General features: G+C 36.4%; 1 protein-coding gene across 2 annotated transcripts; it reads right to left on the bottom strand.

The window, feature by feature from the left end:
* Window positions 1-38,888: 38,888 nt before the first annotated feature.
* On the bottom strand, window positions 38,889-68,641 carry LOC106875072 (medium-chain specific acyl-CoA dehydrogenase, mitochondrial). 2 transcript variants are annotated; one of them, XM_014923037.3, is made up of 13 exons: window positions 68,539-68,641; window positions 55,816-55,885; window positions 53,039-53,136; window positions 50,510-50,579; window positions 49,299-49,399; window positions 47,939-48,019; window positions 46,054-46,293; window positions 44,981-45,052; window positions 43,975-44,043; window positions 43,743-43,838; window positions 41,680-41,856; window positions 40,763-40,834; window positions 38,889-40,181 (listed from the first exon to the last, which is right to left on the bottom strand). In XM_014923037.3, exons 1-13 carry the CDS (start codon window positions 68,563-68,565, stop codon window positions 40,104-40,106), a joined length of 1,251 nt encoding a protein of 416 aa, XP_014778523.1. In that variant the 5' UTR covers window positions 68,566-68,641; the 3' UTR covers window positions 38,889-40,103. The 2 variants fall into 2 exon arrangements, with proteins under 2 accessions (XP_014778523.1, XP_089203649.1); XM_089347523.1 differs by lacking the exon at window positions 68,539-68,641 and adding an exon at window positions 66,812-67,239.
* Between the last annotated feature and the right edge of the window lie 3,448 nt (window positions 68,642-72,089).

Below are 72,089 nucleotides of genomic sequence, written 5' to 3'. Positions count from 1 at the left end.
AATCAAAAATGGAAGACAACCAAAAACCTTTAAAAAATTGCATACTGGTGCCAAATTACCCTCTCAAAACATAACACCAACAACCAAAATGTAGTCGCCCTAACTGCAGTATTTGCATCAGTCTTATAGAAGACATTTTGTAAATTTAAACCAGAACATATTTTCAAAATAAAAACCCACTTCACTTGTTCGTCAAAAGCGTTAATTTATGTTAAGTATAATAGGTGTAATGAAGAGTACAGAGGACAAACGAAACTTACATTAAGGCACAGATTGACTATTGGTCGTCAATAGATGCAAGATGTTAATACAGACAGATTCTTCTAAGCGAACATTGAGACGTATGCTACAAACAAATCCCAAGAATCCCAACACTTTGCACTTCAATTTTGTTCTGAGAAAACCAAATATCCAACACGGGCAAACAAAGAAAATATTTTCAAACTACGATTGAATAGTGATAACTACATACGGAAAAGTACATTCACTAACGACTAAATCGTCATAATATAATTATTGTTCCCACTCTCATACACAAACTTATAGACAGCCATACAGTAAAGCATTTCTTACGGCAATCACCACAACAGGACAAGCTCGAAGCAACGACAGTTACTCGACATGCTACGTATAACCACCAAATACCAAGTGTGAGCTTGATACCATGTAGTAGTGTTTTCTTATCCGAGTAATGATGTCGTAACAAAAAACAAACAACACGGCTGATGATGGATTTTTAAATCCGGAAGCGCTAAAAATCAATAAACAATTGCAAATTAACCAGCAGCAAAGTTCAATTTCCATTTATTTGTTTATAAGAATTTATCTACCTATACATACATGTATACATACATATTTATGTCATAATTATATATATTAGATTGGCAAGAAAGTAATTTCGTTTTCCGCAAATAGAGTTACGATTTTTTGAATGACTTTTGTCAATGTCATGATTTTTTTTCCTTTTGACATTTGATAGCCGTTACTTTTAACTTACTTTAGAAGCAAATTGCGCGTAATTTTGTTTACAGCTGTTAGTTCAGTGTCAATTTTAACATGGAGTGCAAAAACGAACATTTTCGCCATATTTTACTTTTTTATTTCCGTAAAGGCAAGAAAGCTACTGAGACTCACAAAAAGATATGTGAAGTTTATGGTGTTGATTGCTTAACAGAACGCTCATGTCAGGAATAATTTTTAAAATTCCGTTCTGGAGAATTTTCACTCAAAGATGACCAACGTTCTGGTCGACTTACTGAAGTTTATGATGACCGAATCAAAGTCATAATTGAATCTGATTGTAATATAACTGTACGAGAAATTGCACACAACAATTGAAAAATCACTTAAAATGACTTGGACTCGTTAAGAAGCACAATAGTTCCACATAATTTGAAAGTGATTCACTTAATACAACGAATCAATATTTGCGATATGCTTCTCAAACGCAATGAAATTGACCTTTTCTTTTTGAAACGAATCATCACTGGTGATGAAAAATGGATTGTCTATAATAACATCAATTGAAAACGATTATGGTCCAAGCGTAATGAACCAGCACAAACTACAACAAAAGCTCAATTGCATCAAAAAAGGTCATGCTATCAATTTAGAGGGATTACAAAGGTGTTGTGTATTTTGAGCTACTTCCAAGGAGCTATACGATTAATTCAGATGTTTACTGTCAACAACTAATGAAATTGGAGGAAGCAATCAAAGAAAAACAGCCAGAATTGGCAAATCGTAAAGGAATTGTGTTCCACCATGACACATGTCTTTGCTAACTTGTGAAAAATTATTGGAGCTTGGTTGGGAAAGGATATTACATCTACCATATAGCCCTGACATTGCACCATCAGATTACCATTTATTTCGAAGTTTGCAAAATTCTTTGAATGGTAAAACTTTCAATAATGATGATGAAGGGAAATCGGATTTGTTTCAGTTTTTGGTTGATAAGGACCTTACGGCAGGGATACACAGATTTCACAGGCACAGGGAGTAATATCGATGTTGCACGCACAACGGCCGGCCAAAAAAGAAAGATCAGGCTTGGCCGAACGCCGGTACCGTGGGAAGAGAAGAGAGAGAGGTAGAGGCAGAGGGATAAAAGAATTAAAGAGGGGCGATAAAAAAATGACACAGTGAAATGAAAAGTGGAGGGAAAGTGAGCAGGAAGAGAAGGCAAGGAAATGTGAGTGAGGGGGAACGAAAGAACGAAGAGTGGAATGAACGAATAAGGGTGAAAGGGCTGATAGACAGAAATAGATACGTATGCACATACATATATACATACATACATACAAACATACATATATATATATATATATATATATATATATATATATATATATATATATATATATATATATATATATACACATATATATATGTACATATATATATGTGCGCTTTTCCGTAGAATTATTGATATCCTTGTTGGGAGGTTGGATTTTAAGAATCTGGACTAGTCCATTGTTCATCTATTATACGCTTATACGAGCATCATCTCACCCACTGGATGTGTATGTGTGTGTATGTGTGTGTGTGTGTGTGTGTGTGTGTGTGTGTGTGTGTGTGTGTGTGTGTGTGTGTGTGTGTGTGTGTGTGTGTGTGTACATACGCTGTGGTGCTGAAAAGTTTCTGGCTTTTAGAGTATCGCGAATGGCTTGGTTGGAGGTCCAACCTTCCGAAAAACTGATGGGCCGCTGCAATAAGTGTGTGAATCTGAGAGGGGAATATGTTAAATAAAATCTTAATCAACTGATCCTTCTGTATTTTCTTTTACTCTAAACCAGGAACTTTTCAGTATCACCTGGTATACACATCTTTACATTCATGCATACACACAGGCATACATGCACATATACATTTTGAATCGACTGAAATGCTATTCAAAAATCAAAGGCTAAGAGTTAAATTCTTAATCTCGCGCGCACGTGCGCACACACGCTCACACACATACAACGTACATGCACTTTAGAGCTTGAATAGAATACCTCGAGGAAATTATTTCACTTTTCAGGTGCAAGAGTACATCATCAGCCATGGCCGGAAAGGTCCATTTATGTAAAAGCTTTTGTATGAGAGTTTGATTCAAAATTGTATGACTTAAATTTCATGGAAGTGAGTAACATACTCCTTTTTCGGACGTCTATTTCGTAGAAGCGGCAACCGAACGATCAGGCATGTTTTTCACACTTCTTCAACACTTTCAGTAATTCGATTCTGGGTCAAATTGTCAATACAATGAAGACACGCATACTTACCAAGCAACGATCTCTAGAATATTGCATAGTTTTGTTCTGGGTTGCTGTTTTTATTGGAGAGTTCCACTAGTATTGATTATTCTTAAAGGTGTGGATACATTGTTTCAGGTGTGCTTTTGGTATGGCCGTCAGGACAAGCCTTATTGTGTATTACATTGTAGATGGTTTTAACGACAATACTATGTCACACAGGAGGAAAGTATCTTGCAGTCATTTTTGGACAGCCACATAAAAAACAGTATGCATTTAACAAAATCAAACACCCTTTCTAGTTATTTTAACTAAAAAAAAATCTAAACGATACTTCTTGCCACCCGAAACACACCGATGCAAATGTATTCTTTAATCTAAGTGAATATGCTCAATTGATTACAGTGATATCTTCCATGGTAGTATGACACAATCAACATTTTCTACTACAATCTCTTTTGTTGATTAGATATGTAATAGCTATCGCCTGTTTTTGGAATATATAAGGCGTAACCTTCCAATGAGATGTGATGTATTTATCACAGGTCCAAAAGAGGCTGCTATTCTTGTACCTGTTGTTGGTAGTCTCCCCCATACATAACTTTCTGCTGGTGTGCAAGTATTTCTCTACCAAGTCTCTGTTTATGTAGGTCATACACAAATGTATATATGTATACATATATGCACAAACTTATGTGTATATATCTATATATGTGTATGTGTATATGCAAATGTGTGTGTGGATACTGTATATATATTTGTCGACTAAACACTTCAAGACACCACCCCAACCACATGCACACAAGCATACATATATACATGCATCCATCCATCTATACATGCATGCACGCATACATACATACATGGTGGTTGTCTACTCCTTAAACAGAGTTTGACCACCTCCTGCACCTACACCTTAGCCCTTTCATGGCGTCTGATGTGGCTTTTTAAACCAGACAGTGTTTTGAAAAAACACCCACACAGATTGCACCTCTGATTTGCACTACCAATACCTGCAAGTAAGTTCTGCTCATTGTGGATCCTAACATGTCTTTTAAGACCCCCATTGGATTTGCAAACCACATACATACATACATACATACATACATACATACATACATACATACATACATACATACATTACCTTCCTGGGTCAAGCCACGTTTTTGGTTAGGATAGGATTTGCTCGGAGAATAAAACTGCACTATTTTATTATTATAGGTATTACGCTTTAAAATGTTTTGGGTATTTTATTATTTATAGATTTTTTTCAATAAAAAATTTACACCAGAGAAATTAACTTGCAGTGACATCAACAATGAAGTGAAATGTGGTTCACTATTATCAAGCTGTTGCAAGACTTTTCAAGTGAAGTCAGTGCTAATGTGATGAAGATGATAAATTTTAATTAATCCAGAAGAAATCCGAGCATGTGAAGATGCGTCACTTGTGGTTAAGGTCTTAGGTTCTCGATCATAAAGTTGTGTGTTCGATACCATATCCAGATGCTGCATTATGTTCTTGGGCAAGGCACTTCATTTCCAGTTGCTCTTGTCTACTCAACTGAAATAAATAATAGCAGTAAGTAAAGTTAACCTTGCACCAGACCGGCGTTCCGTTCAGGGGTGGGAAGTGTATGCCTCTGAAACTAGGAGAAGCCCCAGCTAAGAAGCCTGTAGCTTGAGACAGGCAAGATAAGCATGCACTGTTGAACATTGTTTGACTAAAACAATTAAAGGTGGTGGCTGAAAAGAAAGATATAATTTTAAAAAATGAAAGAGATTGACGCACCGAATTTCATGTGAATTAACATTGGAAAGAAGAAACATAATGGGTGGAGAGGAGACTAGCTCGATCTTTGGTTGAACCATTGACAACTCAGGACATATTTTGCTGCTATTAGACCTCTTCAGCGAAATATTATAGCCGTTTACATATTTGCCAGCTCAGTTGGGAGAAAGAAATATCTGTATATACAGGGGATGTATATATACTGACATAACTAGACAACATTAAGCCCGAGGGGAACAGAAAGATATTTTACAGCATGGAATATACATATAAAAGTAATCAAGGAGAGATAGCATTTATTGAGTAATGCTTTATCCGACGAAGGAAAGGCAAGAGTGACAACTCAGAAAAATTTCTTTCATGTCTAGTTCACCAGAGCCTCAATGAATTTTAAATGGAAATGTAGAAAATTATGAGAGGAACAGTAGTTGGTCTTTTTCAGAAGCGTTTGATGGATTGTGAAATGTTATGATGTAAAATGTTTTACAGTATATGCATGTGTGCACCAGTGTGAGTATGTGTGGAGGTGAGGAGGTGTATTGTGTGATTATATATTCGTAAAGAGAGTGGTAAAAGACGACAGGAGTAGCCAGGTGTCTGAAAATCTACCTCACAATCCTACTGATCGATAACCAGGTTCATACTTGTGTGTGCTGTGATGTTTACTTGTGGATGGACGTGCAGATGTCTATTTAGATTGGATTTTTCATCAAGCTGTAACTTTTGTTGAAGCAGAACCTCATTTAAAGCACTGTCTCTTATTAAATTAAAAAGAATTGATTCGAATTGAAACCTGCCTGCCCACATGGTTCTCTGTAGAGTGATATGTTTGTCTATTTAAAATAAATATACAAATAAGACTTCAGAAGTAGATTTGCAGCGTTAAATTTCGGGATTCGTAACAAAAAGAAAGAAAAATATCTGTTTGTTTTTTTAACAAAAGAAAAAAATTTCTGCATGTCTGAAAGTAGATGACTGGCTAATGTGGGGTTATTAGTTTGGTGTGTGAGATGGTGGGGTATTATATGTGGCGGACTAAATAATAAGTAAATAAGGTTGTTGACCGGGCCCGATCTCTTGAGAAATAGCTGGTGTTTATGTCTGAGGGATCACTTGCTGTTTGTATCTGTAATACTTATGTAATTATATCAAACATCGATCGGCTGGTTCCAAGTACTGCTAAGATATAGCCGATATTATGGTGTGTAGAGATAAACCCGGGAGATGAGATAGTATTACTATCACATGTTGTTCATTTTGCTTTTTCTGCTAGTCAGAATATATATATATATATATATATATATATATATTTGGTATATCAGTCTTATGATGCTGAAATCATATAGCTATTTAAGTCCTTCAAGCACTGGAGTCGTTAAAAGCTATCTAAAAGTATGTTGAGTGAATCTGTAATTGAGCGATTTTGGTTGTGATGTATTTTATTATGTGTAAAATTTAGTCATGCAATTTTTAATTGTAAAAGTATAGTTACTTTACTTGTACCTTGGTTATATTACCACCATATTACTATTACCTAGCTCTGTCCAACGAATCAGATTATTGCTAATGTATCATAAATGTTAATCGGGGCTTTTAAACAGATAAGAAACATTACTCTTGTAACGGTTTATAAGTTGCAGATAACGAGAGGAAGAAAATTATTATTTATTGATTGAAATAGCCCCTTATTTTCATCGTTATAGTGTAACGTACAACTTCTTTGAGTTGTTATATACAAATTATTTGTCATTCTGTTATCCGATCTGTAGGTAATTAAATTCATGTTTTGTTGACTGCTAGAAGACTGGGATCTAGTTCAAAACGGGGGCACCAGTTTTCATTTATGTTTTATGTAGTGTTTTTGGTACCGAAAGACTTTCAAGCTTCGTATACTTATCTATTTTGTGTTATAGAACAGAAAAAAATTTTTGTATTCGAATTAATTTCATGTAAAAAATTGTCTTATTTCGATAATTTCAACCAAACACTGACAAGTATTCAGCTGTTTACAGTTACTCCTTTGGCAGTTTAAGCGGTGTAAAGCATATTTAATCTCCATTATTTCTGACATTTTACAGAGAGGCAACACACGTGTGTTCGTTTTCCCTTACCCTAACCCTAACTCTAACCCTAATTGACTTGCTCCTTCCCTCAAAAACCAGGCCTTGTGCCTATAATAGAAAGGTTTATTAGCTACTGCCAATATGCTTCAGCCATTTTTTGACAAGGAAATAATAATTTTATCACCGCCAGAATCGTTTGAGAATCGTTTGTTTACGTAGTCAGCACTTACTGTAATCGGTTGAATGGACGTCAGTCATTGGTTGAAATTACAGAAATACGACAACTTTAACATGAAATAAATTGCAATATAATAATTTTTCTTAAGAAGACTAAGAGAAAAAGATGTTTTATATGACACATTCTACCAGCGTCCCAAGTTTCAAAGTGTTTCGTTAAGAAAATACTGGTGCCCCCGTTTTGAACTAGATCCGAAGACTGATGAGATAAGGAGAGAGAGAGAGAGAGAGAGAGAGAGAGAGAGAACGAGTAAGAGAGTTTACCTCTCTGGGCTGACAAGTAGACAGGGTGAAAGCTGTATTGTCGCGCAATAACAAACCATAAGACGCTCTTCGGCTAGGTGCCAAGTGACCAAAGAGATAGAACCGATTTTTGATTCTGTATTTATATTTTTCCTTACTAGATTAGGTTAGGCTAGACTAAGGATTTTGTGTCTCTTATTTGAGTAAACCTTGTTTAACCTAGAAATGTTATCTTAAACGACAGAACTGTATTAAGTGTGGCAGTTGATTCTCGTTCATTTCTAAGAGAAAAAGCCTAGAATAATGGGAAAGAAACTGGTAGAAAATGTTTTGGCTTAGAATTGTAGGCACATTACCCCGCTTGACAGCGGGTAAACAAGCATGCTATACAGAGATAGAGGGCATTACATAACATTAAGGTTCAGACACATGACCTTATCTCTTCCTCTTTCTGCACTGGGACTTCGAACTGTAAAGGTGTGATCTAGCCTCTCTCAACATTCACCAGCTAGCAGAAGACCATGGCCTTTACACACCAACCATTCCATTTATCATTCTATTGTGTATATACGTGTGGCCACAATAAACGTGTTTAAGTTGCAACCTCGCTTGTATATGTTTTTCATCTGGATTTACTACCAGCGAAATTACAGCTTTCTGAGAGTCATGTTAGGTGGCACATAACGACCTGCACCGTCTAAAGATTCTAAGAGGTTATTCGTTACACACTGTGTTAGTTTCTGCTCTAACCTTTATATTACCTGATATTGTGCATTAGGAGAGCATATTGAACTTGTGCATGTTGATTGCTTAAGTAATAATATTAAATATAAATCTGCATAATATTGTTATAAAGTTGTGAATGTGTTGCTTGGTTTGGTTTAGTTTAAAATAAAATCAGGATCTATAGCGGAAGGGTCCACCCATTCAAATTCACATTATAACTGCATCTAAGCTATCGTTTTCCACGTCCGCTAGCAGGTAGATATCAAGCTTTGGTAAAATAATAAATCATGGAACCCATTACTTTATTTTCGATCACCCTCTACCTACTAGCTGATATGAAGGACACTGGTCCATCAAATAAGTAGTTGGATCCTTAAAAACATAATTCGATGAAATAGCAATTTTTATTATTTATAATGTGTTACAGGCCCCACATTAACCTAATCCGGCCCTCTCAAGGTTACCTCACCGCTATGTAGTTACCTCTTTCAGCAAATCACAAAAATACTTTGTATCTTCGTTAAAGCTCAAAGTATCTTCACAAAAACTCAGCCACATTTGGGCTTTTGTGATTATTGCTTAGCCCACGGGTCAGTCTTCATCAAGCTGAACGAAAGCGTTCTAAATAGGATCATCGTATTTTTTATTTACTTTTAACTTTACCGTCGAATGTTTTCTTCAACTTTTTAACACGGCAGTTTATAGGGTGAGGAAAATTCGTGCTCTATCTCTCGCTGGTCGATCGACAGCATAGTGGCTCCTTTGTTGGCTGATCATATCTGAGGTGATATTTTGTTGTTTTACTGAATATCAGCTCCGATCGCCTCCGTATTTTTAGAGATGTGATTTTAAAGATGTGATCTGAAAGAGATTTGGCTGCTGTATCTAGCAACTGAACTAACATATGTACATGCATATTATTCGAAGAAAGAAAACATACAAAAAACTATTATATAAATCCAGGCTTCAAAATTAAGGGCTAGCATTATATTCGAATATAGAAAAAGTAAAAGCAACTGCGCGCTTTGGAAAACAAAGTTACTGAGGGCTGTAAATCCGAGATATCGTAACGACTGATACTTATACACTTTATTGCCTGCATCTGAAACATCGTGTACGTAGCAAATACAGTCGAAGGCAATTCTGCCAACACGCTAGTTGTGGCTATACTCTTCACTGTTTAAAAGTAATTATTTAATTTAAACCGCTGAAATTACACATTTGTCACATGCTATTCCCCGCCCAAATCGTCAAAATGCACCCTTATAATAGGAATATAGACGAGAAACAGAGACATTTGCAGAGCAAAATTTTAACTTAAATTTGTAGTTGCTGATAAGATCTATAACTGCACCTCTAGAAATTTATTGTTTGTTGTTGAGAGCAAGATTATGATATGGGGAAAGAACAAAGCAGAAAATCTCCGTGAGTAAGAATTCTCAAAGTGGAAGCAAGCTCACTATCGAGAAATAGAAAAAAATTGGGAAAATGGGTGGATGACAAGAAGAAAAAATGCATGTATTGTAGCTGGACTGCATGAAAATATAAAGTAAAGAAAATGTCAAACAGTGAGAACTCTTTCAACTTTTCAAAAAGGTAGTACTAGGAACTTTCTAGTCGGCATTTTTTTTTAATTCACAGAAGCTCCTCTCTGACTGGTGTAGTTTCATAGCTTTATTATAAATATGAGAAGACAGTGTGACATTGAACTGAGTCCAATGTGGAACATGGACGAAGAATTCGCCTAGTTTAGAATAGAGGCAGCTGATGAATGAAAAGTTTTCCTATGTGTTCATTCTGTTGTCTGTAAAAAAGTCCGTATTTTGGGCTTTATGTTCCCGTTCCTTTTTGACGTCCTGTACCCGGATATGCATCTATATATACATGTAGATGTAGGTATGTACATATATGTATGTATACATGCATATGCTCATATATCCTTTGTATTATTATATTATCGAACGTCACGCGTCCATTTGCAAGTAAGTTTTAACTTTATATTTCTGACGCGACTCTATCTTTCTGTCTATCTATCTATCTATCTATCTATCTATCTATCTATCTATCTATTTATCTTTCTTTCTTTCTTTCTTCTTACCTATCGCCCCCTCTCGTTCTGCTTCCTTCTGTTGTCCTTGCTTCTCCCCTTCACTGCTACACATATCTCTGTCTCTCGTCGCTCACCTTTGTTCCACTTCCTCCCTTTTCCTCCTCTCTCTACCACTCCCCGTTGATCACATGTGACCTGTGGTCACCTCTTCCTTTCTCCCTTCAGCCAGCATAAAGGCAAGACGAAACTACTGTCTCTCTCCTTTCAGCTTCGTCACATCACAGGGTTCAATATCTCATCGCGTTCGGCCCAAAGGCCTTTTAATGTTGTTTTCACTGTTTAATTTTTCCTGTCTTGGTTTTTGTTTGCCACCTTGGAACCCTCCGTTTAGCAGGTTAATCCACTATTCGGGAAGAGCTATTCTAATAGCATATTCTGCCTCATCTTCGAAACGCCTACTTTAGAATAGAGGCAGCTGATGACGGAAAAGTTCTATAAGTGGCTCGTCTGTTTTCCTATGTGTTCATTCTGGTGTCTGTAAAAAAGTCCGTTTTTTTGTGCTTTATGTTCCCGTTCCTTTTTGACGTCCTGTACCCGGATATGCATCTATATATACATGTAGATGTAGGTATGTACATATATGTATGTATACATGCTTATGCTCATATATCCTTTGTATTATTATATATACATATATATGTATATATGTATGTATATGTATATATATATATATATATATATACACATATATATACATATATAAATAATATATATATATAGGCGCAGGAGTGGCAGTGTGGCTGTGTGGTAAGTAGCTTGCTTACCAACTACATGGTTCCGGGTTCAGTCCCACTGCGTGGCACCTTGGGAAAGTGTCTTCTACTGTAGCCTCGGGCTGACCAAAGCCTTGTGAGTGGATTTGGCAGACGGAAACTGGAAAGAATCCCGTCGTATATATATATGTGTGTGTGTGTGTGTGTGTGTGTGTGTGTGTGTGTGTGTGTGTGTGTGTGTGTGTGTGTGTGTGTGTGTGTGTGTGTGTGTGTGTATGTGTGTGTGTGTGTTTGTCCTCCTACCATCGCTTGACAACCGATGTTAGTGAATTCACGTCCCCGTAACTTAGCGGTTCGACAAAAGAGAGCGATAGAATAAGTACTAGGCTTACAAAGAATAAGTCCTGGGGTTGATTTGTTCGACTAAAAGCGGTGCTCCAGCATGGCCACAGTAAAATGACTGAAACAAGTGAAAGAATGAAAGAATTGAAAGAATATGCACACACACACACACACATACACACACACACACACACACATACACACACACACACACACACACGTGCATACATGGGTACAGAACGTTACCAACAGCTATTTTCCCCTCGTTCTGGTCTAACGATCCTCCATGTTTGTTTTCGTTTGGTTTCCTTGTATGTCTCCACTGTCCTGTTTTTGTTTCCAACTTTGACCCTCCATAAATCCAAAATTCTATTTTGGTATTTATGGGAGCAACTGTCTTCGAAGACTCATATTGTCGTTGAATGCTCGAAATGAGGAGTAGATAGACAGCCGACAACTGATGAAGGGTCGTTCTTTGTGTTACTTGTCCTGTCTTCCATTTTTTCTCTCGTTGTTTGCGTATTTAACTCATTTGTTTCCGTATTTCATCTTGTTTAATGTTGGTGACGTTCTATACCCAAATATGCATATATATATATTATATATATATATATACTAGCAGAAATACCCGGCTTTGCCCGGGTTAAAGAGAATAATGAAATCTAAAAACGCCGTCTAGACTACGCAACCCTCAACTGTTAGTAGCTACGATACCATATTTCTACATTAATAACTCTCCAATCCATGCCAGCATGGAACATAGACATTAAGTGGAATGCCAGTCTCTCATCTAGGAGGGCCTTGAAATCAATGTTACCAACTGGGGACTATGTGTGTCGCAGTGATAATAAAAAGACCGAAAGGAAGTCTGCAACGAAATAATTTTACTCAACACTTTGCAAGTGAATCAGTGGAGGCAAAGATGCGTCTCATTTACTTGACAATTTATGCACCACATTGCAGAAATCACAATGTAAGTATATCTGAAAGGGTAGTCTTACACTGTTGTACCTTTGAATTACAAATAATGCTCATCTGTTATGTTCGGGTTAAAATTTCATCAACATCAAAAATATATGAATTTTGATGGGAGTTATGGCCGTTATACATAGAATATAATTTCCAAATTTCATAAAGATCCGTTCAGTACTTTTGACGTAGTTTTGGATAAGAAAACAAATGACTAATGTGTGTGTTTGTGTGCATGTGTTTGTGTGTGATGGGTGTATATATGTATAGATATCTGTATGCATATATATGTATATATGTATATATGTGTACATATTACATGTACATCTATATATATATACATCTACACATATGTATACATATACATGTATGCATATAGATCTATATCTATATATATATATATATGCATATACGTGTACATATACATGTATATGTATACATATACATATCTTTCTCTCTCTTTCTGTCTTTCTCTCTTTCTCTCTCTCTCTGAAAGTATCTGTCATTACAGTATCGAAATGTGATTGTTTCAGTTAGTGGAATAACGTGTACATATACATCTATATGTATACATATACATCTCTCTCTCTCTCTCTCTCTCTCTCTCTCTCTCTCTCTCTCTCTCTCTCTCTCTCTCTCTCTCTCTCTCTCTCTCTCTCTCTCTCTCTCTTTCTCTCTCTCTCTGAAAGTATCTGTCATTACAGTATCGAAATGCGATTGTTTCAGTTAGTGGAATAGTTTCATTTTTAAAGTGAAAGTATTTGACGTGAGTGTTTTTGTTTCATTTTTGACACGTAATACTTAAATAGTGGAGAAGATATTATGTTGCCGTGGGCTCGAACTCTGCAAGAAGTTAAAAAAATTTTTTGACTAAAACACAACTGGAACCCTAAGTAAGGCATGTGTAAAATTTGAATGAAATTGGTTGCGTAGTTCTCGAGTTTTAGGGATTCACACAGACAGACAGACAGACAAACAGACAGACACACATTCTCATTTTTATATATATAGATATATACACCCTTGTGCTCACCTTATAGTAGGTATGTATCTAAATTTTGTACGACTCTTACTCTATCTTTTATTACCCCTCTCATTTTCCTTCCTTTTTCTCACACCCCCCTCTCACATTTCTTGGCCCTCTCTTTCTTTAACTCCCATTATTTCCCACTCGTTTATCTCCCCTGTAACTTTTTCTTTGATTTTTTTCTAATCCTTCAATCCCGCTGTCCCCTACCCATCCCTCCTCCTTCCACGTTGGATTGTGTTGGGGGTGGGGTTACGAGGGAGGGGTTACGATGAAGGGAGAGGGGAAGGGAGAAGGTGGGTAGGAGTGAAGAGAAGAGAGAAGGAGAGTAGGAGTCGAAGCAAGAGAGGAGAGGTAGGTGGGAAGAAGTAGGTGTGAGAGGAAGAGAGGAGAGGGGAGGAGGGTTAGATGGAAAGGGGAGGAGAGTTGAGGTCATATGACGCAAAGGAGCGAATAGAGAATATTAATCCCTATTCACGGCGAAGACGAGAGTCCGGGTGGCCCCTGTGCAAGGACAATTCGAACACAGACAGATGTTGCAAAGAGTGACTAGTAGAGCGGAAATGGCGCGACACATAAATCTATACATACGCATCTGTACATATATACATCTATATATATACAAATGTATACATACCTATATATGTACACATATATACACATATATATACTTATGTATATATATATATATACATCTATACATGTATACATATGCATGTATACATGTATATATATATATATATACATCTATACATGTATACATATGCATGTATACATATACATCTATACATATATATATATCTATATATATATATATATATATATATATATATATATATATATATATATAAACATATATATACATACATATATATGTGTATATGTATATACACACATATACACATGCATATATATATATATATATATATGCATACACACACACATAATATATGTATGTATGTATGTGTATATATATATATATATATATATATATATATATATATATATATATATCTGCTCTCTCCCCCCCGAACCCGCCCTGCCGTTTCCCGCCTCCCTTTTCCCCTTACCTACCATCCCACCACCCTACCCCTCCAACGCTCCATTCTCCGAGCTTTTCGGCACCTCCAGTCCGACCCCTCCACCTCCCACATGCCTTACTCTTGGTCCACAGCTTCTTCCCCAACCCAACCTCCCAACCTGGCTCGTTCCCCTGCTCCCGCCCACGCTGCCGCACTTGCCCTTACCTCTCCAACACCACCCTCCTCACCAGCACCCATCACCGACCCTATCGCATCACCGACTCCTTCACCTGCACGTCTACCAACATCATATATTGCCTCTCCTGCTCTCTCTGCCAATCCCTGTACATCGGACAAACGGGGCGCCGCCTGGCCGACCGATTCGCGGAACACCTCCGAGATATCAACGTCGGCAATGACACCCCGGTGTCACGCCACTTCCGTTCTGCCGGCCACTCCTTGCGGCAACACCTGTCTGTGTTTGGATTGTCCATGCACAGGGGCCATCCGGACTCCCGTTTGCGCCGTGAACAGGGATTAATCTTCTATCTTCGCTCCTTTGCGCCACATGGGCTCAACTCCCCTCCACTCTTCATCTAACCCCCTCCTCCTGTCTCTCTCCCCACCCTCCCTCCTACCACCCATCTCTCCCCTCCCCCACCTCCTGCTCCGATTCCTACTTCTTTGTACGTCTCTTCACCTCTCTTCATACTTCTCTCCACTCCCACTTCTCTTCACCCCTACTCTTTCTCTCCTCTCTCTTACTCTCTCTCACTCTCTTCTCTCGTACTCCCCCCTCTCTCACTCTTACTCTCTACACTCTTACTCTCCTACTCTCTACACTCTTACTCTCTTACTCTCTCACCCTTACTCTCTTACTCTCTTACTCTCTCACCCTTACTCTCTCACTCTCTTCCCCTCTCTCTCACTCTCTTTCTCTTCCTCCCTTTCTCCCCCCATACCCCTCTTCCCTCTCTCTCACTCTCTTTCTCTTCCTCTCTTTCTCCCCCCCATACCCACCTTCCCCTCTTTCTCTCCCCCCATACCCACCTTCCCCCTCTCTTAATCCACCTTCCCTCTCTTATACACACCCTCTCTCCTCTCTTCCTCTCCCCTCCCATACCCATCTTCCCCCTCTCTTACATCCACCTTCCCCTTCTCCCTCCTCGTCAACACCCTCTCATAAGCTCATCCCACCACACCCCAACACACTCCTACTCTACCTTCCCACTCCACCCCATCCAATTCCTTACAACCACCACCCACCCCTACCCACAGACCCCTACATCTACCCCACCCTAAGCCTAACCCATTCTCCACCCATGCCTTCCCCACCTCCCAACACCCTCACATCACACCACACCAATACCCTCGCATCACACCACGCACACACTACAACTGACCAACTACTAACTCCCTTTCTCCCTTCCCCATTTTCACACTACATACGTCAAGATCACCAGCATTCTACCTCCCACACACAGCCCCTCGTTCCCGATCACCGTCTGTTATCTCCCCCTTTCTTAGCTCTCCTGAAATAAGAATTTCTAACTTCCGGTCAGTCATTGTTATGATCGGCCATTATTATGATTGACCGTTGACTGAACACTATTCAATTTTTTTTCTCCGTGTTTTTCTCCTTGTCTCCGTATTCTTTCTGTTGAAGAGCGTAGCTCGAAACGTCAAAGACTTTCCGTATTCCCGAGCGTCATACTAATATATACTTTTGTTATTTACACCACCTGTCCTCGTCTGTTGTTATTATTTGTATATTCTCCCATATATATATATATATATATATATATATATATATATATATATATATATATATGCATATATGTAAGAGAGATAATAGTTTCAGTATTAATATTGAAAGTATCAAAACTGAAAGTATCTCGCATTACAATAGAGATATTATTGTTTCACTTTTGACACGTAATACTGAAATAGTGTAAGAAATAAGATATTGCTCCGGGCTTGCATTAGGCAAAAAGCTGAAATTTTTTTCTATATGCAATAACGCACTTTTCTAACTGGAAAGCCGCGGCAAGGATCTCGTCGACTAAGTCCCGATGTTTGGTTTTCTGTACGTGGTGAGACATATCGTGTCTGTCCGCCCATGGCACTCTGAGTTCGACCTCGATGATTGTTTTTTGTATTCCTGGAAAGCAAAAGCAAAATCATGTCGTCTGGTCGGAGTGTTATTACCACTATCTCCTCTGGAAAGACAAGTCTAACTTTGAGGTCCACTTGCTTCTCTCAATCTGAGGTCGAACGCAAAATAGAAAACGGGTCTCCAGTCATTGCTTTCGTCTTGGTAGCTTTGTCGCCCTCCTTTGGGAATTTGATACCCTTTGGTAGTGGTAACTGGTGTTTATTACTCTTTACTCTTTGCTGATCAGTCCACTTGACGATTTCTGCAAGGACCTTGTCATGTCTCCACTTGTATCGGCGTTCTCCCAGTGTCCTTGGGCATTATGTCAAGATGTGCTTCAGGGTGCAAGCCTAAGTCTCTTTTGGAGATAAGGTCTGGCGACTGCCGTGCTATTGAGCCAGTAGCATGTGTCGACGACTCTTCTCTTATCTACAGACAACAAGCCTGCCCTTTTCCTTAATGGTATATCAGTTATGGAGAAAATTCTTGAACCTTGAGATTATCACCCCCTTTTTAAATGCAGCTGATCATAATTTCCATTTGGTAATTATGTTACATCCTCTAGAGGTAGAGATAATTTTGTTAAATCAAGAATTTTTTTTGTATGATATTTGATATACCTGTACTTGTCTTTATATATATATATGCCCATACATACTTACATTCATCATGTGTGTGTGTGTGTGTGTGTGTGTGTGTGTGTGTGTGTGTGTGTGTGTGAATGTATGTATGTATGTATGTATGTATGTTAACTTTGTTCATGGTTATTTATTTATTTTACGATCGAAGTGAAGCGTGGGACAAAAAGGTTTAAGAAACACTATTAAATTAAGAGTAAATTGCTGTGTACTCCACAGACACTCTTGTATCCTTAACGTAATTTCCATTCTGATTCAGCATGACACAATATAACACGGATTTATAGGTACAATCAATCCGATGGAATTAACACAGTTTCACTCACAAGGCTTAGATCGAACCGGGTGCAATGGATAAAAGACATTTGTCAAATACAGCACGTTGTAAGATCGAACTCAGAACCTCATGACTGCGAAGTGAACTGTCATTTTTAACCATTCACTTATACATCATTGTTAGTACATAAAAGCAAAGGAACTGGCAGAATCGTTAGAGCGTCGAACTAAATGCTTTGTTATATTTGATTCCGGCTCTTTACATTCTGAGCTCAAATCGCATCTCGATCAACTTTGCCTATCAGCCTTCCGAGACTAGTAATGTATTAGTCATATCTTGGAGGTATAACAGATACATTCAACTGTATCAACTGATATACTCCCCATCCCAAATTTGTGGTCGTGGGCTTATGTTAGAAATCATTAGAGTCAGAAGATAAACTCAGCAAATGTGTTTAAATATGTAAGGAAATCTATGTATGAGAAATACAGTCAGTCAAGAAGAGGACTAAAGGGACTAATTATATCTTGAGCTAAATCAACTTTCACGAATCTTAAGTAAATTGTTATCACTCCCATTGTCAACTGACTTGTTTGTTGAAGGGGGGGAAGAGATACTTTTCTGGTGTGTGTGTGTGTGTGTGTGTGTGTGTGTGTGTGTGTGTGTGTGTGTGTGTGTGTGTGTGTGTGCGTGCGTGCGTGTGTGTATGTGTGTGTTTGATAGAAAAGAGTCTTTATTGAAACCGATGGGAAACTGCATATGTTCGAGTTTTCTTATTAGCTTTTTAAAAACAAATACCATTTCGACCAGCATGTGTTTAAAAAATCTACATATTGTAGTGCTAAGTCAAATAATCATATCGTTTATAGTCGATCGAACGTTAATTACATTTTTGTCGTTACTTTGCTCCTCTTAATCAGTATTGTTATCATTGTTGTTGTTGTTGTCAATGTTGTTTTGCGTCTCTTCTTCACTTGCAATTGAGTATTAACTTACTCTCTATTTTAGGTATTTTGTTTCCTTACAGAGAATAGACAACGATATCTGTAAACACAAATATTGAATATTTCCACATACATTTTATCACAAATCTAACAAACGCTAGAATTAGTCTTTTTTTTAAAAAAAAAAAAACAATATTTGTTGTTTTAGGTGTTTGTTTCGTTTTTGTTTCAATTTGCTGCTAATGGTGGTGTGGAGACAAGAGTTTTATAGTTAGCTCTAGTCAGGTGTAAACTGAGATGAGCGCTTTTATGTTAAAGTCAGCTTCCTAGCAAACTGATGTCATGCTGTCATGATAAATCTACCCGATGCACCCTCCTATCTACTTCACACCCTCTCAACTCTATATTACCCACACACCTCTTTGCATATTGTTTCCTTCTTCAGAATTGCAATTCTCTGAAATCTATCTTCTGCACACGCTATTGATATTTAGCTCCAGGTCAGCCTTGATCCAGCAGACAATGATCAAACATGTTCCAGTCGCATCATTCCTAATGGATTTATGAGAAATGTGTCTGCTATTACTCATATGTTGAGTGTCCGCAGTAGTCTTTCTTGTTGACTCGTCAAACCCATATTTTCCCAATTAATATCAGTGGTGTAATTTGAGAGTGTTTCACCCGAGGAAGCCCTTGAGTTCGTCGTCTCTTCTCCTGGTCACCAGTGCATATACAGGCTTATACAGCAAACCCAAAAGTGACCCCCTCTCCCCCATAAAAGTGTCATTCAGGGACGGACCGCCCATCTATTAGCTACGCTACTGATTGACGTCAGCATTTGGATATCTATACAAAAATCAACTGCATCATCCTCACCAGTTTGGAAGGACTTACAAAAGGTTATGAGCATAACCAGGTCATAGCAAGGTGGGGCAGGTTAGCCAGTTGACACAGGCCTTCTACTTTGAGGAGAGAACCTTTTCCCACTCCACTCTCTCAAGGGGGGGCTTTGGTAAAAAGTGATTAGCATTTTTTATAAATCATTTCCCTTATTCTAGCCAGGGTCATCTTGAACAGAATATGAAAGCGTCTGCTTGCATCTCAGCGGCCGGAGCAATCAGAGTTCACGCTGAAGAGGTCAACTACTAACAGGATGCTGGCTTTTCGTGTACTCATTGAACGCGGGTGGAGCTTTCGGCAGGGGTGCCTGCAGCTTATGCCGACCTCCGCAAGGCGTTTGACTCGGCGGAAAAGGATGTGCTTTCGAGGATTCTGGAGCTGTGACGTATACTTCCCCAACTGACTTGGCCTTGTACACGGAATTGTCAGTGCAGTTCGGATTGGGGGCTCAACATCTGACTTTTTCACAGTTAGATCTGGGGTCGGTCAGGGTTGTGTCTAGGCTCTCACTTTGTTCAATGCCTGCATGGATTGGATACTTCGCTGAATATCGATCGAGCTGTGATACACTTATTGGTCAAAATAGGATTACAGGACTAGGTTTTGTTGATGACGCGGTTATTCTTGTTGAGTCTCTGGATGTCTTAAGGAGCGCTCTCCTTTCACTGAGTGAAGAAGCGGAACCACTTGGCCTTAGAGGCTCTTATGTTAAGACAAGATCCAATCCTTCGTCGGCTTCTTGGAGGACTCCACCTCGTCTGTCTCTGTCGCAGGTGAGAATGTCAAAGTTGTTTACCGCTTCACTTATCTCGGCAGTGAGATTTATAGTGGCATTAGCTGCGAGTCTGAAGTCCTAAAATGACTTGGATGAGCTGGTGCAGCTGTGGACTCATTGGGCGAGCGTTTCTGATGCCGCCTATATCTGTGCAGGAGGACAAAGGTTCGGGTCTTTAGGTCTCTGTCAATTCTTATCCTGTTCCATAGTCGTGTGATTAGGACACTGTCCGGGGCCTTTATGAGCCACCCGAACTTATGGGTCACTTATGGGTCACTTATGGGTCACCATTGGTCAGATTTCGTATTCAATCAACGATTCTACTCAGATATTGGGATGCGCCCTGTTACTTGTATAATTCAGGAACGCCAGCTCAGACTGTTTGGCCATGCTGTTAGATTTGCTAAGTTAGACCCTGTTTACCATATTCTCTTCACTGGGGATGCGGCTGGGTTGTCGGGTAATATTGATCGACCACATGCCACATGGTCACAGCAGATGAGGGGGTATCTCGAAGAGATAGGCACTGACTGGGACTCTGCTCGACGGGTCACCCGAGAGGACCGAGAATATACCGACAAATGATGAATGCAGGAATGTGCTGCAACGGCGCTTGCTTCCACGCTTGACCTGACCTGTTCTCCTTCTTATATTGTATTCTCTAACTTTTGAGTATAACGTGTACCTAGAAATTATATGTGACAGATATATGTTAATGATAGCAGATTATTTAAACTTCGTGGGACAGTGTGATATGAACCAAATTAATCAACGGAAGGAATATAAGTTATTCTTACAGCTTTTTATTTTCCTGTGAATTCGTCGTTAGGAACCGTATATAAGAGTCCTTAGCAATCTGTTATTTACAGTATTAAGGGGAAATTAACAACGACAAGGTTCGTACACTTTTAGTAGCATTTGTGTCAGTTGTAGAGGTTATGAAGATATAGGCATGCAAGAAAAAGAAAGACGTCTAAAATCGAAAACGAACTCCCCTAAAATATTCAGAGAAAACATGTTCTTCCGACAAGGAGCCGGCTGAAAGAGAAGATGCATCTTCACAAAGTTCCTTTAACATGATATAAATAACGTTAATATGGATTAAGTCTCTATAATTGTATAGAGAAATAGCTCTGTTCTAAGATGTAAATAAAAGATAAAACACGTATAAAATCTGTTTGCTTCATTTATTATTGAAAACAATAAGACAGATGCCGGACGAAAAAGGAAGAATTCTATTTAGAGTTCCGTATTTATATTTGTTCGAAAATTTTATGTAGGTCGGAGAAGTGAATGAGTTTATTTCTGTTGCACTGAATTTAAACATAAGATTTTCAGGAAAGCAATAAGATTTATCCAAGTATGACAGTTGACTCTCATAAATTTCTAAGTGCTAAGAATCCAAGAAACGCTTTGTTTCATAATATATATTTTAAACACATTGATCATTAAGATAGTGTTCTAATGTTCTCTCCTTCATGGGTTTGGTTTTAATTAATTATATTATCTCAGTTTATTATGTTAAGTTTATTAGTGATCACTTTGTTATATATTATTTCAGTGTAGTCAACTTATAACCGGTCGTCTGAGTTTGTCACAGCTTACAGTGAATGACGCGAACATTTGGAGTAATTCCGTAAGTCGAAACAATTTACAATACGTTGACTACAAGACTACAATCTTTTAAATTGGACTTTGAGCAATTCTATGTTAGGTGAGATAGTTAGGCTGCTTACTTTATTAATCACAGTTGACGGTTTAACGATTGAATCTTGGAACCTACGCACACTTCATATATATATTCTTTTATTCTTTTACTTGTTTTAGTCATTGACTGCTGGAGTACTGCCTTTAGTCGAAGACTAATTCTTTGTAAGCCTAGTACTTATTCTATCGGTCTCTTTTGCCGAACCGCTAAGTTACGGGGATATAAACACACCAACATCGGTTGATGGGGTGGGGACAAACACACACACACACACACACACACACACATACATACATACATACATATACATATACATACATATATATATATATATATATATATATATATATATATATATATATATATATATATATATATATATATATATATATATATTTGGTTAATAAAATCAAAAAGAGGATAAAATCTTTTACAAGAATTTTATCAGAATTCTTGTAAAAGATTTTATCCTCTTTTGGATTTTATTAACCAAAAATATATATCCGGAATATATTCAATGCTGAATTTTATTCCGTTTTATACACGTGTACCGAGAACAACTCAGAGAGATTCCCGCTTTTTTTTACCGATGTATATAGATAAGCATCATTCCCTTTGCTTGGCCGGATACATGCGTGTTCGTTTTGGTAAGGTGAGGATTCTGTTTATTTATATATGTTAATACTATACTATGCTGACGAACGGAAACTAGATTTCATTCTGGTAATCGTGAAATCGGTCGATATATAGTTGAGTTTATTATTTTTTTTAAATGTTGGTTTCTTTCAAAAGTTGTTTTCCTCACATTCGGTACTAAAATGTGTTTATTTGGGAAGTCTAGTGTGTGGCATTATTCTGTAGTAATGCCCTTTATATATATATATAAACGAATATATATATATATATATATATATATATATATATATATATATATATATATATATATATATATATATATATATATATATATATATATATATATATATATTTCCGAGAGTTTGACATGCATTTTCAACCAGCTAGTGTTGCTACTTCAGGCTGATGACGAGCAATGACTCAGAAACATGTCCCTGAATGCATACTGAGCTGGGTGGAGGTGCTTGTCTCCCCCTCGCAAATATAAGGACACAGAAAATGTGTCGAGTCCGACAGGAAGCGGTCCAGCTTCCTAGGGCTAAATAGCAGCAGTATTATTCCCTTATTGGGACTGTCACATTGAGTTGACAGTATACAACTGCTTTATATATATATATATATATATATATATATATATATATATATATATATACGGCGGGCTTTTTTAGTTTCCGTCTACCAAATCCACTCACAAGGTTTTGGTCGGTCCGAGGCCTTCGTAGAAGATACTTGCCCAATGTGCCACGCAGTGAGACTAAACCCCCGGGACCATGTAGTTGGGAAGCAAGTTTCTTACCATAAAGTCACGCCTGCGCCTATATATATAAGAGTGGCTTTGTGGTAAGTAGCTTGCTTACCAACCACATGGTTCCGAGTTCAGTCCCACTGCGTGGCACCTTGGGCAAGTGTCTTATACTATAGCCTCGGGCCGACCAAAGCCTTGTGAGTGGATTTGGTAGACGGAAACTGAAAGGAGCCCGTCGTATATATGCATATATATATATATATATATGTATGTACGTGTATATGTTTGTGTGTCTATGTTTGTCCTCTCCCAACATCGCTTGACAACCGATGCTGGTGTGTTTACGTCCCCGTAACTTAGTGGTTCGGCAAAAAAGGCCGATAGAATAAGTACTAGGCTTACAAAGAATAAGTCCTGGGGTCGATTTGCTCGACTAAAGGCATGGCCACAGTCAAATGACTGAAACAAGTAAAAGAGTAAAGAGTAATATGCCACAAAGTTATTTCCTTAGCTACTAAAGTTATTTCCTTAACTACTAAAGTTATTTCCTTAACTGCTAAAGCACAAGTGGTGCTACTGAAGTAGTTTGTGGCTCATTAGAAAGTGTTGGAAGTTGCCTTCGATACATGAAGGTAGGTCCTGGATGCCATGCATTGCTAGTGTTGTGTACGAGGTAATCCCCAGAAATCCATGGTCGGGGCTAAGTGTTACAGTGTATCAACTTATCCCAGGCATGTAACAACTTACCCCTTCTATTTCAGTTTAACACGCCATGCCTAGAAATTACAAAAGGAAGACTACAAGGGGGGATACCCCTCCTGATGTCATGGAAAGAGCCGCCAGAAAAGTTGTGGATGAAAAGAAATCATTACGGATGTTGCTGTAAAACAGCGCATAGTGCATAAACGAACGGAAATCCAAACCAAAGAAGGCAACTGGAAATCCAAACCAAAGAAAGCATGTGGAGGGGAAAGTCAACTAAAACAGGTAAAGGCAAAGACTGGCGTAGACTTATTTTGGTTTGGCCTGTGTATTGCTCTCGGCACTCTGAACAACTTAACACGCATATTAGGTTTTCCGAAGCACATGTGAAATTGCTTTTCACTGTAAAACGTTGACCCTGTTTGAAGGAGAACTCCGATCCCTCAGTTAGGTTGATACATATACCACAGTTAGGTCTTCCACATTTTTTTACTGGCGGTTTCAATGTTGTTGACGAGTGTACTTGGGTTTATGTAAGAAGACTTTTCATTGACTTGGGTTTCTTTTGCTCTTTATGATGGTGTGCGTTTGGAGAAGTTGAGTCATTCTGTAGTCCTTTTTAGTAAAGGAATGTTCTGGAGGATGGTGTCGAAGGCTTCATTCCTATATCAATTATTGATGTTGGGTAGTTCCTGCTGATGAGTGTATCTTCTAGCTCATGTAGTCGTGTGTCCCTGGTACTTGTATCAGATACTATAGTACAAGTCCTTTTTGCGAGGTTGAAAGTGATATTCATTCTAGTATGTCTGGGGTGGCATGAGTTGAACGGTAGATATTGCTTGGAGTCCGTGGGATTATAATATATGTCTGTTTCTATTTTGTTGTTGGATTTCTTAATGAGGTTTCGAGGAATGGAAGTTGTTAATAGCTATATTCCATCGTAAATTGAATGTTTATGTCAAGTCCATTTAGAAATACTTAAAATCTCTCTATACTTTCATGCCAAAGAATGAAGCAGTCATCTAGATACCTCTTCCAGTTATTTTCTATGTAGAGTGAGAATGGATTGCCGTATTTTTCTAGTACCTTACGATAAAGATTGATTTCTAGGCATCCCATGACTACGCTAGCAAAGGAGGGGGCCATTCTCGTACTCATCGCAGTCCCCGATTTTTGTCCATAGAAGTTGTCTTTGAAGACGAAAAAGTTATTCTCCAAGATGAATTTTAGCCTTTCTATTACGAATTCTTTTTTGATGTGATGTAGGAGTTCATTGGTGGGTAATTCTCTAGCCAGAAAGTAATTAGAATAATTCTCTAGCCACGGCTACATGAGCTAAAGGATACACTCATCAGCAGGAAACTACCCACCATCAGTAACTGATATGGGTTTTTAAGGTGCCCTACAATTCAACATCTACGATCTCAGACATCCCAAACTAAAGAAGGATTTACAACCAAAAATCCTACCATACATATCCACACACAACCCCCTAAACAATGAAACGCACACCAACATAAAGAGCAAAAGACAACCCAAGTCAATGAAAGGTCTTCTAACATAAGCCCAAGTACACTCGTCAACAACATTGAAACCGTCAGTAAAAAATGCGGAAGACCTAACTGTGGTATATGTATCAACCTAACTGAGGGATCGGTTCTCCTTCAAACAGGGTCAACATGTGCTTCGGAAAACCTATTATACGTGTTAAGTTGTTCAGAGTGTCGAGAGCAATACACAGGCCAAACCAAAAACAGTCTACGCCAGAGGATGACCGTACATAAATCCCAGATTAAAATTCGGGAATACAGAAAATACCATTAAGCGAACACATCGACATTTGTGCTATTAACGAACAACCCAACTTCAGAATTTTTCCCCTCTATAAATTCAGGGACAATGCCACCTATATCAGCGCATTCAGAGACAATGCAACCTAATCAGCGCATTAACAAAGAAACATTTTATCGCAAAATATAAACCCACTTTTGAATGCTTCAAGGATCTTAGAATAATACCCACGCAAATATTAAAAACAATATATTCAAAACATTCACTACCCATGAATTTATTCAGAACAATTCCAATCACTACTGCTACAACCACAACAGGTCACTTGACCATTAAAGAAGATTCCACGAACAGCCTACTACCGTCATACCACTCCCGTCTTTTTCTTTTCTTTCTTTCTTTCCTTCTTCTTCTTCTTCGCCGTCTCCTTCCTCCGCTGCTGCTGCTTAGACAATCAATATCCAGAACCAGCATTCCTCTGCACCCTTATTAACTATTCTTTCAGATCTGCTTCTACCTACCGAGCCTTCACAAAAGTAAAAGAGAGAGAGACTGAAAAAAGGAAAACGTCCTACCTATTTGAAGACTCTTTTACTCTTTTACTTTCAGTCATTTGACTGTGGCCATGCTGGAGCACCGCCTTTAGTCGAGCAAATCGACCCCAGGACTTATTCTTTGGATGCCTAGTAATTATTCTATCGGTCTCTTTTGCCGAAACGCTAAGTTACGGGGACGTAAACACACCACCATCGGTTGTCAAGCGATGTTGGGGGGACAAACACAGACACACAAACATATACACACACATATATATACATATATACGACGGGCTTCTTTCAGTTTCCGTCTACCAAATCCACTCACAAGGCTTTGGTCGGCCCGAGGCTATAGTAGAAGACACTCGCCCAAGGTGCCACGCAGTGGGAATGAACTCAGAACCTTGTGGTTGGTAAGCAAGCTACTTACCACACAGCCACTGATATTTAAAAAAAAAAACATTTCATTTAATTTTTCATCAATTCAATTGTTTTTCTTGCTTTACTCTAAGTTGAAAAAGTCGAAAAGACTGGAACCGGTAGTAAAATGTTCTTCATGATAAAATTGTTTTAGCATTTTCTACCTTGTCTTATTCTCTTTATATATATATATATATATATATATATATATATATATATATATATATATATATATATATATATATATATATATATATATATATATATATATATATATATATATATATATATATATTTAAGCACAAAGAGAAACATTGAACTGATTGTTGGGTAGTGGGGAATATTCTGAAAAATATCGACAAAATATTAATCTTAAAAGAAATCTGAGACATGATAATATCGAATTAACAATGGTTACAAGGCAACTGTCTGTTGACTGTTGGTAATTTTCCAATATCACTGCGTGATTTCAGTGGGAAACACGACAAATTACTTAAGAGTTTTAACATAGCAGTATTGTCTTTTTTTGTAAGCTTTCGCGTCAGTACTTCTTACTTTTTTTTGCCTCTACCTCTTTAACATGCGCGCGCGTGCCCGTGCGCGCGCGCACACACACACACACACACATTTCTTCTTCACCAGTCGTCATTAAGTGTCAAGGCTTTAAATTTTTCCTCTTCTTAATTTGAGCAAACAAACTTTTCTCTTGTATTTTGATCTTTTTACTCACTCAAATAGAAGACATAAGCAATAGTCAGTTCTTGATTTTAGACGAGTCAACCAACATTTTATGTAAAACACATTTATGTATATGTTAGATATTGCAATAAATGACAAAAAAAAATAGTACCGAGCCATGTGAGAATTAATATTCTTTCTAATTTTGACACAATATCTGCAGTTTTTGAGGGGCGGGGCAAGTGGATTACATCGAGACAATATTTGACTGGTACTTCATTTTAATCGACCCCGAAAGTATAAAAGGCAAAGCTAACCTCAGCGGGATTCGAACTCAGAACGTAAAAAGTCAGATGAAACGCCTCTAAGCATCCCGTCCGACGTGCTAATGATTCTACCAGCTCTTATTTGAAACCTCTGTTTATACACGTTAAGACAATCCAAACTTGGTCCTCATAAAGGTCTGCAATTCTTTGTTTAGTATAGTAATTCCATGCAGCTGAAAAATTGCCTTTTATCATTGGCTATCTATTAGAAACTTACAGCTGGTTCCACAAATGAACGCTGTAAGAAGAATCTTACATAGAAATATATAAATTAATCAACGATGTTGAGGAACTCTTCGAAATTATTCTCCTCCTGCTAGAAGATTGGTTTGCCAGAAGTAACTGCTTTAAAAATATCTTAGATAGTGAGATGTATTAAAAATACATTTGTAAATGGATCTTCTTGGTACAATTATTATGCAAGGAAATTACGTGGTATGTACTAAAATACAACTAACGAACTTTATTTATCATTTATGAGATTTGTGTTGAATGATTTTTTTAAAAATTGAATATGCTGTGCCAAAAGTAAATGACAGATCATTGTAGTGTCTTAGAAAAAGTAGTGGAGGCGCAATGGCCCAGTGGTTAGGGCAGCGAACTCGTGGTCAAAGGATCGCGGTTTCGATTCCCAGACCGGGCGTTGTGAGTGTTTGTTGAGCTAAAGCTCCACGAGGCTCCGGCAGGGGATGGTGGCGAACCCTGCAGTACTCTTTCACCACAACTTTCTCTTACTTCCTGTTTCTGTTGTGCCTGTAATTGAAAGGGTCAGCCTTGTCACACTGTATCACGCTGAATATCCCCGAGAACTACGTTACGGGTACACGTGTCTGTGGAGTGCTCAGCCACTTGCACGTTAATTTCACGAGCAGGCTGTTCCGTTGATCAGTTCAACTGGAACCCTCGACGTCGTAAGCGACGGAGTGCCAACAGCAACTTAGAAAAAGTGTGCAGGTTTGTATTTTCTATAGTTACGTAACTTTTGGCATTCTCAATATGTGAACCTTGTAACGAATTTAGAGTGGAATAACAGTACCTTACCTCTCATGTGAACAAATTTTGACTTTTGATACAAGTTCTGAAACCTTTTCAATAGTTAAATTTCATCAAAATATATTTCCTAAGAAGGAAGCGCTGTATATTAATAATGACAAAAGTTTCTGAAGCGAGTGTACAAATGACTCTTGTACAGTGTATTAAGAAATTTGGAAACCCTTCAAAAAGTCTAAAGAATTTCTCCAAGAATTTAAGTCACACTTGTCCCCGTTTTGCAATTCTCCCTTTAGTATTGGCTGATCAGTATAAAAATGGAGAAATACAGAACTTGTAGTGCTAACTGCTAATACTCGATGAAAAAAAAAGTTTTTTTTGAAGAATCTGCTGTTGATGGGCCAAAATTTTTATGTAAAGTAGTAACACTTAAAAATGCAGCTAGTGAACTGGGTTTGTCAGATTTCACAGAAAATGCGTTGAGTATTTAGAGAGTGCCATCAGGAAATGCCACTGGTAAAAGACACTCTCACCAAAACTAAACTAAGAAATATTCTTTTCTACTCTAGGTACAAGGACCGAAATTTTAAGGGAGGGGGCCAGTCGATTAGATCGATCTCAGTACGCAACTGGTACATAATTTATCGACCCCAAAAGGATGAAAAGCAAAGTCGACCTCGGCGGAATTTGAACTCAGAACGTAAAGTCATACGAAATACCGCTAAGCATTTCGCCCGGCGTGTAAACTAATAAATGTTATGATGTACTTTTAATGTACTCGTGCGATTTCATATTTCTATAACTCCTGTATTTCACACGATTTCTTATTACTATATTCCTGGAGGACGCAAAAGTAGGCGGCCACATGGATTTGTGTTTACGGCTCTCTAATTGACGGAAATATTTTCGAAATTTTCAGTCGCAAACACAAACCCATGTGAACGTCCGCTTTTGCATCTTTCAGGGATATAGTCAAGCTAAATTGCGCTCGCTAAAACGTACTCGCGGGTTCAAATGGAACTTGAATGATTAAAAATGGAACTTGAATGATAAAACAGTTTCTGCAATGATTTTACTCACTAGCGTAGCTAGGTGGGAGTTGTGGGAGCGGTGCGCCCCGGGCGGCACTTTTGGGTCTGCTGTAGGCAATATGTGCTTTTTGGGGGGGGCCGGGGGCGGCAAACGGAAGGGCCACCCCAGACGACACACACTCTAGCTACGCTAGTGATTTTACTCTTTCCGAAGCCATACCGATGTACGATTCAAGTATATATAAAGATAGAAAATATATTAGTGAAGCGGTGTTTGTATTGATGCAATAAAATCTTAATTTGTATTGTTAAGAATCTTATTGAATATCGTGCTCATGGACAGTTTTTGTGTGCGTGTGCGTGTGTGTACTTGCGCACGCGTGTATATGTATGTGTAAAATTTCCTAGTAATATGTTGGCCTACTTTCTAACACAATCAGCTATTTTTGAAATTTTATACTACTTTTTATGAAATTAATCTAGCACCCAAACTCCACAAGCGACACAACTCTAATAAAAACTAAAGTAGATATTTAAATCTAATTTTAAAATTACCTAATTTCTTCACTGTATAACGTGAAAATCTTGCTAACATATTCAAAACTGCATCAAATTGAAAAGTTGGGCACAGCGAGAAATTCACATAACTATACAAACAGTTTCGTTCTTAGAAAGCAGTCAAACAGCTAACAAATATAGCTTAAAGTAAACATTTTCTAAATTGACTGACTGTAAAGAGACCTCGCGCCATTCATAAAGACTTGTGAATGGCGTGAGGTTAAGATATGTTATTAAACAGGGAATAAATAAAATTATATTTTAGCATTGCTAAAATATAGTTTCAGGTTAGTCCCTTGAATACACATTCAGTTATGGAATATTTTTCTTCTTCTTTGCTTTAACTAGACATTTTGCCACGATACAACAAGTCTGCTCGCACGTAAAGAATATCATTCATATACGACTCGATATTCATTGAATTATGCTTATAGACTTGAGAAGGCTTACATTTAGCGGAAGTGAGGTCAGTGATATCCTATAATTTCATGTAAACAAATCTATGTAAGCCAACATACATATCTACATACATTTTATATAACATGAAAATCATTCTTATATCTTATATAAGTTGAAAACAATTACATTTATGTTGGGTATAGTAAGTTGGGACGGTGTACCTTAGCTGCTATTTCTGAAATACTTAGGATATCACTAGAATGTACTATACAAGTAGGTACCTATTGACGCGACTTAATGAAGGAGCTCTGTCAATAAAATCAAAAGATTTCTCCCTTTATGAATTTATGGGATGTCACTGTTGTCCGGGATCTTTTCTGTTTGGCTGCCATTTTTCAATTTATTCAATTTTGTTCTAATTGATTTCAAATTTGGTGTATTAATGTAGCTTTGTATACTCATTATTGACATGAAATTTATTTTCGACATAAGTCAATAAACAAAACAGTTAATAGCTTTAAAGTTTGCAAATTTGGGGTACGTTTAGCCATTCGAAAGTCACAGTAACAAGCCAAGCGCTGGAAAAGTGTTTATGAAAAACTACGTGTTTACAAACTGATATTTTACACTGTGTTTTTCTGCTTGCACCCATCTTTTTCTGCTCTTAAAACTACAAAACGTGTTGTTTACTCTTTTTTTTTTCACATTAAATGCATATTGAATGCGTAAAACTACAAAATATGCGTTGTTTACTCCTTTTTAAAGTCATTTTTCGCTTATTAACTGCTTAAAGCACATGGTTTCACACAATGCTGACATTGTTTTGTCGTGTTACGATTGCAGTCACGCACAAAATGACAGCTTCCGAATCCTGTTTTCAGATTGGGTAGAAATCATCAAGCTTTAAGCATCTGAAAATATTTTTTTATTTTTTAATTTCTGGAACAAGTGAATTAGGCATTGAGAGTCAGCGTGGAATATTACATCAATACACCAAATCTGAAAATTTTCACTTAATTTAAAAACTTTTTAAAATGCAGCTAAACAGAAAGGATCCATTGTTACTTCCGGTCAATTAACATTCATTTCTTTCTAAACCCCATAAACTACATGATAACCCTTTATTTTATCGTTTCTTGAGGTATGAACGGCTGGGTTTACCTCCGCAAGACTTTTAAATACAGGCATTTTGTCTGATGCTATAACGATTTTGCCAACCGTTTTTCCTACTACTGTCGTTCTAAGTACCTTTTTCACATATAGACGATCACTGATATATATATAAAAAATCAAAATAAGCAACACGGATTTCAAAGATGATTGCAGTACGCACGTTTCATGCTACTCCATTTATTTAAGTAATGCGAGCATTACATTAAATGCAATATGAAGAGCAATCTTCAGCTGCACGAAAATGCAGAAAATTACAGTAGAATAGACATATTATAATTGTGGCAACATTTCAAATCCAAGTGGGAGAAAGAATACATAAAAATCCAAGTGGGAGGAAGAATACATAAATCCATCTTGACATAGCCGAGTCTATCAGGCTAGTAATTGATTCTAGACAAAAGTTCTAACTGTCTCTGATTTTATTGTCTCTTATCTAGTGGTGATAGCATAAGGGACAATTACTTCTAAGGAAAGGGAAGGTGTAAGTAGTATGCATGGACAAGGCTATAAATGTATTAGATTATAAAGGTTTCCCTGGTCAGAGTAGTATCAGGTCATTTTACTACTATCAAAATGTTGAGGAATTAAAACCCTAGGTATATGGGTCAAATAGGTTTTTTCTTTTAGTCTGAATAGAGTATCAGTGGTTAAACTAATATTGTTATCTGTATAACTGTACTGATACACTATTCAGACTAAAAGAAAAAAACCTATTTGACCCATATACCTAGGGTTTTAATTCCTCAACATTTTGATAGTAGTAAAATGACCTGGTACTACTCTGACCAGGGAAACCTTTATAATCTAATACATTTATAGCCTTGTCCATGCATACTGCTTACACCTTCCCTTTCCTTAGAAGTAATTGTCCCTTATGCTATCACCACTAGATAAGAGACAATAAAATCAGAGACAGTTAGAACTTTTGTCTAGAATCAATTACTAGCCTGATAGACTCGGCTATGTCAAGATGGATTTATGTATTCTTCCTCCCACTTGGATTTTTATGTATTTTTTCTCCCACTTGGATTTGAAATGTTGCCACAATTATAATATGTCTATTCTACTGTAATTTTCTGCATTTTCGTGCAGCTGAAGATTGCTCTTCATATTGCATTTAATGTAATGCTCGCATTACTTAAATAAATGGAGTAGCATGAAACGTGCGTACTGCAATCATCTTTGAAATCCGTGTTGCTTATTTTGATTTTTTGATCACCTATCCTTTTGGAATGGTTTTTGTATAATACCATACCATACGATATTCTGGTGCCTACACATAAGTACCATATTCAATCCTGAATCTAAATCTAAACCTTCTATATATATATATATATATATATATATATATATATATATATATAAAATGTATATCAAATATGGCGGACAACAAATTAAAAGTAAATGAATAAAAGCGAAAGAAAATAATAATCGTTAGTAATCAGCATTATATAGGATAGTAAACTTGATGTGTAGTATTGTTGAAGGCCATCGTTGTGTGGTCTAGCTGGTTGTGTGTGTAATAAATGAAGCAAACTCGTGAACTTCTAACTTTTAACATAATTATTGATGAACATGATTTAGTGTTGGCTATCTTGAGAAAAAAAATTCAGTATCCGCCGGTTGGGAGGAGAGAACTACTCTGAGTCTTGTTGAAGGCTAACTGTAATACATCGTGTGTGAGTGTCCAAAATCGTCTCTTGCTTGAAGTGGTCTGCCTGAGAGCCAGAGGTCGTTTGTTTGAGTTAGGTGCCAAACAGTTTAAGTAGGGTAAAACGGGGAACATATTTTAGATCGTCCGAGAAACCATATCCCATCATTGCCTCACGCTGATTAGTCTTTTTATAGATCAGTCATGTAAAACTGTAGTGGCTTACTCGTGATCCCTAGTTGAATACTTCACCATTGCAGTTCGGATCCCTATGATACGAGGTAAAATAATGTTTTTACAATTTTCTTGAAAACACTGGTTAAAATAACTTACATTCGATTTACTTATCTTTTTTTTAAATATAAAATTGGAACTCGATAATTATGAATATGATAAATAGAATAGGAAAGAAAAAGGTCCGAACTAGGGATAGCAGGATAGATTACACTTTATATTAAATATTTACTATATTTGTGTATTGTAGTTCACATACATCAATCAAGTAACACAGTCGATTGTTCTCAAACTGGAGTGGAAAACTAGTTACATTGCTACCCATTTGCTGTTGCGCATACGTATCATCATCATCATCATCATCATCGTTTAACGTCCGCTTTCCATGCTAGCATGGGTTGGACGATTTGACTGAGGACTGGTGAAACCGGATGGCAACACCAGGCTCCAGTCTGATTTGGCAGAGTTTCTACAGCTGGATGCCCTTCCTAACGCCAACCACTCAGAGAGTGTAGTGGGTGCTTTTACGTGTCACCCGCACGAAAACGGCCACGCTCGAAATGGTGTCTTTTATGTGCCACCCGCACAAGCCAGTCCAGGGGCACTGGCAACGATCTGGACTGGCTTGTGCGGGTGGCACATAAAAGACACCTCTATACATATATGAAAGGGGGAAGAAAACAAAAACCTAATGGTAACTGTTAGCAATCCTTGAAGAAAAGATGATATAATTTTCTTTTAACGCAAAAAGATGTTAGAAAAGTTTTAAGGTTCATATTTGAAAAAGATCTGTGTTTTTGTCAAAAGAATGACCGAGGGAATTACACAGTGACTCTTTCTGTATAAAGAAGAAATAGTTAACTTGGTATTAATATAATATAGCAAACAAATCATTTTAATTCAAAAGGTCGCGTGGGGGACATTAGCTTAATGGTAGAAAGGAGAGATTAAATGTGTTTGAGGTTTCTGTGAATCAGCTGGAATCAATGAGTGACAAGATCAAAATACCAGAGGTGAAAATCAAGAAGAGAAAAAAATTTGAAGTATGAACAGTTGAAAACAAGGTTCCAGTCTCATAATGCCCTTCTAGAAGAACAGGCTGAATAGCCGCCAACGATCCTTGGCGGCTACGATACACTACCAAACTAGCTAGATACACAGACAGACAGACAGATAGATAAATAGATAGACAAACTGACAGATAAACAGGGAAGACAACTCCGACAGCTAAATTATTTAAATTTGAAATTGCTTTAGAGTTCGCCTAGTAAGCATATTTATGCTGTTTTCTTTCTTTTACTCAGAAATGGAGGTAGTATTTCCGAGACTAATAGGAGGGAAGAAAGGAAGGAGATAGGGAGGTTATATAGTAACAAAATTTAGCAAAGAAAAATTATATGTATCAGGTGTGGTTGTATAGTAAGAAGCTTGCTTCCCAACCACATGGTTCCAAGTTCCGTCCTACTTCGTGACACCTTAGATGAGTTTCTTCTACTATAGTCTCGGGCTGATCAAAAACTCGTGAGTGAATTTGGTAGACGGAAACTGAAAGAAGCTTGTGTGTGTGTGTGTGTGCGTGTGTGTGTGTGTGTGTGTGTGCATGTGTGTGTGTGTCCGTCCCACCACCAATTGACAACCGGTGTTGGTGTGTTTACATCCCCGAAAAATAACGGTTCGGCAAAAGAGTCCGATAAAAAAAATTATAAATACTGGGGTCGATTCATTTGACTAAAAATTCTTCAAGACGGTGCCCCAGCTTGGTCGCAGTCTAATGACTGAAACAAGTAAAAGATCCGATAAAAGATAATGAACTTAACTGAACGTTATTGACATTGCATACAAACACAGCTTAGTGATATGAACGTATTAAATTTGATGAAAGCTAAATCATGTCTACAATAAAGAGAAATGATAAACAATAAACCATTCAAGGATAAGTTTTTCATAAAAAAATGAACCAAACCCATGTCGGTTATGTTGGACTTTGAACTGTGTATTTAATTTTCATGTCTAGCCATTCAAATCTTAAATTTACAAAACTAAATAATACATGCGCTTAATGACAAATCAATAAAAAGGTGTGTGGTATTTAAATTAAGGATTAACATTACAGATACCTTCGAGTGTACCTCTTTCCTGAGGAAAAAAAACGAGGGCAAAATACCCAGGGACAAAAACCCCTAGAAAAAAAAACCCTTAGAACACCTCACCCTGGACAAAAACGAAATTTTTTTTAATCATAACTTTTATTCTTATTGCTTGTACTCTATGAACACTTCTCTGAGATAATATTACCTAAATTTGTTGTTGGCACTCCGACGCTTACGACGACGAGGGTTCCAGTTGATCCAATCAACGGAACAGCCTACTTGTGAAATTAACGTGCAAGTGGCTGAGCACTCCACAGACACGTGTACCCTTAACGTAGTTCATGGGATATTCAGCGTGATACAGTGTGACAAGGCTGACCCTTTGAATTACAGGTACAACAGAAACAGGAAGTAAGAGTGAGAGAAAGTTGTGGTGAAAAAGAGTACAGCAGGGTTTGCCACCATCCCTTGCTGGAGTCTCGTGGAGCTTTAGGTGTTTTTGCTCAATAAACACTCACAACACCCAGTCTGGGAATCGAAACCGCGATCCTATGACCACGAGTCTGCTGCCCTAACCACTGGGCCATTGTGCCTCCACATTACCTTAATTATATAACCCTAATCACACAAATGTGCATAATATAAAGAATATCGTACTGTATCTTTGAAAATTTAAAACAAATATGATATTGAAAACCTCACAAAGTGTCAAGGTTCATTTAAAGTTCATTTTACTACGACCTGTAGATGTTCCTTTATGACATGTTTGACTCATTTTCATGGAGGCTCACCACAAGAATCCTTAATCAGAGTTGTTGATACAAGAGCTTGTTCTTTTCTAATACTTTCAATGGCTTTCCAGATGATTGAGTAGTCATGCTCCACAAGCTTTCCTCAGTAATCCTTCACAGGTGACCTGACTGTGTTAGATTATTTTTGGAGGATTACCGTAATGACCCTTGAATTTATATACTCTAAAGCAGATTATACATGGAAACAGGTTAGTGTTTTTCTTTATCATCACTTGTCTGCAATCTTTCCTTAGCATTTGGTTGCATTATTGGCTTTCCACTGCACTGATAATTTTTAGGAAGATATGTTCTAACTTATATAGGTGGGGTTACTGTACTCAGGTAGATAAAAGAATAATAATGTGAAATGAACCAACACAAAGGAAGATTATAATATATTTTAGGACTTTTTGCCTGGACCCTGATATCTTCAGTTGGTTAACCTTCTTTTAGCTACAATTCACCAGAGCAAAGATGCATTGAGCTAACATGAACAATGCGTCGTTTTCAGGAATAGTTTATTTAAGACTATATTATTCAGTGTAACCTTATGTTTTTAAAACAAGTACAGTATGATTTGAGGCAAATGTAACTCCTATTTCTAGCAAGTGGAATGACAATAGAGAGGTTCCAGTGGTGATGCTTGACGGAGATGAGTTCAACTTCAGACATTTGTTCTAGCTCTTTGCATTCAGAGTTCAAATTCTGCCATGGCCTACTTGGGTGGTAGACTTAATCCACTGGCCACTTTAAAATCATCACCAAGTACCTTGGATACCTTTAGTGGGGCCTACTCTGTTGCAAACATTCAGGCCAGGTTTCCAGTTTGAGGGTACCTTCCTCACTCATTCCCATCAGTCTCCAACACCCTATAAAAGAACATGAGCACTATCTTTTCTCTGAAGTAAAAGAGTGGGGAAAAACACCATGCAAACAATTCTTTTAAGAAAGGTTAAATATGACCCAAGGGAACTGAGATCCACAAGTGAAATTAGTATAATTAGGATTAATAGAATCATCAGCATCACCATCATCATTTATCATCCACTTTACAATACTGACATGGGTTAGATGGAATTTGTTGAGGCAGATTTTCTATAGCTGGATGCTCTTCCTGTTGCCAACTCTCACCTGTCTCCAAGTAAGGCAATATTTCCTCATCACCAGACATGTCTCAGAAGATTATAATGAAGGACACCACCTGCATGACAGTGGCACTTACCTACAACTATCACACAATGTCAAAAAAAGAAGACAGTAACACACACACACACACACACACAAAACAGGCTTCTTTTAGTTTCTGTCTACTAAATTTACTTACACGGCATGGGTTGGCCCTGCACAATAATAGATGATATTTGTCCAAGATGCAATGCAGTGGGACTGAACCCGAAACCGTGTGGTTAGGAAGCGAACTGCTTACCACACGGCCACAATAACGATTATAATATATATTTTTATATATATATGTGGAAGAGGACAGCTGTGTGAGGAAGTGCCACTCCCTAACTGTGGAAGAGGCAGACCCAGGAAGACATGGGATGAGGTGGTGAAGCATGACCTTTGAACAGAGGCAATGATAGGAGACCAACACCTTGGGAGATATGTTGTGATTAAGAAGACCTGGCAACTAAAGTGAGATCACAGCTAAAAGTCTGGCCCAGTTAAGAGTACCCTTGATGTGTCGGGTGATATGATATGCTTGAGAAGACCTGTTGAATCAAGTAAAACCAATACTGTAGCTGTGGTCAGTGCCCCCGACTGGCTCCCGTGCCGGCGGTATGTAAAAAACACCATCCAAACGTGGCCAATGCCAGTACCCACTGACTGGCCCCCATGCCGGTGGAGCGTAAAAAGCACTATCCGAACGTGATCGATGCCAGGCCTGCCTGACTGGCTCCTGTGCCGGTGGCACGTAAAAAGTAACCACAACACTCTTGGAGTGGTTGGCGTTAGGAAGGGCATCCAGTTGTAGAAACATTGCCACATCAGATTGGAGCCTGGTGCAGTCGCTGGCTCTCCAGACCACAGTCAAACTATCCAACCCATGCCAGCATGGAAAACGGATGTTAAACGATGATGATGATATATCAGCATCTAGTATTCTTCAAATTCTATTATGATGCTAATTATGCATTTAACTCATCAGCAGGGTTCCATTTAACAAAAACCATAATTTCACAGAAACAAAAACATGTTAACTCATTTAAGATTATGAAATTAGCTTGAATAAAAGAAAATAATTAACTACCACATGCATGAAAATATAATTATTTATTGCATTTAATATTATAAAAACATTTATAATGAAATAGACAAATCTAATTTTTAAAAGAAATGAACGGCTTTTAAAATCCTTGAAAATGTCCAAAACATTTTGAACATATATGCCCAAGGAATTGGCATCTACTTTTGGTTTTCTTCTAATATTCTCTCTATACAATTGTGCCTTCTGAATTTCTTATTTTATAAAGAAAAGATTCTATTCATATACACCCTGACTTGAAAATACTCTTTCAAACATGATTGTGATATCTGGATGAAATAGGTGTAGATAATTTAGTTAAACTGATTCTTCTTGATTAATTCCTAGTTTAGCATTATTTCATCACTATTGTTCTCCAGCACTTACTGTATATAATAGATATATATTTACGATATGGTTGAATAGTTTTTAGTGTTAAAATAGTTAAAAAGTTAATGTAGAGGTAATTAAAATAGTTACAGTAATGTTAGGTCAGGGTAGCCTATACATGATTACTGTATACCAAGCATATGAAAGATAAATTTAAATGAAACTTAAATAAATGCTCAATATCTCAGTCCTCAAATGCTCAATATCTTAGTCCTTTAATCTGCTAATAGATTCCACAAGGAAGCACAGCTCATGGCAAAATTAATTGTTACTTTAAAATATATATCCTTATATGGGCAAAAGTAGCAAAAGATGGTATCCTACTCAGAGTAAGTAATATCTCTCAACAATGCCATGAAACTGAAAAAAGTTTCATCACTTCCTAATAGCAGCAATAAGTAAAAGAAAAGAAAATTAAAAATTAAGACTACCTTAAAACTAGGAAGTAAAACTCTAATTACATAACTTAATTTATAATAAAAAGTAAGATTTGGAAATAAAAATTAGTTAATATATTGTTATCTTCACATAAAAAATAAAAATTGAAAATAAAATCAAAAAGATACATTTATCTGATGATAAAAATTAATCAATACAGCTAATATTACCATTGGCAACAATGAGTTTGTAACTAATTATTGTAGAACAATATAATTTTATGGGTTGCAGGTGTTTGCATCTATTTCATAGTAAATAATTTTAGCTCTTATTTAATGGTGATTATTTTTTTATGAAAAAATCCTACATCTCAATCAACTTCTGTTAATGTACTATGTTATAAATGAAGACAGCAATATCATTCAGACTGAAGTGTTTTATCCAAGGATATCAAACATTACATGTTCTTCTTGGCTCGACTTAAAAGTTCTCTTGCTATAATTAGTCTTTGAATTTGAGCTGTACCCTCATAAATCTGAAAGTTCAATAAGAAAATATATAAATTAGAAATTATTCATGTTAAAGATCAACAACTTATTAAACGTAAACCAATTAAGTGCTAAATTTCTATTAAATATTTTTTCATATAACAATAATGGGAAGGTTAAAAATATAGAATCTTCATTTTTGTATTTGGTTTGCAAGATTCTTAATGTGAATTCTTTTGTTGTCTTGGGAGGGTCATTATACCAATAATAAACACATGCACTGGTCCAATAACACTTCTTTATTGTTAGGCAATTCGTTAAATATTTGATCAACTAACTCTTTTACTTGTTTCAGTCATTTGACTGCAGAGACGCTGCAGCACTGCCATGAAAGGGTTTTAGTTGAACAAATCAACTCTAAGACCTTTTTTTTTTAAACCTAGAACATATTCCATCGGTCTCTTTTGCCAAACTGCTAAAATACAGGGATCTAAATCCACCAACAGCAGTTGTCAAGTGGTGATGGGGGGACAAACACAGACACAGACACACACACACACACACACACACAAATACAGTGTTGGCCAAAAGTCACCCGACAATAAATCAAAATTATTTTAACACTGACCTGGTAAATCTTAGCATCTCTCATTAGTTTTTCAACTGGATAATCGCTGTTGAAACCATTTCCACCAAATATCTAATAAAAGAAAGAGTATAACAGTGAAAGAACATGTACTTCATATTTATTTTATAAACATAATCAACCACTTTACAGAGAACCAGCACCAGTGAGGTCACTAAGTAATATGCAAAATAAAGACAAAACTTCTTGACTAAGGGAGGAGTAGTATGAGAGAGATGGCTTTGTGCCAGGTAGTGAGAAGTTAAGCTATGATAAAGGACATAAAGGCGTAAGAGTGGCTGTGTGGTAAGTAGCTTGCTTACGAACCACATGGTTCCGGGTTCAGTCCCACTGTGTGGCACCTTGGGCAAGTGTCTTCTACTATAGCCTCGGGCTGACCAAAGCCTTGTGAACGGATGGATTTGGTAGACGGAAACTGAAAAGAATCCCGTCATATATATATATATATATATATATATAATATATATATATGTGTGTGTGTGCATATGTTTGTGTGTCTGTATTTGTCCCCCCAACATCACTTGACAACCAATGCTGGTTTGTTTACGTCCCCGTAACTTAGCAGTTCGGCAAAAAAGACCAGTAGAATAAGTCCTGGGGTTGATTTGCTCGACTAAAGGTGGTGCTCCAGCATGGCCACAGTCAAATGACTGAAACAAGTAAAAGAGTAACACAGAGCAATTTAAAATATAACATGCAAACATCTTCATATATCATCAACATTTTCTCCAAACATATAAAAATTAAGGTATTCTGTTAATTCTCATTCAGTGTTATTTTGATATGGACCGATGGTGTTTGAGTGACCCAAAATATGCTAAATTATAGCATACAAGTGGGAGAATGAATGAAATTTGGGTGCCTAGTTTAACATAGAAGAGTATGAATAAAGCGTTTACCTGTACAGCATCAGTTGTACATTTATTTGCAACATCTCCGGCCAGACATTTGGCAATTGAAGCATTGTAAGTATTTCGGATACCATTGTCAATTTCCCAAGCAGATTTATACATCATCAGTCGTGCTGATTCAATTCCAATTGCCATATCAGCCAACATAAAGGCAACAGCTTGGTGCTGCAAAGGAAACAAAGACATTAAGTTAACAAAATAATGATTTCCATCATAGGCATAAGTCCATAAATTTTGAGGAAAAGTATAGCTAATTAAATCAATACTAGTGCTTTACAGGTACGTATTTAATGAAATAAGTACACTGGTAAAATATGAATACTGTTCTAATCTAGATAATTTCATGGTAGAAAGTAGGTTAACATTAATGATTTCACATAGTAAACAACAGTCGAAAAATCTGACAGGGAGAAAATATTCTCTTATTCTTTTACGTGTTTTGGTCTTTGGATTTTGGTCATGCAGGGGCACTACCTTCTACATCAATCCCAGTGTTTATTTTATTGATCTCAAAAAAAAAAAAAAAAAAAGTGAATGGTAAAGTAGATCTGAATAGGAATTGAACATAAAATGATGGTCCACAAAGTATTTTGTCTGACATGCTGCTTACTGATTCTGCCATCCACCCACTACCATTTTAGCTGATGCTCTACCAGCTCTAGCGTACCCCAGGGTTCAGTCCCCAAACTCTTCTTCTTATACACCAATGATCTACTTTACATCACCTCTAATAATGCCCAATATTACACAAATGATATCACTCTTCATTCTCTCTTAACCTTCCCTCACTCAAGTATCATTCACATGAAACCAAGACACCCACACTCTTTCTATGAACAAAATCTTCAAAAGTATTCACCAGTGGGTTCCTACCAATTGTGTCTCAACAGCAAAAAATACAAAACTGCTCATACCATAAAGACATTGTCATACCTTACCCCATTTAAAAGCTCTTATAATTGCTTTAAATGTTAGGCCTCACCACCACAGAGGATCTTTTTTGATGAAATATAACCCTAACACAATTTGAACCACATCTCAAAGACTGGCTCTTCCCTTTGAGGTCAGAAAATATTTCAGCTTTGAACAATTACTGAACCTCAGCAAAGGCCAGGTGAGGCCTACAATGGAATATTGCTTCTACATCTGGGACAGGACTGTTGTTGTATACACTGTATCCAGAGGTTTTATTGCTATCAGGCTGAAGGACCCCAAGGGGGCTCCATTAATTGTCAATGGAGACAAGTTTTGCTATAACTTAAATTGAATTGTGAATGAATTCCAGTTAAAGGTAATAGTTTATTTAGCCATGGATCAACCCATTCAACTGATAAGCATAAAGTCATTCACAGACACACTCCAGCATCTAGCCTACACATATGCCTCTTGTATAGTTAGTACAATAGCCTACACACAGAGTTGGCCACTTCTATTCAGGCACTCACTACTCACTTATATCACTTCTTGCTTATGTCAACTCCAACTTCCAAGTGTCCACACTAACCACAACACCTATTCCTTCCTCCTCTAGAATTCCTTCTCTGCATGTCTTTCCTCTACAGTTGTTAACTTGGAAATGTTTAAAACAGAACACTAAGGGCATTCATTTCAGCAGTCTTAAATCGCCTATAATGGCCACTGGCACTGCCCTTTCCTCCAAACTTAACTATAAAAAAAAAAAAACTTAGTCTCCAGTTTGATCTCTTTCCATGGTATCTTGGGTCTTTTACAATAGTCTCAGATGAACCAATGCCCTATGAGTGAAATTTAGCAGGCTGAACCTATGTGGAAGGCTCCCATATATAAATATGCATGTCTGTGTATGACAATTGGTAATAAAAACAAAAAGAAACCGGTGCTTTTGAAAAAAAATATCATGTAGTACTTCTTCCACCCAAATTTTACAGAAACTTGCCTTCATTCTTGCTGTTGTAAATGCAGTGAACCAGTGATTGGCCAAACAGAAACTTGAAACCAACAATGATGTTGCTCACAAAACGTGATATAAAATTTTGAAATAGATAAATATACAAAATATAGGTTTTACTAACTGAACAAATGGGTTGCCCCATGGTTTTTCTCTCCATTGAATATTTTGTAGCTTCATCAAAGGCTCTTTGTGCTAACCCACAAGCTCCTGATGCCACCTGGAAATAGAATAAAGAAAAACAATCAGGTAATCAATCAATCCAGTATTTTCATAATATTTTATATGAATCAACTCTGGGCTAGATTTTAGCACATTTAACCTTATATCAGAATAAGACATGAATAATCACTTACTGCAGGTCGTGTCTTGTCGAAAGCGCCCATTGCAATCTTAAAACCAATACCTTCTGCACCAAGAACATTCTGAAAATAAAAAAATATTTTTACCCCTTATTTAGTCTGAAGAAGGATAGAGTTCATAGCTTTCATCTTCCATGAATGATGAAATAGAGGTGAGGGTTGATGTTCAGCTTAAACTTCTGTTAGGTGGTGTACATAAAAAAAAACTTTGATAAGAAAGGAATTCCAAACAGTTACTGATTTAGGAAGAAATATTTAATATGGAATTTGCAGGTTGAGCTGTTGTAGGAATGAAGAGGAGACAATACCTGGTTGCATTGGGTGGTGGTCAGCAAGGTTGTGAAGAAATACTTGTTTAGTCTCTGATTGAGCAGACATAATTAAGACTGTCCTGTTCCATATCTTTTTGTTTTGTATCTCGGACTGCCTTATCTAAAGGGTCCTTACATTTTTAAGATGGTAGAGGGTATTCTGTCTGCTTTTTACTGCTAGGCCAAATGACAATCTGGGTGATAAATAGTGGTGATGTAGTTACCTAGCTCCAAGTAAGCCCTCATCAAAGGTATTCCAACCATGACCATTCCATTTTTTTTTCAAATTTAATGTCTCTAAGACTATATTAAATTGTTAAATGTGATATAAGAGGAATTTGACTTCTATTTCTATTTTGAAATAACTGTGCAGAGATATTCCATTGTTGGGATTATAGTAAAAGAGACAAGGAGGACACAGCAAATTGTTGAGTGAAAGTGAACAGAATAATCAAATGAACTTTTTGGGGGGTAATAACAATATAGCTGAGAATGTATGCTTGTATAGGTTATACAGGTTTGTTCTAGTATATTATCTCACCATTTGTTACACTCCTACATCGTTTAATGCACACAACAAAGAAAAGCCAATCTTTGTTGTATATGTATCATGTTGTTTTGGCATAGTTTTTATAGTAGGCAGAAGCAATTAATTAATACAAGTTCAATATTATACCAAAGTGTATTACCTCAGCAGGAACAACAACATCTTCAAATGTGATACCTCTGGTGTCTGATGCTCTTTGTCCCATATTCCATTCCTAAAGTAAAAAGTTATCAAATACTAACAAAAGTCAAATCAGAAATATAATTGCTTAACTTTGGCTATCTCTATCTTTGTTTTGAAGGGAAAAACAAACATGCAGACATCATTTAGGGATTCTTTTTCCCCCACTTGTAAAACATAAGAGAAATATGTAATTATTTCTATAACTTTATTCAGTGTAACAGAATGAGAACAGCACTACCATGGCAGATAACTATGAATGAAATTGAAAGAAATTTTTTTTTATATTCCATTTAAATAAAACTGAGTGATATGCAGTTGAAATTACAATATGTAAAAATAGAAAACACTTCTATACTAGACTATGGTAAACTGGTTTTATTAAAAATAGGAAAAATTAAATGAACAACAAATAATACAAAGATTTTGAAAAAAAATTTTTTTAAACGCAGCATCTGAGACATGTGAAAGGGAGGGAGAAATTGCTTGAATGCTTACCATAGAAAGAATTCTACAAAAGATACACCCCTGCATGAGCATCCTGCCTCTACCTCAGGTGTAGGCCTACCTACTAAAATCTTTTTTACACTAAATGCACAGCTAAAGGATAATCTCAGGGTATATCTATTAAATATTTTGTTGAATCTATTAGTACAGAAGTGTCTATCAACTAAACTAAGGTAGATCTTACCTACTCTGGTCTTAACGTTTAAAGAGAATATCTTTATTTGTATATTACGACTACCATTGGTTTCATGTCAAAAGAAAATATCTTAATCTTTTTCAAGCCGACCACATGCAGGAATGGTGTTCATCTCTCTTTTGGATGAAAATATGAAACCAATGGTAGCCTTAATACACAAATAAAGAAATTTTATCCACCAATGTGGTGTTGAGCACTCACTCTCATTGTTCGACATTTACATTACGTATATATATACATACATACATATATATATATCAGAGATAGCATGGCTTATGTATTAAAGGGAACCTTTTCTAGATTGAGAGTAACCATCTCTACTGCTTACATACCTTTCTGCCTTTTATTATTCCAGGTGTATCCGCATCTATAATGAAACCAGTAAAAGCTTTACCGGCTGGTGTTTTGGGGTCTGGATCTGTTCGTGCCAACAAAAAATACCAATTAGCAACACCTCCATTTGTTATCCACATTTTTTGACCATTGATCACATATTCATTGCCTTTCTTTACAGCTTTTGTTTTGAGACCAGCAACATCAGAGCCAGCACCTGGTTCAGTCACACAATAAGCCTAAAACAGGAAAAGAAACAAGAACTATAATTATATGCTCATCTCTTTAGTTCTTTAAACAGAATGCTTCAATATTTAAACATGCTTTAATTTATTTAATTTATGCTTATATCCACAAAACTTTATTTTATTTTCATTTGCTTTGTTGTTGCTTCTTTTTAATGTAGAGAAACAGCAGTACCTATGATTTTTCCAGAGCATCCAAAACTGGTGGAGGAAAAGAGGAAGTAGTTACTATCAGATCAGACCAGAGACCAACCTAACCTCAATGTTTGCAAAAGTGTGGAACCCAAGAGCCAGGTGGTGGTGCTGAACCAGGCAATATTAAGTCTACTACCCAAACTATTAACATCAATATTTCAAAGTCAGAAAACATTATCATTTTAATTTGTTGATATTAGCTATATATGATGAACGCTGATCGGTTGCATGTATGTCCATGCTTGGTTGCAATCTTATTTAATTATTTATTTTGCTAGTGCACTTCTATAAATGATGTTCTCGTTGTTAAGCTCCAGATCAGTTATAATTCAGACCTATAATCAATAGCATGCCAGTTAGTTATGAAGATCCAATTTTTACCATACTAAAAAGAGATTATGAGCAATGGCTAAAATATTGAGCAAAACCTGATAACCAGTTGATCTAGCAAGTGGGACCTCATTTCAGTGAGTAGGGGTCAGTGCACAATGATAGCATTGAGAAGAAGACCCCAAAACGGTGCACATTCTTTCCTGATGACCCCATAAACTTGCTAGCATCCGATACGTGGAGCTTTCAACTGGTAACACTTGCATCTGCAAGTTGTTTAGAAAAAAAAAAAAAGAAAAATTATAGTGTACCTGGGGGTGCATTATTCAGTAAACCCTTTTTTTAAGACAGTACGTATTTAAAAGAAATTTAGCAACTGCTTTTTGCTACTTTAGTGACTACATTGAAGCTACCTTGTTGGTTCACCATGGATGTTGTACTCCTCACCTCCTCTTTCTTCTCCTCGTTTAACGTCCACTTTTCCATACTTCCATGGGTCAGATGATTACATATTTAAATAATTAAAAGGCAGGGTTTATTATTTCCAATGCTTTCAGCATCACGAACAAACACTGTAGGATTAAATACGATGATTAAAAAAAAAATATATCAACTTACAGTAGTCATGGCTGAGATAGCAAGGGAAAGAACTACGAATGTTTTTTTTTAACTGGTTTTGTAGTACTAATTGTTTTGTTTTTTTTATTTTTGTAGGAATGTTTGCAGCAAAAAAAAAAATATATCTATATATACTGACTGGTGTCGGAAAATGTGAGTAATTAATAATTCTGGTATAAAGAGGTCAAAACATAACGATAGTTATCTTAATTCTTTGAATCTACAACTGAAGATGCTCTTTCAAATCCATGTACACTCTATAATGATACATCATAGAATAGTAATACCTTAATAGACACTTAGCACGATAATGATGATGATGATGATTACATTAATGATGATGATGACATCATTGAGGATAATAGCATCAGTGGTGAAAATAACAATGGAATTGGCAATGATAACTATGAAGTTAAGTTTTCTTTTTGTCAGTGATAACAATATTGTGTATCATGTAAAACTTTAAAACAGAAAAGATATTCAGCAATCAACCTACACACATCAGTAGCTCTTCTAGCATTCGTCCAAGATATTTCTTCTTTTGGGCATCATTTCCTGCTAAAATTACTGGTACTTGCTGTATAAAAGAGAAGCAAAGAAGCTATATAAAAAAACAATTACTCCGAGATATTATTATTATTAAGGCGGTGAGCTGGCAGAATCGTTAGCATGCCAGGCAGAATGCTTAACGGCATTTCAGCTGTCTTTATGTTCTGAGTTCAAATTCCACAAAGGTCAACTTTGCCTTTCATCTTTATGGGGTCGATAAATTAAGTAACAGTCAAGTACTGGGGTCAATGTGATCAATTTATCCCCTCCCCCAAACTTTCAGGCCTTGTGCCTATAGTGAAAGGATCATTATTATTATTATTATTATCATCATCTTTATTATTGTGGAGAGCAGGTAAAATGATTAGCATACCAACATTTTGACCATCTTTACATTCTGAGATCAAATTTCACTGAGGTAGACTTTGCTCTTCATTGTTTTGGGGTCAATAGAATAAGTAGCAGTTGAACACTGAGGTTGATTTAATCGATTTACCCCACCACAAACCTGCTGGCCTTGTGCCAAAATTTGAAACCATTAATTATTATTATTATTATTATTATTATTATTATTATAATAAGCATGATGACAGTATCATTAAAGTGTTAGAACAGTTACTCTGTACCAGTATTTGTTCCAGCTCTTTATGTTCTGAGTTCAAATCAGCTTTACCTTTTCCCCACTCCAGGGCATGTGAAGAAATAGTTTAGTGAAGTGGTTGAAGGCATTAACACCATCCCCACAAAATTGCTGGCCCTGTGCCTAAATTGAAAATAATTATTCTTAGGATTGTGAATCAGCAAAATTGTTAGTGTCAGACACAATGTATTGCAGTATTTGTTCCAGCTCCTTATGTTCTTGTATTCCATCCCCTGGGGGCGATGAAATAAAATACTCATCAAATAAAGGATGTGATTTGGATGAATCATTAACAAGTAAGACAAATTGCCATTTCATATTTGTTCTGGTTCTTTAAATTCTAAGTACAAGTCCTACAAAAGTCAGCTTTGTTTGTCATCCCTCTGGGAGCAATAAAGTAAAATACCAATAGATACTGAGGTCAATAGTATTGACTAACATCCTTCCCCAAAATTTTGGTCTTTTCCTTAGGTTATAAATTATTATTTCATATGCACACAACAGATTAAACTGTTGGAAAAGAAAAATTCCTAACATCAGGCTATAACAAGTAACCTTAGATGCCAAGAACTCTTCTTAATATCCTAGCAGTCCCTAATAACACTATTTTCTAGAGCTACAATAAACATGCAGTTCAGTCTTGTTTTCTTGCAATGTATTAACTTACCCCAAGGGAATTTGCTTCAATTGCAGTTTGGATACCTGTACATGCATAAGCTAATTCTTCCGTTGTAATACAAGCATCTGTTATTCCTAAACCCAAACCACCTGTAAAAATACAAAAAAAAAAGAAAATATTATCAAGAAAACCTGAGACATGCAAAGAAAAAATGGTTGTCTGACTCATTCAGGAACTCTGAATAAGAACTAATTTGGACCCTGATGGTAATGGATAAGAAAACGATGCTAATGGAAAGATACCTAGTGAATTGTAAGTCGGATACTAATTCTATCAATCTCTATTTGCTGAAATGCAAAGTGACAAAAGAAAAGGATGCAACATGAAAAACAGCCATACCAAATCAGACTGGAGTCTGGTGCAGCCTTCCAGCTTGCCAGACCTGGTCAAACCGTCCAACCCATGCCAGCATGGACAACAGATGTTAAATGATGATAATGATAATGATAATGATGATTTGAGCATAGAAGAGAAGTTTAGTTGACACCGCTGACACCAGTACTTGACTAGTACTTTATTTTATTGACCTCAGAAGGATAAACGGCAAAGTTAACCTCAGTAGGGTTTGAACTCAGTATATAAACAGCTGGAAGAAATACTGATGCTTTAACAATTTTGTTAATCCTCTACCCTAATGTCATCAGTAGGTATCGGGAAAATATATATGTAAATTTAGTGACTGCGATTAACTTCAATCTTTAGAGGAGACATTGGTAAAAACACCAAACTTGCTATCTTCTAATCAGTTTTGGTGCCTATCCTTGCCTATGTTCATGGCCATCAGATAAAGACTAAAAGAGTATAATTTAAAAAATACATAGCTGAAATGGAGTTTCTTCAAAGGATTTCTGAAGTAGCATTACTTGACAGGGTGCATAGCTCAAAGAGCAGGAAATCTCTCTAAGCTGAGTTGCTACTTCTCCATATTGAGAGGTCACAGCTCTGGTACAACAGACATGTGGTTAGAATGCCACAGGAAAGGATCACAAGATTGATTCTTTAAGTCAAGCTAACCAGGAAGAAACTTAGGGCTAGACCACAAATAAGATGGTTGGATAATATCTGTAGTCTCATTTGGTCACACTTGGGAATCTAGCAGGAAAATGTAATGGTTGCTTCTGACCCTCCTAGGAATGGTTGGCCCTGAAAATGGATGGGTGGATGGATGATTAATTTTTTATTAATGCTTAAGGACTTACCATACTCTTTAGGAATGTGTGTATTTATAAGGCCAATATCAAATACTTTCTTTATGATATCCCAAGGATACTGAAAAAGAGAAGAAAACATTTTAAAACAATATATGAGAAATACATTTTATAATGAAATTTTTCATTAAAAATATTTTTGAAGACAAATTTCATTACTAGCAGAAAGAGAATTGCCTTATCAATAACTTGTAATATCACAAGTCATATGAATAATCTAGAGATATATAACAGGACTTGTCAATATTGTACAGCTTTAAAATAAGCCATATCATTATACCAGAGTTATATAACAGGACATGTGAATATCCAAAATATAAGAAGCCATATCGATGCTCTATTGTATAAATGAACCTATAACTATTCTATTGCATGACAGGACACATCAATATCCCCAATGTTACATACGAGAATGTGTCAATATCCCACTGTTGTATGAGAGTATCTTATTCAATTATAGCAGGTCAGTTGTATAACAGTATATTGCCCCCAGTATTTTAACAATATTCAACAGTGGTATAACAGGACATGTCAACAACTAATTCTGCAATTAAATAAGCTTTCAATGTTCTCTCAGACTACAAATGTTCAGAATGGTCAGAAGTCATATCAGTTTCACCAGTCTGAGAGAGCTTTTAGAGCCTTTAAAAATCATGAACACTGTCTCTTTCATTGCATGTTTAGAGAAAAACTAGCAGAGAAACCCGGCCTTGCTCAAGATTAAAATACTTTATTATTGTTTTATTTGTTTCGGTATTATAACCCAATTTCATTCAGATCTATGTGGCCCACATTTTAAAAGATGAGGAATTTTGCCCTAGAGGCCACGCTTTTCAACTGAGCAAACTCGGCAGGACTTTTTACATAGGCGTGCAAATTTTCAGCTCAATCCAACCACATTTACTAACACTTTTGCCTTCACAACTGCTTGTGAGACAACATCCGCCCTTTTCATAAAAATGTAGTAGACTTACAGAGATACCTGGCCTTAGTCAGGATTAAAATGGCATAGTTTTTCATTGTTTTACTTGTTTGGTTATTATAACCTGATTTCGTTCAGGCCACATTTTAAAAGATGAATTTTGCCCTAGAGGCCACACCTTTCAATTGAGCAAACTCAGAGTTGCCATGCAAACTTGCCAGCACTTGTAACATAGGTGTGCATATTTTCAGCTTAATTCGACCACATATGCACACATTATATATATATATATATATATATATATATATATATATACATACACATTAAATATATATATGTACATATATACGCATTATATATATATTTTTTATTTTTTATGCGCCCCTTTTAAAGCCTAGCCAGGCTCATGGGCCAGGTTTCCTTGTTTCTATGGTGTATGTGTCCCCCTCCCCCAGTTGGACAGGACGCCAGTCCATCACAGCTTTACTCAAGAAGCAGGAAGAAAGAGTGAGAGAAAGTTGGGGCAAAAGAGTATAACAGGGGTCGCCACCACCCCCTGGTGGAGCCTTGTGGAGCTTTTAGGTGTTTGCATTCAATAAACACACACAAAGCCCGGTCTGGGAATCAAAACTGCAATCCTCCGACCGCGAGTCCACTGCCCTAACCACTAGGCCATTGTGCCTCCACTATTATATATATGTACGCATTATATATACATATGTATACACACTATATATGTACACACATATATATAAATATAGATATTTACACTATATATATATATATATATATATATATATATATATATATATACACACACACACACACATTATATATATATGTATACACATTATATGTATATATGTATATATATATATATATATATATACACACACACACACACATATATATAAATTAACACAATAAATATCTGATTAATAATATCTGTTATCATGATTGTGCGGTGGTGGTGGACGATAATAATTCACCGTTCTAAAAGACTTGTTGCGGGAGGATTGTGCGGCGGCGGTGGTGGTGGGCAATAATAATTCACCGTTCTAAAAGACTTGTTGCGGGAGGATTGTGCGGCGGTGGTGGTGGGCAATAATAATTCACCACTGTAAAAGACCTGTGGCAGGAATATTTAAACTTTTGCAGCTGTCAATGCTTTCTCTCTATAGATACAGACAGATGTACAGAGAGAGAGGCGGTGGGAGAAAGAGCGACAGAGAGACGGCGAAGGCAGAGAGGGAAAGAGAGAGGAAGCTGTCAAACGTCATTATAGTGGAGGGAAGGGAGGGAAGAGAGAGATCGAGGAAGACAGGGTGATATCTGAAAGAGAGAAACGATAAACATTTCTCAAAAGTTTTGGTTTTGTTGCCCTAGTAACTACAGCTTTTGAGATGGAGATTTCTAACCTAGTCCAGTCGCTTCCTCGCCTCATTTTACATGTCCCTGTAAATTTTCACTGCAATCTGAGCACACCTAATGCCATTGAATCCTGCATAACCACTAAATGAGACACACAAACATACAATTTTCGGCCATTTCACTTTTATATATAGAGACAATAGTATTAATATAATCAAACAACTAACTTCTCCAGTTTTGTCATGATGTGCTGCAACTGGTATAATTTCTTCCCGGGCAAACTTGCGAGCAAGTTGCTGCATATCTTTCTGATCTTCAGTAAGTACTGTAAAGATATATAAAAAAAAAAGAGCAAAAGATAAGGTCAGTTGTGTCTCTTTCCATAGCAAAGACTCAGTAACTAAACATACCAATGAAACAATCTTCTACCACATTATCTTAAGTCCAAAGTCACTACAAAAGCTAATCCTCATAATTACTGATAATCTCTTATGGCAACTCCACATATCACATTGTCAAAAACTGTATCACAAACACTTAGATTCCTTAAGGGGCCGAGGAAATACATCAGACTTGATTGAGTTTTTAACCTCTACAAAGTACAAGTAAGCCCCAAATTAGTGTATTGCACCACATCTGGAACAGTAATGCCATTACACAGAAAATTATTTAATTAATTAACAAGGATTCAGTCATCAATTGACTACAACCACTAGATGTGGATCACAGACACAATGTTTCTTCTATTACTGCTACAAATCTCTAATTCTCCGAACAAGCTCCATATTCTTTTCTCTCAAGCTCACTTATTAGATACTTCTTTTGATCATCCTAGATGTGGTTTTACTGCCAAGACAACGTATTAAGTACTTCTCCAAGTCCTTTTCTCCAGAACTGTAATCTTAAGTAATTCCCATCTGGCTTACATTTTTTCCTAGACACCAACCTACTGGTGTTCAAACTGAACATCAACAACATCAATCTAACCACTCTGGGAGACAGACTTCCAAAATTCATAAAGATGGTCCCTCCTCCTATCTTACATGAAAAATATTTGAAAGCATTTTGTCTCATTCTTTTCTGTTCTAAGTTCAAATTTGCCTTTCAGAGTCATTAAAATTTTATATCACTTTGTTACACATGTATGACATTGTGCCAAAGATAGAAATTAATAAATTACACCATATCCTTGAAGATGATTATCACAACAGACTAGGGTTTTATCTAATATATAAATCACAGTATGTGTGTGTATATTGACTAACACATACATTTCCACAATTCTCAAGTGATTTTCACCAAACTTCACACACACATCACTTATGACCCAAGGATGGTCATGCATTATAACATTTTGCCCAGAGCTCCCACGTAAATGGACAAACCGGGAAAAACGGTGGTTAACACGGGTTTTTCCATAATTTGCTGTATGTATAGTTTTTTTTTTATGTAGTGTCTTCCATAATTTTTTAATCTATATGGTCATATATCAGCATTAGGGAATATGTTATAGTGGTTTTTCACATTTTTTAAATTTATTATTTATTTATATGTTGTAATTGTGTATCATTACTTTCTATATTTTTTTTAAAATGTGTATTGGTGTGTATTGATTGTTTTGGTTAGAGAATATTATAAAAATGAAAGGATTTTGTCTATTTATTTATTTTGACTGTTTTCCATACTTTTTTAATGTATATGGTCATATATTTGCATTACAGAATATTTTTTTGTTGTTAGCACATTTTTTTGATTTATTATTTATTTATATGTTGTAATTGTGTATTATTACTTTCTATATTTTTTTTATATGTATATTGGTGTGTATTGTTCAAGTGTTTTCGTTAGAGAATATTATAGAAGTAAAAGGATTTTGCCTATTTATTTATTTTGACTGTCTACCTGCAATGGTGATTAAATTAACTAGGAACACTGTACACAATGAATATCCAAAACCAAACATTCTTAATCTCCATATTTAAACTGCATTAAACTTTGGCAGGCTTACCTTTACCTATTCTGAGTTACTTGAAAGGTAATGTTCCCTTCCTGCTCTTCTGTTTGTTGATACCTTTGTTTACCTACCAATGCGTTGTTTCACTTTAAGGATGCTTATTTACCCATCCATTATATTTCAACTGTTGTCCATTGTTTCAAATATGTTTTAGCATTGTCGTTCTAGTCTTTTTTAAACAATCACAAGAAATTTCACTTTCATGTAAAACAACTATATTTTGTAGTCATTATCTGTAATTTACTCCCAAAACACTTCAGCAGCTCTACTTCGCATTGCTTGCAAACTTATATGTTCTATGATCATTAAAGTGCAATGACCTACACAACAACCAGCCTTCAATTTGGTTTTACATTCCTAGATTAATCAGAAACATAGATTGCCGTGCTACTCATAAACCTTCTTGGTAGTTCAATTATTTGGTGAAAAAAATACCACTGAAGCAACTTAACTGTCCAAAGGACAGGTGTGTTTGCTAGTCTGAAATAAAACCCTAAAGCAGAGTTACTCAAACCATGTGCAGTGGAACATCAGTGTACCCCAAAGGGTATCTATAATTTAACCCTTTTACTATCATATTCCTGTGTAAATACATTGTTATTCTTTCAATTAAATTTAATGAAATAATTTGTCCATAATAAACAGTTGCTAGGAATATAAATTACCATGATGTTTGTCAGGTTTAGATTTAAATCACTTTAAAAGAGGAAATTTGTATCATAGAACCAGGAGCATTTTCAGACAAGTCGATATCAAAATGGTAAATGCTTTTGAAAATTCATAGTAATGCTTAAGCATTTTGAAACATGCTATTCATAATTTTGTTATACACAAATGCCTGAACTTCAGACAGACATATACCCTAGTCACTTTAACTACCTTTAAATGCAGTAAATCAGTAACTAGTCCATTGAAAACTTATAACCGATAATGCTATTGTTTACCAGAGACAATATAAAATAAATAAAATAAAGGAAAGATCTCACATACAAAAATTGACTCCTGCATTTGAATATGGACGCAAATATTGAACACCACACCGACGACTACTTCTAAGAACCTGCAATATAAAAGAAAGGACTTTTCTTTAATTTTAGTATTTCAGAGCAATCACTAGAAGTGTTGTTTTTAATTTCATTATAATGTTATTTTGTGAGTTAACTTTTGTAATAACTTAATCAGAAGAAGGGCAACCACTTGACTCTTTTTCCAGGGCCTCCAAGACTGGATTAAGAGATATTATCCTTAGACCACAGACTTGGTCTGAATGCTCGCAATAAAATGGACTCCATTCAGGGTACTCAAGGACTTGGTGGTGGTGTTAAACTGGGCGATGGAGTAAGTTTAACCTAAGAACAGAAATGGTCCTTCTGATGGTCTTCCACTTAGTGTGCTACAAATTTTACCCAAAGAGCTTTACCTAACATTATAGTAGAAGACATGCAGTGGGAATGAACCAGAAATCAGGAAGTTGCAAAGTGACTTAAATATAAGCCACACCTGTGCCCTTAGCTCTGATACATCACATATATGATTACAGGCATTCTAGCCATGAGCATCCCATCTTAGTTCAGACAGTATATCAAGGATTACATTATTCAATGTTTATTTTCTTGTTTTAAAATGACAATATATGACTTGAGGTGGATTTAGTTGCTATTTCAAACAGATTGCATGATCATATAGAGGCTGAGAGAAAAGTATAGATCTGCTCAGTCAGGGCTGACCAAGGGTTAAACAACATCAACAATCAAGTGTCCAAGACCAGAGGAGTGGCAGACATAAGTGTTGAGGTGAAGTTGTGTCAATAGCCATAAGTAAACCAGCTGGCACCAGCCTTAAGTAGCCTCTCAAAATCAAGTGACTACTGTCATGAAATGGAGGAAAACAGAATAAAGGATTGTATGCCAGGTATATGTGCTATCCAACAGCAGCTATCTATTAGCTATGAGTGGATAGTACCAGTGTTGATACCTACAACTGAGTGCTTGCAACAGCGAATTCTTCTAAAAGAGGCAAGTGTCATAATCTATAACTGTTCATCTTGCTCTTTCTTTCCGGCAAACATGTAGATAAGTGTCATTCTGATTAATCTCTGACATTACTACATCTTTCATTTCTCTCTCATACTATCACTCCCATTACTGTGTTTCCTTCTTCATACTCATGTTTTTTGTTCATTTTTATTTTCTTCTGTTGCACTAATTTTCTTTTCTACCTACTCTATTGATTGTGTTATCCAGAATGAACAGCAACAACATTGAGCAATGAGTACTTATCTGGTACGGTACAAGGCAACCTCACTAGTAATGATGCCATGATAAAATGCACCCAGAACACTGCAAATCATCATCATCATCGTTAAACGTCCGCTTTCCATGCTAGCATGGGTTGAACGATTTGACTGAGGACTGGTGAACCAGATGGCTACACCAGGCTCCAATCTGATTTGGCAGAGTTTCTACAGCTGGATGCCCTTCCTAACGCCAACCACTCCGAGAGTGTAGTGGGTGCTTTTACATGCAACCAGCACGAAGGCCAGTCAGGAGGTACTGGCAATGGTCACGCTCGAAATGATGTATTTTACGTGCCATGACAAATGCATAGAGACACTGTAAGGTCAAAAGGGCAATTTAGGCTTGTCTTGTCAGGCACATGACAACCTCTCTTGTGCTGCTGTCGTATTTTACACTCAGTACATTATGTAAAATGTTTGGGACGGCATCCAGGCAACCACTATAAACAGTTAACAAAAAAAAAACCATTTCACATATATACATGAACCTACAACTTACCAACACAAACTACTATTGTTTGCTAAATTCTCAATGCTTGAAATCAATATACATATTGCACTGGTGGGGATTAGTGTTTGAAATTAAGATACCTGCTTCCCAACCATGTGGTTTCAGGTTGAGTTCCACTACATGGTACCTTGGGCAAGTATCTTCTACTATAGTCCTGGACTGACCAAAGCCTTGTAAATGGATATGGTAGACAGAAAGTGAAAGAAGCCCATCAAATACATCTTTTCTTAAGACATAATCTCAAAAAGCTTTTACTCTAACTCTCAGCATTAAGCTACATACATGCATTTATGTATGAAGGCAGAAGAAAAGGGGTAAAGAGCAGCAGAACAGTAATAATATAGTAGACAGGAGAAGGATGAAAGGAAGATGTCATGTGCATGGGTCTGCTGCAAGAATGTGAGTGGAGAGACAGATGTAGTGTGTGAGGAGAGTGAAAAATGTATGGCAATATGGACATGTCAACTGGAAGTGGTTTAGCAAAGAGGAAAAGAAAATTTGGTAGCACACAACATGGGCTGATCAATGCATAACATGAGTGGAGAGGAACAATGTTAAGAATGAAGGATAGTGTCAAGAGAAGTGGTTCCTGGTAGTGAGAAAAGATGATAAAATATGTAGTTTTACTTTATTTAATTACAGCAACAAAATATTGCACTTAGGCAAATGATGGAGAGATAAATGGTAGAAAGAAAGTGGGGAAGCTGATGAGGAAATTAGGCAAGAGGCTCAATTGTGTATATACACATTATACTTGTGGAACCTCAATGTTGCCAAGATGGATAGGTCTTGAGCATCACATATCAGTCATCTCAGTCCTTTGTTATCTACTCTGTGAGAATCAAAGTTCTGAAATCAGCCTTTATTACTTTGTCCCATGTCTTCCTGGGTCTTTTTCTTACAAAAGTTCCATCTACCTTCAACAATCAGTACTTCTTTATACAGCTGTCTATATCCATACACATTACATGGCCATACAAGTGCAGTCTCATCTCTTGCATACTACAACTGATACGCCTTCAATACATTTGCACTTTGTTGTTTATGCACACTAAGTTACATTTTCAATTGAGCATGCAAGCTTCATTTCTTTTTAATCTTTGCACTCAGTGCCCACATGTCACTACCATGTGATATTGCAGTTCATACACATGGTAGTAGCTCCCTGAATTTGAAATGTCTTAATATTTGACCAAGAAATGCCATTTTCCTCAGAAAAGCAGACACAACCCAGAAAATGGCCTTTTTGAGAAAATAGTGTTTGAAATTGAGACACATCTGAGAACTAAAAACTTTTCACAACTTTAGCCTTTTCTCATTCATAATATGGGTAGGATTTCTGAAATTCAAGTTACAGACATTTGCTACAACTAGTATGTAAAACATCCAATATTGACTTTGACCCCATTTTTCTCAGTTATTTAGTGACATCCAACAGGTTTTTCCATGTACAATCACACACACACACACTTGCACACACACACACACACACATAAAATTTAATTGAATATATATATATCATTGTCATCATTTAACGTCCATCTTCCATGCATGCATGGGTAGGATGGACGACAGAAGCTGGCCAGGTAGAAAATCTATCTAAGGCTACTGTGTCTGTTTTGGCAGGGATTTTATGGTTGGATGCCATTTCTAACACCAACCACTCTACAGAGTGGATTCGGTGCTTTTTACGTGGCACTAGCACAGGCAAAGTTAGTTTTGGCAAGATTTTTACAGGTGGGTGCCTTTCCGGACGCCAACCACATTACAGTGTGGACTGGATGCTTTTAACATGTGAACCAGCACTGGCAGGATAACCAAGTAACTCACAAGACAAGGAATTATGAGAGGGGCAAGGCATTTGTGTCAGAGGATGAAAGTTAGAGTGTGACAAAGAGATAGAGAGACAGAAGCAGGTGTCTTGCCACAACAGAGGATGCATTAGAGGAGATGATCCAGTATCAAATGATGAAAGGTTAGAGTGTAACAGAGAAATAGAGAGGCAGAAATAGGTGTCTTGCTATAGAGGAGGTACATGGTTACCCAGTGAGAGAGAGAAAGAGAGAGGGAGAGAGAGAAAGAGAGAGGGAGAGAGAGGTACAGAAAGAGATCAGAAACAAGTGTGCTGATGTAAAGGTGATACTTGGTTACCTAGTCAGAGGAAAAACAAGAGGAGAGAGAGTAGGAAACAACAAAAGTGTAAGAGAGAGTAGAAGAGAGATGGTGGAGTGCTAGGGTATACTCACAAGTAACAAGAATATGAGAATAGAGCCTGGTTAGCAAAATAGGAAAATTATTTGGACTTTGGGTATATGATTAGTAGTATGCTAATTAAATCACTTTTACAGTTTTGATATAAGTGTCACTGGGTCTACCTCAGGAATTCTACACTGTTCATTCAGTTTATAATGAGTGAGGGAAACATGAAATGGAGTTCACAAGAGTCTTTATTCATCACAACAATCGTTTTGACTTATCTTGTGTCAGTCTCTTGTCATTAGAGCCAACAACCTACTGGCAACAACATGCTGAGTGAAACCGAGTATAGTTCGCAAGGTGTCTTCTTTAAAACACCTGATGAGATGCATCTCATCTGCATCAGAGAATGCAACACAACCAGTTGTACAGTATCCCACCCACAAAGGACTGAAATGATCGTTGTGATGAATAAGGATTCTTTGAACTCCATTTTCTATTTCCCTCATTAATTACTAGCAGACATACCCGGTAATTCCCGGGAAAGTGGGGCTTATCCCTTGGTTCCGTTCTCATAATTGTTTCGCTAATCCAATAACAACAACACAATGTATGTAGCCCTTAAAACGGTTTTTGTGATTTACAGAGAATACTGAACTGTCTTACACAGGATCTTGTTTTTAGGAATTCCCAATAAGTTATGAATACCCAAATTGTGAAGTCAGTTATGTAATAACATTAAATTAGTTACCCAATAGTAAGAATTCAAATAAAGTAGTCCCGAAAAGGGCTTTAATGCGTTCCCAGAGTATATAGAACATAAGAGGAAATACTAATAAGGTATATATACTAAAATCATGAAGCATGTTATGCAATAACAGGCTAATCAGATACGAGATAATAACAAATCAAATTAAATAACTCTGAAAAGGGCTTTTGTGCGTTCCAAGAGAATATTACCCTCAGGGGCGCTAGTGTTGGTATATTCGTGAATAAGTCACTAATCGAAATAAGTGGATCTATTGTTTAGGAAAATACTATTTACTTGTTTAAGGGTTGTACTGGATAAATTGCAAAAATAACTCTTAAAGTTCAAATACTAAGAAATAAGCATACTCATTTTCATTTTTACCAAATAATTTAAGAAAATTAATGGGTTATTTCCCTTGACTATATATATAAGGACCCTTTGGTTTTTAAAATAAAATATATTATATATACATATATATATATATATATATATATAAGGATCCCTTCCAGGGGCCCTATTATCGATGTTTTCAACAATCTGAATATGCCATGAGGTTTCCAGACATGAGCTCTAGTCATATGTCAAGTTTCATCAAAATCGATAAAACGATGCAGGAGGAGTTAGCTAACAACTCCACAAACACACCTACAGACAGAATTTCCCACATATGTAGTATATATATGTATATATATATATATATATATATATATAAACAAGTATAAGGTGTTATGAACATTTATAGGATATAATCCAATATAAACTCAACTAACAATCAAAAATGGAGAAGAGATGTTAAAAGTTTATCAAATTTTTAATCCATGCATACGATCGTTTCAAATGATAACACCAACTTGTAAGAAACATGGAAAAAATTAAATTAATTATAATTTAATTGAATTGATTTAATAACGTATTACCATTCGCTTCAGTGTCTTAGTCCTTACACAACTAGACTCAACACTACATAAACATGTTTTTGTATTTCTTCTTTCGCAATCAATTTATAAATATCCTACCAAGTTATGCGACACAGACTCAATGTGTTCTCCTGTAATATTCTTCTGTTACTACCTTTCCTGATGTTTTTCTCCATTTTTTTTTTTTTGCACTGAGGAGAATGGTAATACGTTATTAAATTAATTTAATTAAATTATAACAAATTTAATTGTTTCCATGTTTCTTACATGTTGCTGTTATCATTTGAAACGATCGTATGCATGGATTAAAAATTTGATAAACTTTTAACATCTCTTCTCCATTGAATTTTTGTTGCCTATCTTCAAAAATTATATATATATATATATATACACACATATATATTGTCAAGCAGTACATTACTGTTATGGCATATAATTACCATAAGTTTCGCTTTCACTCTAACTATTGCCCTAGTGCGCTTGGTAATATTAGTGACCATTCAGACATTGTGGCTGGGAATACATAGCCTCTTTTATGCTGGTGGTATATATAGATCTTGGGTGGCTTGGTGCTAGTAAAAAGAATTGGAATGTAATGTAATGAAAAATAGTTAAAAATTATAACATTTTCAGGGAAAGAAAGAAGAGTTACTTCCCATAGATTGATAACAGTCATAATGTAATTGTGTCATGTATGTGTGTACATGTATCTCATTCTCTAGTCTAAAAGTAAGGATGAACACATTGCCAAAATGAATTAGTGTCCACATATTTCACTTTTTGAGTTTAAGAAAGCAACAGAATTGCATGAATTTTTTAGAACAATTCTCTATTCTGCCAAGTAAAGCTTGCAACTCCTACTTCTATTCATATATGGTCCATGTTGTTCAAGCAATTTCCAATTGATTTTGTACAATTTTGTTCCCTCTTTTAATTACTTTATATAGCTAGTTAACATTGTAACATTGCACCTCTCTCATATTCTAAAAGAGAATATCTTTAATCCAACATATTTTTGTATATGTGTCACTCTAGCATTGTTGGACAATACCACCTCTGTTTTGCAGACCATGGCTTTTGTGTTTCATTGACCATTTTCTGGGCGCTCACTGTAAACTGTACATGAGTATCCTGCTTCTGACCGGGGCCTTGAGGAGAGAAAGAGAGAGATAGACAGAAAGATAGATGGCGGCCTGATGTATCTGTAAAAGCACTGCCATAACATGTGGCATACCATGGACTTCTCCCATGTCAAACACAGCCAATTTCAAAGAAAAAAAGAAAGAAAGAAAGACAGAAAGAAAGAAAGAAAGAAAGGTAAATATTTTAAAACAAATTATAGATGGCATAATTTCGTTTTGCAGGTAACTAAAACGGCATCATTTTGCCTGTGACTGATTCATTGCCAAAACAGAAAATATATAAAGCTGAACATGCTTGTGTGCACACACACACACACACACACACACACATGTATACTCAACTTATTTTTCATATTTTGTTGAAGGCAACATTTACTTCGAAATCTGTGAGGTAGGTAACAAATAAAAGACCTGGTAAGATGCGCAGACACAACCAAAATTTATGTTCATGAGTTGAATTGTGCAACACACACTCACAAAATGTGTGTTTGTGAGTGAATACAAATACATAAAGCTGCACACACTCACACCCATTGTTTCATATACATGTACGTACATACATACATTGTGCAAGTGGGCATGAATACAAATACACAAAGCTGAACTATTCAACTCATGAACATGAAGGTCAATGGTGTGTGTGCACGTGCGTGCTACACTATCTCAATGACTTCAAAGCGAATGTCTTCAACAGTGCATGAAAACAAAACTAAATTAAATAAAAATTCTTTATGGCACAGGTGAAATTATGCCACTAAAACTAACATTGGAAATAATCTGTAGAAGTTACAACATACAATGGATGAGGGAAAAATAGTTGTAATTGGTCAGTCCCGATTGAATAGAGCTATCAGTCGGGCATAAAGAATGTGGACTGCACCCCCTTTCATTTTCTTGTTTTTTTTACAGAATCCCCCATTTTTGAGTATAGAGATTCTGATTCTGCAAACAAAAAACAGCATTTTAAAATTTTAATTCTGCCCCCAATTCTTCAATTTTCACTTTTTTCAGAATTTTTTTTTTTGTGAAATATAGAGATTATCTTCGTATTTTTCTACATATTTCGCAAAAAAAATTTCTGAAAAAAGTGATAATTGAAGAATTTGGTGGTGGGTGGGTGGGGGTGCTGTTTCTAGCAATTCAAGTGTTTACATAGGAAGTCAAGTGTTTACTAGCAAGTCAAGTGTTTGGTCGACATAATGAGTCTTAACTTTTACACTTTAGTAGTTAGGTAAAAATAAGGGCATAACTACAGATTTCGGTCAAACTAAAGTGTTTGACTAAAGCAAAAAAAAAAAAAAATAGTGCAATAATGCAATACTACAACATGTAGTAAACAAATATGAAAAAAAAAATGCATGTTGGCGAACGGGGGTGGGGGAGAGGACTCAGAAAATTCAGACCTTGACCTTTAAACTCTGGTGTTTAACCCGAGCAAAAAATGGTTAAAGTTTACATCTTGACCCAGAAATGAAAATCCCCAAAAAATATTGGAATGGGTGTAAAACAATGTGTAGGAAACGAAAATGAAAAAAAAAAAAATGCACGCAAAGCAACAGGAGGGTGGGGAGAGGACTTCAGAGAATTCACAAGATCCAAGCTTTTCCCTAACTTTTAGGAAAATGGGGTTTTTTCAATGAAATTTTATAGAAATACTTTTCATTGCGATTATAAAAAAATTTGTGGGGAAAATCTTTTCCAGTGAGGGGAAAGGACTTTGGAAAATTCACAAAATCCAAGTTTTTCCCTAGTAACTTTTAGGGAAATGGGGTTTTTTTTTTTCAATGAAATTTTATATAATTACGTTTGAAATGGTATACATTATGACTATAAAGTAATTTGTAGGGAAAATTTTGAGGTGGGGAGAGGACTTTTGGAAAATTCCCAAGATCCGAATTTTGCCTCGTTATATTCAGAAATCACATTCAGCTTTCTACAGATACCCTAGCATAGTACTAATACACTACGTAGTGTTTATTTCTACCCACTTTCAATAATTTTTAATGTTTTGACATCAATTTTATTTCATTTTCAGTTATTTTTACACTTTTTTAACCCTTCGTCAGTATTCTCATTCACTCATTACTTTCTCTCTCTCTCTCCATCTATCTATATATATATAAAGAAATATATATATATATACATATATTATATACATACATATATATACACATATACACACACACACACATATATATATATATATATATAACGTGAGAGAGTTAGGGGTTGGGGGTTCAACCCACTAAGGGATAGTATCTATCCAGTATACTGCTTGGAGGGTACCCAATTATTGCTACACTAGTGCTATACTAGGTGCAATCAATGGGAGCGGGTAAAAGTGGAGGTTTTACCCAAAATTTGTGTAACAATTAGAAAATGGAGGATAATATGCTGAACCCAACTACTTGCAGACGGTGTATCCCGTTGAATTCATTAATTTAATTCATAGCAAAAGTGTCAAAAAAAGGATGAAAAGAAAAAGAAAGAAATAACCAAAGCACAGGTGTCCATGGCAGACTATGTTATTTTGCCAACATGGTTTACATATAGAAGTACAAAGTACATAAGGAATTAGAGGATGAACAGAAGTTTAATTTTACAGCTGTTTCGGCCTAGTTTTAGCAAGCCCCATTCTATCTGAATATTCCTTTCCGGAGTGATTATCGGATGACATTTTGAAATGGGGTTACATGCCCGAACCTCTAGGCCTCTTCAGAGATTCACAAAGGGTTACATACAAATGTAGAGCAAGAGGTAAAAACAGAGGTGTGGTAGAGACCAGAAGAAAAACAACAGCAAAAATAAGATAGAAATAAAAATTAAAAATAAAATTGAAATCAAAATATAAATAAGAATAAAAATAAAAATACAAATAAGGGTACAGCAGGAAAAAAAATAATAATAGTAATAATAAAGAATACATAAATGAAGGTATAGCATGTGGGACATGCAAAAATATAAAAAAGATATATGTCAAAAAACCCTTAAAAATACAAGGCACCCAAAAAGCCTACAAACATTATAGATAGGTCGCTATAGGCACTCCAATGCACATCTATATGTGTGGGTTCGTGTGCACAGCCTTACTCGGATGTCCCCTTACTCTTATGTGTGCATATACAAGTTTTTATAAGCAAACATTCCACCACATACGTTGTTTGTGGTATCAGCTCTATTAGCCGTATCTAGAAAGCTGTAAGTGTTTTTTAGAAAGGAAGTTTTGTTGAGTGTGTATGTGTCATTTCTGTATATATTGGAAGGTTCTATGTAGAAGTTCATTTTATACAAGTTATTAATGTTCTAGTAGCAATAACAGTGATGGTGACAACAACAACAACAATAACAACAACAACAACAACAACATGCCAAACTTTCAAACTTAGCAGTGTAAGATATCCTGTTGCCTCTTCCAACGGCTCTACCATTGGGGGAAAAACTTGGATCTTGTGAATTTTACGAAGTCCTCTCCCCATCCTTTGGAAAAGATTTTCCCCACGAATTACTTTATAATCGTAATGTATGCCATTTGAAAGGTATTTTTATAAAATTTCATTGAAAAAACCCCACTTTCCTAAGAGTTATGAGGAAAAAACTTGGATTTTGTGAATCTTCCAAAGTTCTCTCCTCAACCCATTGGAAAAGATTTTCCTCACAAATTTCTTTATAATTGTAATGCATGCCGTTTAAATGGTGTAGTAACGCTGTGCGCATGCTTAGTCTCACGCATGCGTGGAATTAAACAAGCAAGCGTTCCCGCTCAATTCATTCTCTTTCTTGCTGGCCAGCAATAGAGCATGGACGTGTCAAGTAGTGTCCCTGACATTCCAACCTGGAGACAGTCTCTTTACGTGTATAGCTGTCACTTTCCATCTTTCGGACTTACACTCGACAGCTCGCTCACATCTACATAACAACGTCCCAACAACTATGCTCACACACATAGAAGCTGTAACAACAAGAGCTAAAGATGTATATATTTACCACCTGAATAAATGTTGTTTAAGTTGATAGTCTGGAGTTCAGCGTTCCGTTATATTTCTTTAATTTTATATAGGAAAGTCAGGTATACATCTAATGATGTATAACCAACTTTCCTATAATGGTATTTCTATAAAATTTCATTGAAAAAACCCCATTATCCTAAAAGTTATGAGGGAAAAACTTGCTTACCAACCACATGGTTCCGGGTTCAGTCCCACTGTGTAGCACCTTGGGCAAGTGTCTTCTACTATAGCCTCGGGCCGACCAAAGCCTTGTGAGTGGATTTGGTAGACGGAAACTGAAAGAAGCCCGTCGTATATATGTATATATATATATTAACCAAAGGTTAATGTTTCTCAAAAAAATATAGTGCAATAGGTGTAGAACAACATGTAGTAAACGAATATGAAAAAAAAATGCGCGCTGGCAAACGGGGGGGGGGCAGGTGAGAGGACCAGAACAACTTCACACGATCCGATTTTTTTCCCTAAAGAAAATGGATATTTTTCCCAACCACACGGTTCTGGGTTCAGTCCCACTGCATGGCACCTTGGGCAAGTGAATTTTCCGAGTCCTCTCCCCAGTTCGCCAGCGCACATTTCTTATTTTTCATATTTGTTTACTACGTGTTGTTGTGCAACTATTGCACTATATTTTCTTTTTTTGCTCGGGTCAATCACTTCGTCAAACATTTTAGTTTGACCCAGATTCCTGCCACACCCCAACTTTGGATGATCATAACTTTCAGAAAAATGGATATATTTTAAAGAAATTGTTTACGAATATGTGTTATATCATGTAGATTCCGAATATACAAAACTTGTGGGGAAAAGTGTTTTAGGAAAATGGATATTTTTTTAACAAAATTCTCTACAAATATACCTCGGACTATGTAGATGTTCTGGGGTGGTGTGGAGTGGGGGCCGAAGTCTTTCCACAAATTATACTTTACACTTCTATATTTAACTGTGCGTGTATATTATTTATTTTTGTTCCTGGTGTCTTCTGCCTTTCTATTAGAAACGTTTACCTGGGAATTTACTTAAAGTGAAAAAAAAAGATCGTATGCAACAGATAAGTCGTCTTGATAACATATTTCTGTGTACCAGACCTGTAGCTGTTATATTTAGCATAACGAGTTTTCTGGTGAGGGCTTCATTTGATTTCATTCCGGTTAATTGCTTCAGTGGAAATCTACGGGTGCACAAACGCACAAAACGGAGAAAATGAAACAAATATGGATTTGTTCCGAAACACCACCGAGTGGGGAACGGTCCTCAAAAATAACCCCCAATTGTTTTCCCCCCAAATCCCTATGTTCTCAGAATCTACATAGTCCGAGGTATATTTGTAGGGAATTTCATTAAAAAATATCCATTTTCTTGAAAGTTAAGACGAACTGAAGTGGACGCCAGTGAATTTTCCGAAATTCCCCACCTCAACACCTCCTAAAACATTTTCCCCCAAAAGTGTTGTATATTCGGAATCTACATGATATAACACATATTCGTAGAAAATTTCATTAAAAAATATTCATTTTTCTGAAAGTTATGATCATCCAAAGTCGGTGGTGGAGGCAGAAATCAGCATATGACTGGTGGCACATTTTTTGACCTTACCATGTGAGTGAACGTTCTCAATGAATTTGATGAGTTCTTTAGCCCTGATCGAGTAGGGATATGATCAAAGGAGTATTCTTTAAGACTACACTATCTAATGTGGCCTTCGTATATTTGACGAGGGGATGTGACTTGACGGTGATTTGGCTGTTATTTTTAGCGAGTCGAGTGACCATATGAAGGTCTCTATTTGACTGGTGTTTACGTGTTTGATCAACAATAATAAAGTTAATGTAATATTCGTAGAACAAAAGTGGTTAAAAAAAACGTTATATTTGAATATAAGTATTAGCTTACCTTAGTAATAATATTAGCTGCCATCATAATAGAGATAAACTGTCGAATAAATCAGACACCGACAGTAGTCAACGTTATACAAACAGATACGTCCAAAGTTCACGACACACTTTTGTTGTCATAGTAGTAGTGCTAGTTGTAATTGCTGTAAATAAATTCTTTCGAATTATTTAAGAAAAAAAAAACAAAAAATTCATTTTTCTAATTTCACGTTACAAATATTTTGCCTATTTGGTGATCTTTGATTTTAGGTACATATATCTGCGAGACTAATAATGAAACCAAAACAATGTAGGAAAATACAAAAATAGACTGTGGTATCTCAATTAAGCGGAACGAATATGTAAATGCTTTAAAGTCACTAAATAATGTTTAATAACTCTTTAGTATTTTATTTATTAAAAAAATTAACTGTAATAGCAACACTTTTGTTTAACTTTAATGACCAGGTTGTTAAAGTAATTTCGAAAGGCCTACAAGTAAAATAATTATACTCCCTTACTTCTTTAAACACGTTACAAATTGGTTGTATCGCAAACAATCTTAATAGGAAAGATTGCCAGAAAATAAATTAAACCCTAAACAACCACAACAACAATAAAACTGGAAATATTCATAAGAAGTTGCAAAAGTAAATTTGAAATGATTTAACCGAAATGAATATATATATATATATATATATATATATATATATATATATTCATTTCGGTTAAATCATTTCAAAACTGACCGATGAACGGGAACGTGAAACTCTGAGTAACAGCTTTTTGTTATATTTCTGGTGCTTTTAAATAAAGCATATTACTCTACCTCTGGTATTTGAGTACTCTTTTTTCCACCTTGTTTCACATTTATGTGCTTACTCCGGTGTAACCCGCTCCTTATATATATATATATATATATATATAAAATTTTATATATATATATCAAACTAATGATATTTAAGTATTTAAATATTCGTTTCGGTTACAAATACCCAAGACTTTTTTTTAAATCATCTTGCATTCCCGAAAGTTAACCCATTTACTGCGAAGACTTATTTTTCTTATATTTGGGTATAGTCATTTTCATTTTCTTGCCCAGTAAACAAGCGCATTATATTTTCGTGGCAAGGAAAATAAAATCATTATCCCAAAATATAACAACGTGTTTCAACACTCAATTTCACATCCGGAATCTTTCAAAACAAATTCATAAACGTAAAGATTTATTTATCGTTATTGTAGATCAGTGGCTCCTCTTTTTTCTTTTTTTTCTTTTTTAACTTAACATGGATGATAATTTATAAATTTTACTGGAAAAAATGGATTGTACAAGCTTTGGATCTTTTTTAAAACGGGGGCCACATTTTTCATTAACGAAACACTTTGAAACTTGGAACACTGGTAGAATGTGTCATATAAAACATCTTTTTCTGTTAGTCTTCTTTAAAAAAAAAAGAAATCCCTAAGTTATTCCATGTTAAAGTTGTATTTCTGTAATTTCAACCAATCACTGACGTCCATTCAGCCGATATACATTAAGTGCCGACTACATAAACAAACGATTCTGAAACAATTCTATCGGTGATAGGGTTAGGGTTAGGGTTAGGGTAAAACAGCAAATTTAAAAAGAAAAAAGGGATCTTTTTTAAAATGAAAAAAGCAAATAAAACGAAGGTATGGAGATTAAATACGCTTTACATCGCTTAATCAGCCAAAGGAGTAAATATAAACAACTGAATACTTGTCAGTGATTGGCTGAAATTATCGAAATAAGACAATTTTTTACATGAAATAAATTCGAATGCAAAAATATTTTTCTGTTCTATAACACAAAATAGATAAGTATACGAAGTTTGAAAGTCTTTCGGTACCAAAAACACTACGTAAAACATTAATGAAAAATGTGGCCCCCGTTTTAAAAAAGATCCCAAGCTTTTAAAAGTAAAATAAGAAATCAATAATGACAAAAGTTGTAAATTTACTTTATACTTTGCAAGTTAATGACTTCCTGTGCCTGATGATTTCTAGCTATCATATCAGGTCGAGCAACTATAGATTCTACACCAGGTCAGGCCAACTCGAATTACATTGCGAGCCACTTTAATCATAGAAAGTTTTTTTCAAGGCCGCTTGTATACTTTATGCACTGATAGTCAAATAATCAAATTACAGAATCAAGAATTTTTCATACTTTTCGTTTGTTTAAAATTATAAAATTGTAGGCTATTGCTTTATTCTTAGTCTTAGGTCCTCCTGCGCCGTGAGGTGCATTGAGCGGCAAGGCTTCTCCAACGTGTTGGGTCGGCCGCGGTGATTTCAGCTTCATCTCATGAAATGTCAATGGCTTTGGAGTCATCGCTGAAGGTGCGGCGCCAAGTCGCTTTTGGTCGCCTTTGTTTTCTCTTGCCATGCGGTGGCTTCCACAGAAAGGCAGTTTTCGCATGCCGCGACGATGGTAATCGGAGGACAAGAAGTTGTGGCGATGATGCAGAGCCGGTTGCGGTACATGTCGTACGAAGTTGTGGCTGTAATGCTGCTGCCTGGGTTACTTGTACAGGAGTTCTCACTGGTGTATTTCGCTGTTGATCATGGTTAAGTAATTCACGAACAGTGCTATGTTAGAACCTGTGCAGTGTTGCTGGTTGAGCTGTGTACGTAGAGATGTTGTTGTTGACGTCGTTAAGAAGATGATAGCGACGAAGAAAGAGATTGCTGTAATGCTGTTGTCGTCTGGCTCGCGTGTTGTATCTTTGCAGTTAATCTAGGGTGAAGTAATTCACGAACAGTGCTGTGTTGAACCTGGGCGTCTGGCGTTGTCGCTGGAACTGGCTGTGTCTTGTGCGGTCAGTGGCTAGACCTTAGAAGGTCTGGAACTAAAGACCTCGAGGCGAGGAGTAGCTGGGTTTTTATAATGAACAGATGGCTCAACCTGAGTTAAGAACAGGCTGTCTCACGTGATCTTATTAAGAGACTCCGATTTGTTATATGTTGCTTGTTGGCGCGACAGAATAAGAGACAAACTGCGCCAATACCAGAGTAGTGGGTACAACGGGGTCCAAATAGCGGCCAAAGGTTAGCTGTATATATGATAAAGGGGAGAGGAATTTCCCTGAGTGTAAGCTACATGCTCTTCATCTGTAGGACTGGCTATCAACAAATCATCAATGCAAGCGAAAACAAAATCTAGCTCACGTGTGACTTCTTCAATAAATCTCTGAAAAGTATTAGCAGAATTACGTTGACCGAAAGGCATTCGAACAGATTCAAATAAACCAAAAGTAGTTATGGCCGACTTAGGGATGTCCGCAGGTTCAACAGGGATTTGGCTGTATGCATGCACTAAATCGGTCTTCGAAAAGATAGTGCTGCCATGTAATGGTGCAGAAAAGTTAGTGATATGGGGAATAGGATATTTATCTGGTACTGTGGAGACTAAGCATTTAATAGTCTCCACAAGTGCACCAAACTCCTGACTTTTTGGATACAATGTGTAAAGGAGATGACCAGTTACTGCTAGAAAGACGAATTATACCGAAGTCCAGCATGTGACGAAATTCTTCTTTTGCT

The sequence above is a fragment of the Octopus bimaculoides genome, chromosome 2 (assembly GCF_046866305.1).
Source record: "Octopus bimaculoides isolate indiv1 chromosome 2, ASM4686630v1, whole genome shotgun sequence".
NCBI classification, from domain to species: Eukaryota; Metazoa; Mollusca; class Cephalopoda; order Octopoda; family Octopodidae; genus Octopus; species Octopus bimaculoides.
The sequence above is the reverse complement of the archived record's forward strand: the minus strand, read 5'-3'. Positions and strand labels throughout refer to the sequence as shown.

What these genes read in the sequence shown, in the direction of transcription:
- LOC106875072 (XM_014923037.3), bottom strand. Translation starts at nt 68,565, where the DNA reads ATGATGGCAGCTAATATTATTACTAAG. An exon ending in GAATAATAAAAGGCAGAAAG is followed by an intron (nt 45,053 to 46,053) that starts GTATGTAAGCAG and finishes TTTTTACTTTAG; the next exon opens with GAATGGAATATGGGACAAAG. An exon ending in ATGTTGTTGTTCCTGCTGAG is followed by an intron (nt 44,044 to 44,980) that starts GTAATACACTTT and finishes TTTTATTTTCAG; the next exon opens with AATGTTCTTGGTGCAGAAGG.